Source organism: Anolis sagrei, chromosome 3 (genome assembly GCF_037176765.1).
Source record: "Anolis sagrei isolate rAnoSag1 chromosome 3, rAnoSag1.mat, whole genome shotgun sequence".
NCBI lineage: Eukaryota > Metazoa > Chordata > Lepidosauria > Squamata > Dactyloidae > Anolis > Anolis sagrei.
In genome coordinates, this window is record NC_090023.1 from 73,113,423 (window position 1) to 73,185,511 (window position 72,089).

At 41.2% G+C, this 72,089-nt stretch overlaps 3 protein-coding genes across 5 annotated transcripts; all 3 read left to right on the forward strand.

Moving 5' to 3' along the window:
• The first annotated feature begins 3,428 nt into the window (after nucleotides 1-3,428).
• Nucleotides 3,429-23,113, forward strand: LOC132771837 (beta-1,3-galactosyltransferase 5-like). 3 transcript variants are annotated; one of them, XM_060770310.2, is made up of 3 exons: nucleotides 3,429-4,229; nucleotides 16,578-17,363; nucleotides 19,805-23,113. In XM_060770310.2, the coding sequence occupies exons 2-3, from the start codon at nucleotides 17,019-17,021 to the stop codon at nucleotides 20,831-20,833; spliced, it is 1,374 nt and encodes a 457-aa protein (XP_060626293.2). In that variant the 5' UTR covers nucleotides 3,429-4,229; nucleotides 16,578-17,018; the 3' UTR covers nucleotides 20,834-23,113. The 3 variants fall into 3 exon arrangements, with proteins under 3 accessions (XP_060626293.2, XP_060626294.2, XP_067322820.1); XM_067466719.1 differs by lacking the exon at nucleotides 3,429-4,229 and adding an exon at nucleotides 15,084-15,483; XM_060770311.2 differs by lacking the exon at nucleotides 16,578-17,363 and having other exon boundaries at nucleotides 3,434-4,229.
• A 10,031-nt stretch (nucleotides 23,114-33,144) lies between these two features.
• LOC132770013 (beta-1,3-galactosyltransferase 5-like) lies at nucleotides 33,145-34,235 on the forward strand. The gene has a single exon (XM_060766905.2). It carries the CDS (start codon nucleotides 33,194-33,196, stop codon nucleotides 34,154-34,156), a length of 963 nt encoding a protein of 320 aa, XP_060622888.2. The 5' UTR covers nucleotides 33,145-33,193; the 3' UTR covers nucleotides 34,157-34,235.
• Nucleotides 34,236-62,975: 28,740 nt separating this feature from the next.
• LOC132770012 (beta-1,3-galactosyltransferase 5-like) lies at nucleotides 62,976-64,157 on the forward strand. Its single transcript, XM_060766904.2, has one exon. It carries the CDS (start codon nucleotides 62,976-62,978, stop codon nucleotides 63,945-63,947), a length of 972 nt encoding a protein of 323 aa, XP_060622887.2. The 3' UTR covers nucleotides 63,948-64,157.
• Nucleotides 64,158-72,089: the final 7,932 nt, after the last annotated feature.

Below are 72,089 nucleotides of genomic sequence, written 5' to 3' on the forward strand. Positions count from 1 at the left end.
TGTCATGCTGGCCACATGACCTTGGAAGTGTCTATGAATAATGCTGGCTCTTCAGCTTAGAAATGGAAATAAGCACCACTCCTCAGAGTCAGACACGAGTAGACTTAATGTCAGGGGAAACCTTTATCTTAATGCTAATATGGCTACTTCTAAACATGACCCCCTAGAGAAGATATTTATGTGAAAGCTATTGTTTTTGTTCTATTGGCATGAAAGTCTGCAACACTGGAAGGGGATGAGGATTAATTTGCTTCCAAATGAGTGTGCAATATTATTTTAAAGAACAACAACAAACAAACAGCAACACCATTCAGCCATCTCTTTCTTCCATTTGAATGTAATGGATGGGATAAAAGGAAAATACATCTCCAGATTCTCATTTCACTGCTAAGTTTTCCCCACTCAGATCTGATTGGCACAGAAAAAAAACCAAGTTAGGAACATGATGGAATTCGTCTTTTTTCATGCATTACTATTATATAAAAGCTTTTCTGAACAATGGTTAAGCCAGTCCTTTCCTTGAAAGGTTTGTTCCAAGCCATCATTCTTCTTCCTCTATTCATTAGGTAGAAAGCAAACACACAAAGGGCAAAGGAATGCAAAGCACACCGCTTCAAGATGAATCAATACAGGCATTTCAATGATTTGCCCTTATTTCCAGTGCTAAAAGTAACCATAAGCAGAACTACAAAAAGTTAATTTTTCTGTGCCACAAATCCTTGAATCCTGCCAGTGGCATGGCCTTGGAAAGGATGCCAAGAAAAGATATAAAGTTCAAAACGGCTGTAAAAGAAGGCTTGGCTCCTGATCCACTTTTTTAAAAAAGAGAGAAAGTGAGATTTCACTAAATCTGCAATCCTGACCCAAAGAAAGAGTGTGCACTCAAAAAGCATTGAACAGAAGGTTAGCACAATGTTACAGGAGAATAGTGCTTTGGACAGGGAAAAATGTTTTCTTATAGGAAAATGAATCTGACTAGATTCAAAAAGGAAAATAATCAATTTGCAGAAATGTCTATGCCCCTATAGATAGATATGAAACAAGGATATCATCTGCTGCATTTCACCAAGGTTTGCTACCTACTGAGGATTTGTAGGCAGAAACCTATAGAAGCTGGAACAGCCATTGAATAGCATAAATGTCCAAGTATTTGTGACTGATTGAAAAGCAAAGATTTTTTACTTTTCTCTCATTTAAGAGAAGTAAATCAACTAGCTTACATTCTGCTCTAAATCTGATCATTTTGCCCTGATGCAGTCAACTCTTCACCACTAAAATTGCATATATGCACCTTGGAGTGCAAAATTCTTCCCACAATTCTCTACATTCTCTGCTCTCTGCATTGAAAACTATAACACTCCACTTTTGTCTTCTTTTTCTGTCACTGCTATGCAAAATTATTGCACAATATCACACCAGTCCAGTTCTAATGGCAGTACATTGGCCAGGTCTTTCTGTTATGTCAATACTTGTAATCTTTAAAATAAATGTTTTCTTTACACTATAGCAGTGCAGTGTCTTTCTCACATTGTCTAAGCATGTACCAGCTACCATATCTTTGACATGCCTCTTCTTTTTTTTAAAAAAAATATTTTTATTAGTTTTGTTACACAAGTGCCTCTTCTTGAGATCTTGGTATTTGTGGCTTTGTCATTGCAAGAGATGATTGGGTATACTGACTCATTGGAAAAGACAACAATACTTAGAAATGTGGGAGACAGTTGGAAAAGAGGAAGATCACATTTTAGATAGATTGACTCAGTCAAACCAACCACAGCCCTAGGTTCAAAAGATCTGTGCATCAACAAAGATCTCTTGATAACTGACTTGATGACAAATAACTAACTCTGACTTTTTTGAGAACATGTTTATAGATACTTTTGTACGTACAGTTTAGTGCTTTCCAAAGTGGGCAACAGTGCTTCCTGAGGGCCACTGGAACAATCTGGGGAGAGTGGTAGCAGCTGTAATAGCCTAGGATGAAATTGAGAGGCACTAAATAAAAATAAGTAAGCAATAGAAGCATAAAGAAAAAGGCAATTTTGGAAAAACCATGCAGATATTTTTCATCTGTTGTGTAACATAGACTTAAAGTCATTGTGATTTCTTTAATTTGAAAATGCAAGTTATAACCAGTCTGCTGACAGGTATTAACAAGCAAGTGTTTGCATTTGAACATGTTGCACATTGTTGGAATTCATTGGCAAGATTATGTGAGTGTAATAACTTATTTACAATCCAATATAAAGGTGACATGTATGAAATCTAGTGTAGATTGCTTCTGACCTATATGACAAGTGGTTGATTTATTTTGCTGAAAAAAGTAGAGCTGAAATTTATAAATTGTCACATAAAGGATATAGATAGGAATACACACACATTTTTATATACACAGAGATACACATAAAAGAATAAAACTTGTCACTGCATCTTTGTTTGTTATTTTAAATAATGTCATTTTACAGGGGTATTTTTTCTGAAAAAGGTGTGGTAGGCAACATAAAGTTGAGAACCTCTATTATCATAGAATAATAGAGTTGGAAGAGACCCTATGCGCCATCCAGTCCAACCACATGCCATGCAAGAAAAGCACATAAAATAGCTCCCTTGTGCTTTCTGCCCTGCACCAACAGTATTTGTTTGTTGTTACTGCCTCTGTTTCTGTCATCTTTGAATTCATCTCCAGGGCAAAGACTTGTTTTCTGCTGCGTTGGACACTAGGGCTTCAGAGCTATGGGTTCAAATAACAGGAAAGGAGATACCACCCAAACATTAGGAAGACCTTCTTGACCATAAGAGCTGTTCACTGCCTTGGAGCCCCCGGTGGCGCAGTGGGTAAAATCCCTGTGCCGGCAGGACTGAAGACCGACAGGTCACAGGTTCGAATCTAGGGAGAGGCGGATGAGCTCCCTCTATCAGCTCCAGCTCCCCATGCGGGGACATGAGAGAAGCTTCCCATAAGGATGATAAAAACATCAAAATCATCTGGGCGCCCCTGGGCAATGTCCTTGCAGACGGCCAATTCTCTCACACCAGAAGCAACTTGCAGTTTCTCAAGTTGCTCCTGACATGACAAAAAAAACCAACACTGCCTCGAAGTGTGGTGGAAGCTCCTTCTTTGGAAGGTTTTAAACAGAGGCTGGATGATCATCTGTCAGATGTACTTTGTCAATTCCTGCCAGGTATTGGCAGTTCCTGAGTTATAAACACCCGAAGTACACATAATTATAAACAAGGGTGAGACAACAGGAAGTGAGAGAAATCTACTCCTCAGAAGGGAAATTCACTCCTGAAAGAGTTATCATGGAGAAAAGTTGTTTCCAGTGAAGCTTTCTCACCAGTCCTTGTTTCCACAAAAAGCCATTTTTTTTTCAAAATCCAATGATGACAGGAACAGAAAGTGAGGTGAAATGTTCTGAACAGGGGCACAGACAGCAAAACAAATGCCACAGGGGTGTTAACACTTCCCTACACTATCTAAAGCTTGTGTGTGTGTGTGGCTGAAGTTACACTTAAAATGTATTGTTTCAACTTACATACAAATTCAACTTAGGAACTAACCTATAGAACCAGTCTTGTTCAGGCAGCTGGGACTGCCTGTATATGTGTTATGTTCTGATTACAAAGGGGTGGAAACACAAAAATGTGCTTTGTAGTGCAATCTTGTTCATGTCTACGGTGCATTTCTTCAGTGAAATCGCTGGCAGGTACATGAGAATATTTTAAACAGATGAACTATTCAAGTTCTGCAATGTTTTGGTACCAAATCTGTTTTCTAGAAATTGTCAGTACTTTTCCTCTTAGAAAAGGATTATGATGCAGAACGGCTTTTCAATTCTTTCAGATAAAAGGTCTACATTCTCTAGCAACAAGGTATGTGGAGTTTTTTTTTTCCTGGAATAAAAAGTGAGAATATTTGTAGACAGTTCCTAACTTCCCTATTGCTGCCGATCACACTGCAGTGGTACTGTCTGCTACGGGGGAGAGGAAAAGAAAGAGATTTCCAAGAGAGATTTTCCTTTACATATGCGATTGAGCCCTCCCAATCCAGTGAGCTTATGGAGACTGTCACTGATCAAATTGGTCCCTTGGATGGCAAAGGGAGCATCCACAAATGAACACAAGAGACTGGCATCGTTTTCTCAAGAGAAAGATCTGAAGCATCTCACTGAAGCTTTCATGCAACATGGCTAGAAAAATCAAGCGGTGCATTGCAGAAGAGGCAGAAGGTAAGGAAAGTTGGGTATTTTAGATCTGTGTTTGTACATCTGGGACACTGATAGTTATATATTTTAAACTAAATAGTCAAAACTCATATGAGCCGCTTACTAGTTTTCATTAATTAGGGAAGAAGGAGCATGCTGTCATACAGAATTATTTCTGCTAGGGGATCCCACCCACCCCCAAACGGAAAGCATTATTCTGCTCTTGCAAAATAAATGGCTAAAATTGTATAATCGGGAATTAAAATGAGATTTTGAGCAAGGGTCCTTGTGTGGTGGCACAGAAGAGGGGATTCTGGCCAGGAGTGTGGCTTATGGAATATTGCAGAGTTAAGAAAAGCTGCACATGCAGAAAATGCTTCCTTCTATTCAGCCTTGTTTTCTTTTCCATCTGGCATACTCTAATTAAGAGATCTACACCTGCGTACTTCTGTCCTCATAAAAACAACTCCTTTCATGTCAAAACAATAGCACAGAGAACATTTTTTTTAAAAAAATATCCCACCTTGATCAATGCAGCCACTAGCCAGACATGAATTAGTGTTTGAAAAATATTCAAAAGGTTGACCATGGAGCTGAGGAGAGTTTTTAAAAATATTTCCTATACAACATTCTCATGGTTTCAACCATCTAGCAAAGTGATATTTGTCAGAAGAGTTAAAGATACAGGTATGGATGTTCATGAAATTTCAGCCTGATTGCAGAAGGTAAGTGACCTAGATAAAAAAAAATCTAGGATATTTCTAGATGCTACAATGAGAGTATTTCTTAATGATATTTGTAAGATGTAGTTTCTGGCATAGTAAGAATACAGTGCATGAAAATTGTCTTTATAATTTCAGTGATATATAAAATTAAAATCACAAAGATAATTTTCAGACACATTGCATTTCTTGACCAAATAGAGTTCAAGAATGAAATGTGCTTTGGAGTATGTGTGTGCGTGTGTGTGTGTATGCAAACAAGCTTGTGGAGTTTTGGTTCTGGAGAAAGATCGGCATGGTCTGAGAATACACATGATACAAGACTGCAGCAGTAAAGTAAGCTTCATCCAAGTGCAGTTGGCTTTTGATCTATTTCTATTCCACTATACAGAAATGTAGGGCTTGGTTTAACAAGCATCTCACAGATCATTTCTGCAGAAATCGATAGTGCTGTACTCACTAGTCAGTGTATAGCAAAGGTGAGCAGAATGTAGATCTCCCTTTACTGGTAGATCTTTGTGTGCTTTCCAGTAGATCTGCAAGCATTCTTGACTTCCAGTTACTTAGTCAGCAATAACAAAATGACCCCCTACCAAGTTATGCTGCTGAAATAAAGAAAGCTTGGCATAATTAGTGTTAGGTTTTTGCGGACAGGGAAATCCAATCAATTTGGCTCTTAAAATGAAACATCTGGGTGCAACGTGGGTTAGCTTTAAGCTTTTTTGCACAAAGCTAGTGAATCTGGAGTTTCAATTAAAAAAGTAAAACAAATCCCTCACACCCAATGTGTATTCTAACATTTGTCCCTATATGTATTGTCCTAAAAGGTATTGCACTTTTAAGCAAACATCTTCTTGTTCATTGTCACGACGCCAGGGCTCTGCCATTATTCAGGCATAGGTGAATCATACAAACACCCAGTTTGTATCAAACAGTTTAATTAAAACAGCACTAACTTTCTGGCTGTTTTAATAGTCCAAAACATACAGATAGCACTCACCCACAGAATATAAAACTGAAAACTGACAGCAAACACTGTTGCAGGTTCAAGATAACACCGTAGTCAAAAGATCCAGTCCAGTGGTCAAATGTCAAGAGTTCAATGAGCAAAGTCTAGGGATCAAGAGTCTATACCATAGTCAAAAGTCAGTCCAGAGAGTCAAGGTTCGGGAGTTCTAAGTGTACAGGAGACAGGTCAGGATACTGAAAATCCATAAACCCAGGGAAAAACCAGCAGCATCAACAACCAAAAATCAGACAAATACATTTCTCCCAAAGATCAGTCCCAAGGCTAGCTCATTATATCCAGAAACACCCAGCTGCAACCCATCTCTTGCATGGAGGGAAAGCATCCCTCCATGCTTTCACCCATGAACTCTTACTTACAGATTATTCAACTCTTTAGAACTAAGACTTACATCAACCCTTCCATCACCAACTGCTAGGCCTACCACCACCAACCACCATCAACTGCAGAACATGATACATGACATTCATTTTCATACCATCTCTCTCTATGCACACACAGAGAGACAAGATCTTAGTGCAGTGTATCTCAACCTTCCTACTGCCGCGACTCCTTAATACAGTTCCTCATGTTGTGGTGACCCCCAACCATAAAAGTATTTTCATTGCCACTTCATAACTGTAATGTTGCGACTGTTATTATTCATAATGCAAATATCTGATATGCAGGATGTATTTTCATTCACTGGACCAAACTTGGCACAAATACCCAATATGCCCAAATTTTAATACTGGTGGGGTTGGGTGGGATTGATTTTGTCATTTGGGAGTTGTAGTTGCTGGGATTTATAGTTTACCTACAATCAAAGAGCATTCTGAACTCCACCAATGATGAAATTGAACCGAACTTGGCACACAAAACTCCCACGACCAACTGAAAATACTAAAAGGGTTTCGGGGACATTGACCTTGAGTTTAGGAGTTGTAGTTCACCTACATCCAGAGAGCACTGTTGACTCTAACAAAGATGAATCTAGACCAAACCTGGCACAAATACTCAACCTGCCCAAATGTGAACACTGGTGGAATTTGGGGGAAAATAGACCTTGACATTTGAGAGTTGTAGTTGCTGGGATTTATAATTCACCTATAATCAAAGAGCATTCTGAACCCCACCAATGATAGAATTGAGCCAAACTTCCCACATGGAACTCCCATGACCAACAGAAAATACTGTGTTTTCTGATGGTCTTTGATGACCCCCTCTTAAATCTCCTTTGCGAGGCCCCCAGGTTGAGAAACACTGCCTTAGTAGAAGAATCCTGGATTTTAATGTTGACAGAAAGCATGATTTTAATGATTTTAATGTTTATGTATGTGTATAGTCTATTTACGTCCCGGCATTGAATGTTTGTCGTTTATATGTTGTGCTCTGCCCTGAGCCCCCTTTAGGGTGTGAAGGGTGATATATAAATGTTTCAAATAAACCATAAATAAATAAATTTTGTACACAATTTCTAAGAAAGCTAGCACAATATCTTCCATTCTTTCACAAACTCCTATTTTAACTATAGGAAAAATAATGCAAATATGGCACTCTCTGGAGAATTAAAATATTCATGTAACCAATACCTTTGTTAAACAAAGATTGTAATTTACATATGTTTGCAGCAGTGTCCTTTATTCCCAAGGATAAAAACTCAGGATCTAATTTCCCCTTTTCAAAAAAATGTCCCATATGTTGAGAAAGGAATCCACCAAGTTAGCTTTTTTCTCATGTTACAGCTGTTATACTGAAATCTGTAAGATGACACTACATTCCCTTTGGGGAACTTTTCCTATCTTTTAGAGTTATTGCTCACTTAATCCTACCTCAGTTGCATGGAACAACTGCAAAACTCAAGATGCTCCAAAAGTAGCCATGGGAGGAAGAAAAGATGAGACAGAGACGCAGAAAGTGGTTGAAACAGAAAACTAACCATATCTGGAAACAGTGTTACATTCAGTTTCTAAAAAGAGGTGGTGGCTGATGCCCCGTGGAGCAGGTGGTCCAGACAGTTGGTCACCAGAGGAAAAACCAAGGGTTTATCAGATGCAAAGTCCATCTAGTATGACAATTATGTCAATGCACCCCATATATTTTGGACTGCAACCCATTTAAGACTACAAAAGAGGCTATGGGCACTATAATCTAAAATATCTGAAGAGCACTAGTTTGCTCACTCCCGGTATGAGGTGACCGAGCTGCAGTGAAAAACACCCTCTTGTGTTCACTTATTTGGGTGGTAGAAGTTTTAAGAAAAAGAAAATGTTATTTCATGCATTCTCATCTGTGTGTCCATAATAGATATCGTGTGACCCTATGAGCTATCTCTGATGATAAAGAAACCAATTCTGCCCAAATTTAGATATCACTATTTTTGAAGGCAGATAGAACATCCATGTTTTAGGTTGGTCCTTCCCCCATTGTTCTTACCAAATTAATATTCCTCATATGACAGATTTATATGAAACGCCACCCATGCCAGGCCACACTCAATTGAGGTGTGCCAGTTGCCTCTTTGAAGAAACTTCAAAGTACAGTATGACAACCCTCCTACTCTGATTCTGCAATATTAGTATCCATGGTTTTATTTATTCACATCCAACAAAATATGTACTCCCTGGCCATTTTCTAGGTCATCATCTATGGTATGTTTAGGGCAGAAAGCCTTCATTTCAACAAGGTTTGGCATTATTCACAATTCTGCATATTCACACAAAGTCCAGGGTTAGAATCATGGAGTTGGAAGAGATCACAAAGGCTATCCAGTCCAACCCATTGCCATGAAGGAACACACAAAACACTCCCAACAGATGATATTCCAGCCTCTGCTTGAAACTTTCCAGAGAATGGAAATCTATCACACTCTGAGGCAGCATATTCCACTGTTGAGCAGCTTTTACCATCAGGAAGTTTTCCCCAATGTTTAGGTGGAATCCCTTTTTCTGATTTTTGACTGCATTGCCCCATGTCTTAACACATCATCATGTTGAGAGGGGAAAGCATGGGTGAGTGTCCCTTACAGGGAAATAATTGTCCCTTTAAGGGAGAAAATCCCTTCCTTTGGAATTCTGCCTCCCTATCAGACTCAAACTGGGAACTTAAGAACTGGCAATACATTCATCTTACATTCATCACAAGGTCAGTATTACTTTTTTTTAATCAGGAGAAACAACAGTATCTAAAAACCAAGAGATCCCTTGCCCTGCCCAAAACCCTATATGAGTCTATGATTCTCCTACTGCATCCTTGACTCCGTTATCCCCAAGTTGAGCACTTTTGGGAGAAGACTGAGACCAAGAAACTGTTGAGAAGTTTTGTCTTTTCTCTGTTCCTTGTTTCCACTTTGTTGTCATTTGTATGCAGTGGACTTGTATGCATTTCCTGTTCTTCCTTTTGCTACAGACCTAACTAAGAAAGTCTGTTTTCATGTTTTTTTTAAACTCTAGCATGCCTGAGCTCCTTCTGTGCATTGTTTTTGCTAACGTTCTCCTCCTACACACTGGCTATTTGGTTGTACTATACAGAAAAACTTTTAACTGGATGCCAAATGTTTGAGAACATTAGCTATTATACAGTTCTCTAATTTCTAAAAAGTGGATGTATAGAGAACGTATAGTGCCCGCAGGATGTAACGAATCGAGTGTTAGACTGGGATAATGGAAGACCAGGATCTGGATTCATGCTTTGCGATGGAAACCTACTGTGTGGCCTTAGGCAAGGGACTTTCTCTCAGCTTTAGAGGAAAGCCATGGCAAACCCTTTCTGAATTATTTTTGTCTAGAAACTCCCATGATAGGTTCACCTTATAATCACTGAAAGTCAAAAATGACTTGAAGACACATGGAGAAAGACAACTGAAGTGCGACAATATGCATGCATGACTTCTCCACCAGTTGGATAGCGGCCCTTCTAGACAGGCCCTATATCCCAAGATCTGATCCCAGCTTTTCTGTTTAACCCAGATTAACTGGCAGTGTGGACTCATATAATCCAGTTTAAAACAGAAAACCTGAGATCAGATCCCTGTCTGGAAGGGCCCTAGGTCTATCCTGATAAACAGTCTTGGCTAGAAAAACTACATCCTGTTTTGCTAACAGCACCCTTCTACTGGGACACAAATTGCAACCGCTCACAAGTCACCTCCTCCTATGTAACAGACCAAGCTGAAGCCTACACACTAAATACTGGAGTTCTAAAAATTCTCATTATAAAATTTCTCCCTACTGTGGGAGTAAGGGCAATCAACATTTTCAAAAATGGTGTGAGATGAATGCATCTAGAAAGTCTCTTTTATTGCCCGAGGGAGTCAGGGTGAGCACATAGTTCTGTCACACCTTGCCCCAAAATGGATATTCAAGCACTACAAAAGCATCTGGTAAAATGGAAATTAGACAGTACAAGAGGGGGTGGGTAAGTCTCTGGAAATACATTTCTGTCAGTTGAAAGTGTTCAGCCAAGTGAATAGAGGATTCATGCCATATGCCAAAATGAATGTTCAAGTGGTTTAAAGAAAGGGTCAATCTATAGGGAAACATACAGCAGGGATACTATAGGGACTTGGTGAGGGTTAGATGAGTCCTTAGAGAGAAGTTTGGAGATCCCATTAGGGGTGAAAAACTTGTTTCATGTGAATTACTCCCGTTGTTTATTACAGTAAACACTGTATCTGAAAGCAGTGTAGGCATAACAAAGTAAAGGTAAAGTTTTCCCCTGACATTAAGTCTAGTCGTGTCCAGTTCTGGGTGTGTGTGTGCTCAACTCCATTTCTAAGCCGAAGAGCTAGAGTTGTCCATAGACACCTCCAAGGTTATGTGGCCAGCATGACTACATGGAGCACCATCACCTTCCTGCAGAAGTGGTATCTATTGATTTACTCACATTTGTATGTTTTTGAACTGCTAAGCATAATTATTTTAAAAAACAATTAAACAGGGAGCTGAACACATAAACATTTTGTGGATGTGCACTGAATTGAAATATTGTTTTTTTAAAATCAGGAACCCTTCTACAAGACACTGGAGTTCAGTTCCCATCACCCATAACTAGCTAATGATGGTACTGTTTCATTGGTGGAGGCCACTAGGGGGTGCAAGAGAGAGAAGGATTGTCCCATTTATGGCAGTGGAGGATGGGTTGAAAGAGGAAAACCATTACCTTGTTTTCCTGATATTGCCCCCCACCCATGTCACCGTCGTGGACACAAGCCTTATTTATGATATGGGAATGGGAGGGGGCAAATGAGCAGCGAAAATGTGGGAAATGGCTTTCCTCCTTCAACTCCCCCCATGAATGGGACAATTCTGTCCCTAACACCCCCTGGTGGCCTCCGCCTAGATAATGGAATAGTACCCCAATGGTAAAGAATGCTGGGAGTTGCTACATGATTAACCCCCACCTTTTACACAGAACATATATGTGAGTAACTACAGGGAGAGATGAATGAGGGAAATTGTCCCCTCTGTCTCTACCCTCCCCCCATAAATTTCCCTGCAGTCTACAAATTTTTAGGATTAGGGTCACTGAAAATTCCAACTGAAGTTTTTGAAATACACTTGGGCATTTGAAGAAAAGACACAGGCGAATGACCAGGGCAATGTGAACACAGCATTGTAGCAGGAAACATTTGTCAGTGTTTCACTCTCTGCAATGCAAAGATCTGGGGGATCATAAAAGATTTGGGGAAGGAGAGAAGATTTTGGGAATGTAGGAAATGTTTATTTGAAGAACAGAATGCCCTCATTTTGCACCCTCAAGAAGCCATATGGAGGAAAATGTGCACTCCTGCAGAAGTAATTGGATTTCACCTCCCAGTATTCTGATCTCTGGAAGGAACCATACAATTTCTGCCCCCAGGTATGGGGTCCCAGCTGTGTTTTTCAACTGTGATCTCTCTGAAAGTGGGTGGGGTGACAAATTAATGGGACTTATATCAATTAACTAGAGTTTCCTGGTTGAAGGGGACCAGGGTGAATCTACACTGCAGAATTGATGCAATTTGGCACAACTTTAACTGCATGGCTGAATGGAATGGAATTATGGGAGTTGCAGTTTGGTGAGGCACTAACACTCTGGCAAAAAAGGTTACAGACCTTGTAAAATTACAGTCAATGGTTTTATGGCAGTGTTTCTCAATCTGGGGGGATCGTGAGGGCATGTCAGAGGGGTTGCCAAAGACCATCAGAAAACACAGTATTTTCTGTTGGTCATGGGGGTTCTGTGGGGGAAGTTTAGCCCAATTCTATCATTAGTGGGGTTCAGAACGCTCTTTGATTGTAGGTGAACTATAAATCCCAGGAATTACAAATTTCAAATGCCAAAGTCTATTTTCCCCAAAATTCACCAAAAACCCCAAAATGTTTGGGCATATTGAGTATCCATGACAAGTTTGGTCCAGATCCATAATTGTTTGAGTTCACAGTGCTCTCTAGATGTAGGTGAACTACAACTCCAAAACTCAAAGGTCAATGACCACTAAACCAATATTTTCTGTTTGTCATAGGAGTTTTGTGTGCCAAGTTTGGTTCAATTCCATCATTGGTGGAGTTCAAGATGCTCTTTGATTGTAGGTGAACTATACATCCCAGCAACTACAAGTGCCAAATGATAAAATCAATGCCCGCCCAACTCCACCAGTATTCAGATTTGGCCGTATTAGGTATTTGTGCCAAATTTGGTCCAGTGAATGAAAATACATCCAGCATATCAGATATTTACATTGCAATCCATAACAGAAACGAAAATTACAGTTATGAAATAGCAACGAAAATAATTTTATGGTTGGGGGACAACACGAGGAACTGTATTCAGATCAGAATCCAAAATGACCTTAACAGATTAGAAAGCTGGGACAAAACTAACAGAATGAATTTCAACAAGGACAAAGGTAAGGTACTTCACTTAAGCACAAAAAAAAAAAAAAAAAGGAAAAATACAGGATGGTTGATGTCTGACTTGACAACTGCCATATGACAAAGATCTTAGAGTCTTCCTGGACAACAAATTGAACATGAGCCAACAGTGTGATGCAGCAGCTAAAAAAAAAAAAACCAGTGGGATTTTAGGCTGCATCAAAAGAACTATAGTGTCTAGATCAGTGGTTCTCAGCCTGTGGGTCCTGTTGTAGTAGAGCCTGTAAGTAATGTTGCAAGCAGTAGTATGGGCACCAGAAGGGGAAAAAGGGGTACTCGTGAGCAGGAGTCAGATGAGGAACAACAAAGGAAAAGGATCTGGGATATACTTATGGCACCTACCGATGAGGATTCATTCGAGGGGTTCTCTGGAGACGAAGGTTCAATGAGTGAGTGAGAGGAAGGAGATACAATGGATGGGAATAGGGGAACTAAGAGGGTTACTCGAGAGCAAGAATCAGATGAAGAGCGTCAGAGGAAGAGGATCTGGGATATACTTACTGCTCCCACAGATGAAGAATCATTTATGGGTTTCTCTGGGAGTAATGAAGATGGGGATGACACATTGGAGTGGACTAAGGTGAAAGAGGTGCATTATCATTCTCATCAAACCAATGTTGATGTTTCTTAGTTTGGAATCCAATGATTTCAACTGCATTATGTAAGCCTACCACTGATGACATTCATGATGAGCTTCCTGAGACAGACACCTCATTCTACTTAAGTAGCACCCTTGGGAAGGGAACCCTAAAGTATGGGGACACTTATCAAGTCTAATGAAGACTGAATATGCTCAGTTGCTGAGAAAGGCTGTCTGTCTGTTGTGGGCACAGAATGAAAAGGAAAGGGAGAGGGAGAAAAGAAATGGGGCGCTATGGAGTAGGACATGCCCAACAGACTGGAAAAGCGAACAATGGCATTCTTCACACAGTATTTTATTTTCCTTGTCAATGTTTTTAGATAACAAATGAAGCTTCTACAAAACACAAGAACAACTTCTAGGAGTCACTATGTCAGTCTACTGCAACACAGAAAGTCACCTTTAACACTAAGACTTTAAAGTCACCTTTAACACCTTTAACACTAAGACTGTACTGTTGTGCATTATCTAGAAATAAATTGTACTGTTTTTGGTAAAACTTATAACTGAACAAACATGGATAATATTTCATCATGACAGGTTTCTGAATAGATGTGTATATGTTTGCACTGTCTTAAATGGAATTCTATGGAAGCATTATGAAAAATCTATCAACCCAACAGGCAAGTAACGCTACACTGGAAGATTTATGATTCCATGAGTGAAAGGAGGAAAAAAATAGAGCAGTGTGGAATAGCTGGTTATATCCTTTTACTTAGTAGGGAATTAGCAAGAGCAATTTCTGTTCTAACCTGATTAATAGACTCCTGTTGGGTTGTTTTTCCATGCCAAATGCACCTCTTCATTTTTGAATTGTGAAAGGAGAAATGATACATAACAAGAATGATGACCTGTTTAACTAACCTGGTGCTCTTCAAATATGCTTGACTAAAATTCCTAGTTAAGCTTTAATTTTACCACTTTGATACAAAGAAACCTATTGACTCAGACTAAGACTATTTGGTCCAACATACTATTTCTAGCACTGAAGATCCAAAGAAATAAGACCTGTTGTTTCCAGCAACGCAGATTACTCACAAAGCACTCTTTGGATTTAGTTTTATTGCCTTGGTTTCTACAGCTGAGATAAAGTCAGTAATGCAAAAGTTCCTGGTTTTCTACTTAGTCCCTCCTTCCTTCTTGCCTATTCCAGCCCCCCCTCCCCCTACTCCCAGTCTCTTATCATAGTTTATCCATGAGAAAGAGTTTTAGTCCTCCCGGATGCCAGCACTGTCCTCCACCGGAACCTCCTATTGGCCTCAAGATGTCGCAGAGAAGATTTATGGTGAACTGCTTAACAGCAGAAATTGGCTCCTGATACCAGAAGATATAAAATTCTTGTTAGTCCTTAACAGTCCTGTTTAGATCTTAATGACTCAGGGCTATGACTTCTTTTATTGAATCAATCCACCTGTAATGCACTTTCCCACTTTCAGTTTTTCGAAACATAATTTATTTTCTCAGCAAGTGACTTTATCTCATGATTTTTTTTAACAATAATAGCTCAGTTTAATAATCTTAGCTTCTTGTGAGAGTTTGGGTTTAATTTACTCTTGGATCCATTTATTTGTCTTTCAGGTCACCATTAGTATCTGTAGAACTCTCCTCTAGCACAGCATTTTAAATGAATTGATTTTCTTCCTCTCTGTTCCGTTTAAAACTATATATAGAAAATGGAAAAATTGAGGATTCTGAGTTACGTCTATAATGACATATCTTTACATTTCACGAGCTCATGTAGCTCCTTCATAGAAGATCTTCCAAGTCTTTAGTCTTTCAAGTTCTTGTGGTTTTAGAAGAAAACATACATTTAAAATCATAGAATCATAGAGACCTCATGGACCATCTAGTCTAACTCCCTGCCAAGAACAGGAAAATCGCATTCAAAGCACCCCCAACAGATGCTCATCCAGCCTCTGTTTAAAAACCTCCAAGGAAGGAGCCTCCACCACACTCCGGGGCAGAGAGTTCCACTGCTGAACAGCTTTCACAGTCAGTAAGTTCTTCCTAATGTTCAGATTGAATCTCCTTTCTTGTAGTTTAAAGTCATTGTTCCACATCCTAGTCTCTGTTAAATTTGATCCATTAAATTATGTAGATTGTGATAATTTATGGTTCTCTTTTTAACAAATGGATGTGCCACAAAATATGATTGTCCTGAACTCTAGCTTATTCCCTGGACAAGGAGCCATTGTCAGGTGACAAAATGGAGAAACAGAATGGCCTTGGCAGAAGTCCCATTGGTGGAGGTTACACAAAGCTGCATGTTATCACTCTGTTTAGTTTGTGGGTAGAACATATAATCCAGAAAATAATATTAGAGTAAGGAGGTATGGATGATGGGGGGAGAAATATCAACAAACCACTAAGTGAAAGGTGATATTTTTAGGACAAGAATTTAATCAGATAAAGTTAAATTCTTGCTAGTGAAACTGCACTTTGTATTCTAAGTATTCTGACTCTACTGTTTACATAACAAAAAGTGCAATATATATTTAATTGAGTGATATTTTGCTTAGTCCTGCATTATGCATAAAATTACTATTTCAACAAAGCTTCCACTTTGTTGTTATTAGTACTGAATCATTCTCCCAGATAATGTTGTTCATGTTGTTGATGTGTGCCTCCAAGTCATTTCTGACTTATGACGACTCTAAAGTCAAACTATTATAGGTTTTCTTGGCAAAAATTGTTCAAAAGGGATTTCCCTTTTGCTTCTCTTTGAGGCTGAGAGAGTGTGACTTAGCCAAGGTTATCCTGTAGGTTTCCATGGCTGAGCAGGGATTTGAACCCTGCCTTTCCAATCTGAGACTACAAAAAGAAAAATCTGCATTGTATCTTTATGTTTCAAGGAAGAGAGAATGCCAAATTCCCTCATGCATATTTGTTATAAGAACTATATAACAATGCATACCAATTTATGAATTTTTGAGAATGAAAAAGCTCAGCAAAAAGCTCTTACACATTTTTTAAATGAGAGAAACATTTCATGATATTACTTTTTCATGTAGTCTTAGTACGAGGTATGGCTGAAAAGTAATGAGACTGATTATCTTTTAACCATGAATTTTATTCTGTGTCCAAATCAAGGTTATCTCCTCCAAAGTAGTTCCTTTGGACAGCTACACTGCGACAGTGACATCATTTTCATTGTTTGTAGCAGTGATAGAAGGCTTCTCCTGGACTGCATTTCAGCTCATCGGTTACACTCTTCTGGATATTATTCAAAGTCTCAAAATTGCACCCTTTCAAGTGGTTTTTGAGCTGGGGAATAAGAAGTCACTGGGACCAAGATCTGGTGAATGGAGGGGGGTGGGGCCTGGAGAACCACAGGAATGCTTTTTTTTCTGGAAAGAAAATATGATGGAGACTGCTATGTGACATATGTAGCATCCAAATGCATACAATGCCTGGTTGCACATGTGCCATCCTCTTCCTGAGCCTTTCAAGAACTTCCTAATAGTTTGATTGGCTCTTTGTTTTGGAAGCACAGACTCCTTGTGGACAACCCCCCTGACTGTAAAAAATGAAATGAGCATTGATTTGATTTTTAGTTTGCTCAGTCTTGCTTTCTTGGGATGGAGAGAGTTTGCAGTGTGCCACTTCCGACTTTGGCATTTAGTCTCTGGGTCATTCTCACAAATTCACGATTCATCACCTGTGATCACACAATTGAAGAATCCTGGCTCCCTCTCAAGACGGTTCAGAAATCCAACACACACATCCCTCCAATTGCCGTTCTGCTCAGTTGTGAAATTTTTTGGAACCACCCTGTTGCCATCATTCTCAACATCAGTTGATGATCTGACATCAGAAGCATCCTCACTCTTTCCATATTGTTGTCTGTTTATGAGAGTGAAGGTCTTCTGCCACAAGGTTTGTCTTTCCATTTTCATAGCCCTCTGAAAAGGCCTCCTGCCATTTGTACACTTGTGGCTTGGATAGTGAATGTTCTCCATAAGCCCTTTGTAACTTTTCATAAGTCACAGTAGTGGATTTGCCAAGATTTACACAACATTTGATAACATAACATTGCCCTAATTTTAGCTGATCTTCATAAATAGAGTACAACTTCACATCAGATGCTCTTAACAACTGCATAGCAACTGTAGCAAGTAGGCATGGTTAGGTTTGGTAGGAATATTCATAATTCAAAATAAATTCAGAAAGATTTGCTTTTTGAAGTGATTTCGTAGTTTTTAAGGAAACCGGAAATTCCTTTGCCCTTCCAAAGTTTTTTTCCCTCCATTTCTGTTACGAAGCAGTAAGTGAATTGGAAATCATTCAGCATTTCCTCGCTTCTCTTCCCTGGCCTTGGCTCAAGCCTGGGAAGCCGTGTTAAAGCAGAGTGGATGAATTTCCCCCACTCCTTTCCCCTCGCATTCTGCCTGCGTCTTGGAAAGCTGTGTAAAGCAGCCTGGATGAATTTTTCCCCTTCCTTTTCCTCCCCCTTCCCGAGTCTTAAGTGAGAGAAGCGGTTTTAACCAGTGTGGATGGGATGGATCCACGTCAGTTTAAATCAGTGTGGATGGATTCCTTTCCTTTCCCTCCCGAGTTAGTTTAAACCAGTGTGGATGGGATGGATCCATGTCAGTTTAAACCAGTGTGGATGGATTCCTTTCCTTTCCCTCCCGCTTCAGTTTAAACCAGTATGGATGGATTCCTTTCCTTTCCGTTCCCTCCTGTATCAGTTTAAACCAGTGTGGATGGGATGGATCCGCATCAGTTTAAACCAGTGTGGATGGATTCCTTTCCTTTCCTTTCTTTCCCATGTCAGTTTAAACCAGTGTGGATGGGATGGATCTGCGTCAGTTTAAACCATGTGGATGGATTTCTTTCCTTTTCTTTCTCTCCCATGTCAGTTTAAACCAGTGTGGATGGATTCCTTTCCTTTCCCTCCCGCGTCAGTTTAAACCTCTCCCGCGTTAGTTTAAACTAATGTGGATGGATTCCTTTCCTTTCCCTGCGGTTTTAACCAGAGTGGATGGATTTCTTCCCTTTGCTTCCCTCCCCCCATTTCTGGAATAAAACAACTACTTTCAAAATTAAGACCACTCAATGAAGCAGGAAATAACACTTTGAAACCATTAATAAAAGATTCAGAAGTCTCTGAAGTTTTGAAAAGTTTTGAACATTTTTTTTTCTGTGAAAATCGGAATTGACTTTAGATCCGAACCACCAGCGCCCCCTACATCTGAAACAAGTTTTGAACCATTTTTTAAAATCTAATAAGCCTAGTAGCAAGTTCAAATTTGTACTGAGTTTATGGAAGGAGTTAATCTAACCACCATGTGAAGGGGGAGATAGGGTAGCAGTATTGTTAGTTTGTTCACAGCCTTGCCAGACTCATTATTTTTCTGCTGTGTCTTGTACATGGAATTTGCTTCTGAATAAACATGGATAGGTTTGAAAGGACAGTATATGCTTTATAGTCACAATTTGATTCTTATGTGGTTGTGGTCTCAAAAAATGCTCAGCAACCCTTTAGTGTTTTTTTACTCTACAAATAAACTAAAAAAACAGTTAGATACCACGTGAACCAATATGATTCTATTCTATACTCTTAATTCTCTGCTAGAGAGCTAAATTTTGTAGATTAGGGGAAGAACTAAAGAATTATAAGTACCTCTGCAAAACCATAGATCCTGGTAGTTTGGCAGTTAAAGTAGTATCAAACTCTAATTTTACAGCATGGACACATACTCAGAGTTGTAAATCCTTTTGTCTGAAATCTTAGTTTTTAGATTTTTAAATGTAGGTTATTTCAAAAAAGCCTGCCTGTCTTGTGAAAATGGTATGTGGACAGGGAATTCCCATTGTCAGGAGAAAAGTTTAGTAAATGTCCTTTTTCAAACTATTCCACTGTACTAGTGACAAATGCACACTTATGCTGAATGTGTGAAAGATGTGTCCAAAAGATCCATAGATTTTCATTCATTGGCATCCATCTAAAGTATCCAATCCCTTTCCCTGTGCAGAGGGACATAAAGAGCAACAGCTCTGTTTCTCTTTCCTCACAGAAAAGAGTAGAGATTTCAGGAGAAGGTTTTATTTTTGTGTGGGTCAGTATGCAGCCTGTTTACCACAGGGTATTCATTCCTAGTCTAGCTACTATTCAAAACATCTGTTAAAACTACAAACTAATACTTCTTTGATATTCATATGATATGGTAATCATCTCCTCCCCCGTCCCCCGTGCTTCATTGTAATACAAAACACCTCATTCATAGGTTTCGATGAAGCAAACCTTACTTACTTTACATTTATGAAGGGACTAATAGTTTTCCTGTGTCTCATTCACTTCTTTTGTCTTTCAGATGGCTCCCAAAAGACTTAAGAAGATGCTCTTTTTCACAATGGCTTTGGTCTCCATTGTTTTCTGTTTTCTTATCAAACTGAGTTCTGATGGCATTTGCATATTCTGTCAGAGAAAAAGTGAGGTTCCTTCCTTTAAGAGAGACACTGGAAATTTCCTTCAGCTGCCTCTTACAGATTGTAGTAGGAACCCCCCATTCCTGGTGATACTTGCAACTTCATCTCATGCGCAATCCAAAGCTCGGATGGCCATTCGTGAGACATGGGGCAAAGAAAAACTGATAGACAACAAACGTATTGTGACCTATTTTCTTCTGGGAACTACTTTGAATCACGATGACCAACATGCTGTTACAGCTGAGAGCCTAAAATATGGAGATATTATCCAGAAGGATTTTACAGATACCTACTACAACCTAACACGAAAGACCATGATGGGTATTGAATGGGTTCATAAATTCTGTCCACAGTCCAGCTTTGTGATGAAAACAGACTCTGATGTATTTGTGAATACTTACTATCTGACAGAACTCCTGCTAAAGAAAAACAGAAATACTAGATTCTTTACTGGCTTTTTAAAATTGAATGAGCGTCCAATACGGGAAACAATCAGCAAGTGGTATGTGAGTAAAGAAGAATATCCAGCAAACACATATCCTCCTTTTTGTTCAGGGACAGGTTATGTTTTCTCATCAGATGTTGCCAGTCAGGTGTATAACATTTCTGAAAATGTCCTTTTTGTTAAATTGGAGGATGTTTTCATTGGACTGTGCCTTGCTGAACTCAATATCGAACTTGAAGAACTTGACTCAAAGCAAACATTCTTCCCAGAAAGGCTCACCTTTTCACCCTGCTCCTTTAAGAAAATTGTGACAAGCCATTTTGTAAAACCTCATGAGTTGCTCATCTATTGGAATGCATTAGAGAGATCAATGGATGAAAAGTGTCCAAGTAGTGATTATCATAGACCATCACCACCACACCGGTCTAAACACAGTACTCAAAATATGCGGAAAAACAGAAAAGTTTGAATAAAAAAATCTTTGTTTTGTGGCATACACACACACACACATTATATAGTTCAGGGGTGGAGGCAGTACTATTTTGAGGAAGGTGGGTGGTAGCAGTCTAATCCAATGGTTCTCAACCTGTGGGTCCCCAGGTGTTTTGGCCCACAACTCCCAGAAATCCCAGTCAGTTTGCCAGTTGTTAGGATTTCTGGGAGTTGAAGGCCAAAACATCTGGGAACCCACAGGTTGAGAACAACTGGTTTAATCCTTTGCACTTTTCCCTTAGAAATAAAGCTCATTGTTTTTAATGCGGCTTACTCACAGATAATATTGCATAATACTGCAATATTAAATGTCTGTTTCAATGCAACAGCTGTTTTGGGTTGAGAAACTAAACATTTCGTTTTCTAAATTTGATATTACACAAGTTAGCAAGACTTCTCTTGTCAGGAGTAAGGCCAATACCAGGATGGCATCCAGTGTTCTTATAATGACATTTCTATAAGTACAGGGCAAATAAAAAAACAAAACAGGGAGCCCCCGGTGGCGCAGTGGGTTAAAGCACTGTGCCGGCAGGACTGAAGACTGACAGGTCGCAGGTTTGAATCTGAGGAGAGGCAGATGAGCTCCCTCGATTAGCTCCAGCTCTTCATGCGGGGACATGAGAGAAGCCTCCCACAAGGATGATAAAACATCAAAAATCATCCAGGCGTCCCCTGGGCAACGTCCTTGCAGACGGCCAATTCTCTCACAACAGGAGCGGTTGCTCCTGACACGACAAAAAAAAGGGGCAAATATAATTTAAAATATCTATAACTATTGATTGGGTTGCAGTTTCAACTGCTCTGAATCAAGACTGTAGGTGGAGACAATGGTTAAGACTTTTATATTGTTTCTCAAAATCTGAGTTAAATGTGGAGCAAAAAGTTAATCATGATGGGCCAAATCCTATTGTTCATCCAGGCAGATAAAATCACATTCAATCAATGGAAACTTGGTAAGTCAACATTTACACACAGCCATATAATCCAGAATAGCAAGGCAGATAATCCACATTATCTGGTATGAACTGGATTATCTGAGTCCACACTGCCATATAATCCAGTTCAAAGTGAATAATGTGGATTTTATATAGCTGTATGGAAGGGGTCTTAGAGCAGTGGTCCTCAACCTGTGGGTCCCCAGATGTTTTGCCCTTCAACTCCCAGAAATCCTAACAGCTGGTAAACTGGCTGGGATTTCTGGAAGTTGTAGACCAAAACACCTGGGGACTCACAGGTTGAAGACCATTGCCTTAGAGCAGGCATCCTCAAACTGCGTCCCTCCAGCTATTTGGGCCTTCAGTTCCTAGAATTCCTGACAATTGAACAAGCTCATTAGGGCTTCCATGAGTTGGAGGCCCAAACAGCTGGAAGGTCGCAGTTTGAGGATGCCTATCTTAGAGCATCAAAACCACATTCAAAGGGCCATTCCACACAGCGATATAACCCAGAATATCAAGGCAGAAAATCCCACAATATTTGCTTTAAACTGAGTTATCTGAGTCCATGCTGCCATATATTCCAGTTTAAAACAGATAATGTGGGATCTTATTCAGCTGTGTGGAAAGGGCCAAAGTCTGGTGAATCAGCAGGGAAGTGAGGCAATCCTAGTGCCCTGCACCCTATCTCATCCACAGCTGATGCTTCCCTTTCCCATGTGACTCCGTGGTTTTCTACGAAACATGGGAAGCCTCCCTTGTGCCCTGCAGGAAGTTGCCGTACATCATGTGATGGTGTCTGGTGGGCAGCGTGGAGGAAGTGTCCTGAAAGTGTTGTAGGACACTTAATTTGTCTCATGTGATGAGGCTCTTATGTGGCTCTCTGAACACCTTCATGCCTAGTCTCATCCACTTTTAGCCATGTGGGGGACATTTGTGGAAGAGGGCTTATTTGAAAGCAGGCATCTACATTGTCCATTCAGCATTCCTCATGTTCTGAAAAATTCCTTAAATATGCTACAGTATTTTTGAAGCCTGGAAATTTCCAGCTTGATTTTGGAAAAGTCCTTTTATTGACACTGGGAGAGACATATTGAACCGAAGCACATACTGCTAATTGTAATACGAAGGTTTTAACAGGGGTAGAAATTATATGATTTTCCAGGCAGTTTCTTTCAGTCATTAACACCACAATTACTGTTGAAGAATGCCGGAAGGTGCTGTCCAACAACATCTGGAGGCCTGCATAATTTGTATTCTGGTCCAATGACACAAATCTCTGTAAATCCCAATAAATTTATATTGTCTTATTCCCAAATGCATGTTTACAGGAATGCTTTCTAAAAATGTGTGTTAAACTCTCTTATTGAAATAAATAGGGATTTTTAATTTAATAGACAGTAGCAACATTGAAATTATTATGAAAATATCAGATATATCACATATCTTTCGAAAATGAGGAAATTATGAAGGATAACTGTTAAAAGAACAAGTTGAACATTTGAATGAAAATAAGTACTGTCTTTGTATCTTTTAGAACATCCAGTATGAAGGCGAAGAATGTTAAGATGATGTTCAGTTTAGGCTGGACCTAAATGCCATTTAATCCAAAATATTTTAGCTTGTACAAGTAATAAAAATGCATCAGAAGAGCCAATCTTTTAAAAAAGGATTTGTATTTTTGTAACCAGATAGCTTTCTTTAAAATCCAATGGGTCACATCTACAATCTGTCTAGTCCCAGTATCCTGTTTACGACAGTAACCAACCAGATGCTTATGGGAATGCTTAAAGGAAGCCATGATACCAATACAGGTTGAGCGTCCCTTAACCAGAAATCTTCCAAAACTGTCCACATGGGTGGCTGAGAGATTGTTTTCATGGTTCAATGTATGCAAACTTTGTTTCACACACAGAAGTATTAAAGTTAGTGAGTATAAAATTACCACCAGGCTATACTTATAAGTTGTAAATGAAACATAATTGGATTTTGTCTTTAGACTTGGGTCCTAGCTCCAAAATATCTCATTATGTATGTATATGTAAATACAGGTATTCCAAAAGGCCATTGGTAGCTTCTGGCCATTGGTAGCTAGCTATACTATTCATGAATTTGTTTAATCCTACTGTAAAGCTATCTACATTTGTATCCATCACCACAACTTGTGGTTACACATTTCATAGTTAAGCTATGTGTAGTTTAAAAGAGTACAGGCAGTCCTCAAGTTATGAACAAGATAGGTTTTGTAGATTTGTTCTTAAGTTGAATCTGTATGTAAGTCAGAATATGTACTTTTAAAAGTATAACTCTAGCCACATAGCATAGGGAAGGCTTAACATTCCTGTGGTGTTTTTCTGTTTGTGCTCATGTTCAGAAGATTTCACCTTACTTTCTGTCCCTGTGACAATTGGATTTTGAACAATTTGGCTAGCTGTGGTAACAAGGATTAGCGCTAAAGGTTCCTTGGGGACACCTTTTCCCCATGATAAGTCTTTCAGGAATGCATTTCCCTTCTGAGGGGTAGATTTCTCTCAATTCTGGTTGTCTCAGCCCCGTTCTTAACTATGAGTAGTTTGTAAGTCGGATGTTTGTAACTCAGGGACTGCCAGTACTCCTTTTGTCTGTCCTAAATCTCCTTCAAGTCAATTTCACAGATTTTGTAAGCCCTGTACTGATCATATTTGCACTGATACAAACTACCTGTCCTCCAAAGTTAATTTCCATAGTTGCCTTTTGGTTATTTTTTTGGACATGCTATGACATTGTGATCTTCTTTAGAAATCATGTTTATGTTTCTGTTCTGAACATAGTTGCTTGTTTGAGTGGGAACTTTAAAAGTAGTGTGTTACATTGGGATAGTTCAAATACTCTGAATTATATCAAGTACTGTTTCTTGCTTCATTGTATTTAAAGGAACAAGATATTTATGACCTGTTCAATGTATTACTGATGTTTATGAGGAATGAATACCAACAGCCAGGCCCGTAGCCAGGATTTCGTTTTGGGGGGGGGGGGGTACATTTTTTCAGAGGGGGGCTTCGGGGGGGGGGGGCTGAGTTTCGGGGGGAGGGGCTGAGTCTGAGTGAAAGAGGGTCTAGCCTAGCAAACCTTTTGTATCATTACCCCAATACCCCCATGCATATGGGATATATTGAGTATGGTGATCAGATCATGATATGAATAAACATAACAGTTTAAATAATGCACCAGTAAGGCCTTTTCGCGAACCATCATGAGAATTTCAGGGGAGGGGGGCTGAAGCCCCTCAAGCCCCCCCCCCTTCCTGGCTACATGCCTGCCACCAGCAAAGAGATAATGTTGCACTTTACTTTTTCTTTTTCTTATGCTAGCCAAAAGATTGCTCTGGGACCTCAGGTCAGGTACATTAAGCATGATTTATTTATTTATTTATTTGCCATATTTATATACCGCCTTTCTCAGCATAAGGGCAACTCAGGGCGGTTTACAAACAGCATAATTCAATGCCCACAATAACATAAAAACAATTAATACATTTAGCATAAATAACATTAGATAAAATAATAAAATTGATAAAAGCATAAATGCTCAGCGTCTCATTATTAAAATCCTTATCCAATCGCATTGTCCAGTCATTCTGTAGATCAGTTTGTCTGCTACAGTCGCCCTAGGGCTGAGAGCGGCGGTTAACAAATGCATCAAATAAATAAATAAATACACTGCATTTGGGAAAGCTTGCTCAAAAAGTCAGGTTTTAACTTTTTTACAAAATGTTAGGAGGGTGGGGGCTGATCTGATATCCCTAAGGAGGGAGTTCCATAGCCAAGGGGCCACCGCTGAGAAGGCCCTCTCCCTCATTCCCGCCAACCAAATCTGTGAAGAAGGCGGGACCGAGAGCAGGGCCTCCCCAGATGATTTTAGGGACCTAGATGGTTCATAAGGAGTGATACGTTTGGACAGGTAAGCTGGGCCAGAACCGTTTAGGGCTTTATAGGCTAAAGCCAGCATTTTGAATTGTGCTCGGTAGCAGACTGGCAGCCAGTGGAACTGGTGCAACAGAGGAGTTGTGTACTACCTGAGCTCCGCTCCTGTTAATAACCTGGCTGCCAGTCGCTGGACCATTTGAAGCTTTTGAACCATCTTCAAAGCCAACCCCACGTAGAGAGCATTGCAGTAGTCTGTATGGGATGTAACCAGAGTGTGGATTACCATGGCCAAGTCAGACTTCCCAGGGTACGGGAGCAACTGGTGTACGAATGCTCCCCTGGTCACCTCCGAGACCTGGGGTTCCAGGCTCAGTGATAAATCCAGGACCACACCCAAACTGTGAACCTGAGTCTTTGGGGGAGTGTAGCTCCATCCAACACAGGCTGTTCGGCGTTACGACTGACCAGGAGTACCGCTGTCTTGTCTGGATTCAATTTCAATGTGTTCACCCTCATCCAGACTGTCACAGTGGTGAAGCACCAGTTCAGGACCTGGATAGCCTCCTTAGTAGCAGGTGGGAAGGAGTGACAGAGTTGGACATCATCTGTGTACAGGTGACACCGCACTCTGAAACTCCAGCATGGAAGACAGTATTGAACTCTGCGGGACTCCACAAGACAATGGTTGTGTGGTCGAGCAGGGTCTCCCAACAACACCTTCTGGGAGTGATTATCTAGGAAGGACCAGAGCCACTGCAGAACAGTGCCTCCAAGGCCCATTCCCACAAGGCATCCCAGAAGGATACCATGGTTGACTGTATCGAAGGCTGCTGAGAGACCCAGCAGAATCAACAGGGACACACTCCCCTGTCTAGCTCCCGGTGTAGATCATCCACTAAGGCTGTCTTGGTTCCATGTCCCGGTTTAAAGCCAGACTGTGCTGGATCCAGATAATCCGTGTCTTCCAAGAATACCTGGAGTTGTGAGGCCACCACATATTCCAGGACTTTGCCCAAAAAGGAGAGATTGGAAACAGGCAGATAGTTGACCAATTGAGTGGGGTCCAGTGATGGTTTTTCAGCAGCAGTTTTATAACAGCTTGTTTCAAGCTGGCTGGAATATTGCCTTCTCAAAGGGAGGCATTAACCACCACCTTCACCCATTTGGCCAATTCCCCTCTGGTTTCCTTTAAAAGCCAGGATGGCAGGGGTCTAGGATGCATTTGGTCGCCCTCACCTCTCCGAGTAATAATAATAATAATAATAATAATAATAATAATACTTTATTTATACCCGCCACCATCATCCCAAGGGACTCGGAGTGGCTTACATGAGGCCAAGCCCAACAACACATCAAAAACAACAAGCAATAATAAAATAACAAGCAATAAACAAAATAAACAATACAATTAATATAACTCACCAGTAGACAATAACACACAAGAATTTAAAAACCTATGGCTGGGCCAAATGTAATAGTTAAAACTTTAAAAATAAATGCTGGACAAGAACAGAGGATGTATCTATTTGGAGGGTTTTAAATCAAAAGTAAAGAGCTATCCAATGAGTAATTAAAGTGCTTCTCAGAGTATTTGCAGGGGATTGTTTCCTTTATTCAGGGATGGCACATTGGAACAACCACGTTTTCAGGCTCCTCCTAAAGACTGCCAATGTGGGGCTTGTCTGATATCCTTGGGGAGTGAGTTCCAGAGTCGAGGGGAGTATCTTGTCCACATCCTCGGGTTTCACCAATTGAAATGAATCCATCAAAATTGGACAAGCAGATGCTCTTGTTACATCCTCAGAGACTGCTGTTAACATGGTGTCCAGATCAGAACGGATCAAAGTTACTTTGTCCACAAATAACTGAGCAAATGCTTCACAGCGAGCTGCTGAGTTGTCAGGGCTCCCGTTCTGAGAGGCGGGATTTAATAGGCCTCTGACAACTCAAAACAGCTCCACCGGACAGCTCCTTGCGGATGCAATATTGGCTGCCAGAAAGGATTTCTGTGCAGCTTTAATTGCCACGGTATATGCCCTTAAGAGGGCATCTAGCCATGTTCGATTTGGCCCACTCCTAGTCTCCTCTTCCTTTGCTTCATCGCTGCCAGCTCTTTGTTGAACCTCGTTGAACCAAGGAGCTGATTTAGCACCCCACTCCAGAGTGACCAGAGTATCAACAGGATCACCAGCTGAGGTGATGGGAAATTCCCCAAGAGCCATCAGGAATCCGTCCAAATCCATAAACCTCCTGGGGTGGACCATCTGAATGGGTCCTCCACCCCTGCAGAGGTTAGGGGGTGCAGTGAGTCTAAACCTGATCAGGTGATGGTCGTTTCATGGCAATGGAGTGATGATCAGCTCCTCCACACCACCATCTTCCTCCCATCCCTGACAGAAAACCAAGTCTAGTGTGTAACCAGCACTGTGGGTAGGGTCAGATACCCATTTGGACAGCCCCATGGTTGCCATGGAAGACATGAAGTCCTGAGCCGCTCCTGATAGGGTGACCTCAGCGTGCATGTTGAAGTCCCCCAGCACAATCAGCCGTTGGGACTCCAACACCAAGCTTGTATTATCGGTAAGTTTTGGAAAAGAAATAGGAATTTTGGTAGAACATTCATTTTAATGGCTGCTATTCTTCCTATAAGAGATAGATTAAATTATTCCAATTTTTCAAATCTTTCTGGATTCCACTCCAGTTTGTTTCATAGTTATTCTTTAACAGTTGGGCATTTTTTGCAGTTAATTGTATTCCTAGATATTTTATCTTAGCTGCCACTTGCATTCCTGTGTCCTCCCTTAATATATCTTGATTCTTCTTCGATATATTTTTTGTTAGAATCTTTGTTTTTTCTTTATTTATCTTGAATCCTGCTAAATTCCCATAATCTTATATTTTTTCCAGCCAATTTTTAATATTTTCTCACGGATCTTCAATAATACAAATTAGGTCATCCACAAATGCTCTAAATTTATGTGTTTGCTTTCCTACTTTGGGGGCAGGTAGTTTTTTATTGTCTCTTCTATCTTTCAATAATATTTCCAATGTCATTATGAATATGAGAGGAGAAAGAAGGCATCCCTGTCTTGTACCCTTTCCAATTGTTATTTGTTTTGATGGTAGTCCATTTATCCATAAAGTCACACTCTGTTCACTATAAATAGCCTTGATTGCATTTATGAAGTTAAAGCCTAAGTCCAGTTCTCTGGCTATTGTATGAAAGAATTTCCACCTTAAATTATCAAATGCCTTTTTGGTGTCTAATGCAACAAATGCCATTTGTGCTCTTAAATGGACAAGGCTTTACATAAGCATTTTTATGTTATTCAAAACAAGTCAAACTGAATAGAAGGGCTATATATGTAATGTATGTGTATGTAGAATCACTACTTTATTTGGATCCTGAACTACTATTTGGATTCTGAACTACAAGGCTGAATAACAACATTTATATGAAGTGTAAATAAATACTGATATGTTAATGTTGCCGAGCCACGATATCCCCCCGCCCCAACCCAGGAAGATTTCTAGTTCACCAAGGGCTTAGAAATAAATATATGATTTTTTCCTTTTTTTTAAAAAAAGACGCTTTCCGGACTCGAGAAAGTTCAAAGCACCAGAAGATCAAGACCAAAGCACCACCAGCTGTAAACCCATAAACTCTAACATATCTAATCCTTTAATAAATTGTATCTATTTTTCTTGTAACTTTTTGTGTACTGCATCTATTTCTTTTATATAAAATGTATAAGCTTCTCTATGAAATGTAGTAAGATGTAGCTCAGAGAAGGTCATAGTAACCCGACTGAGGTATTTCCCTGATAACAAGGAAGGTTAGGAAAATCCTTCTGGCTGTTTCCCAGACAGGAAATCCTCACGATTGTTTTCTTTATATGCCAAGATGGGTGAGTTCCCTGTGAGCTCAGACAATCTGTTTGTCTAGATATGGTTCACCTGAAGCCGAGAGAATGCTGCCCATAGAAACAGAGGCTTAGAATATGTTACACCTCTTTATCAACAGCCAAGTCTTTGATTGCCCAAGATTATCTCAATTTCTTCTGGGAGCTCTGCACCTTTCCTTTCTGAAGCTCCTATCTTTGTGTGGCACAGAACTGGACTTTTCAGTTCATTAGAAGCGACCATTTGTTTTGCCAGGACTATGCCCTCCTGGGAACGTCATTGCAGCTGATTGGTCCTTCACTCTGACCAATTGTTAGCTGCCATTTTCCCTCCCAGTGAATTCCAGCATTCATCCTAGCCCAGCCTCTTTTCTGGTCAATCAAGGAATGGAGATCAAAGCTGTCAGAACTGTATAAGATGTATTGTATTTCCATGCATGCTTATGCTTGTACATTTTGAAGCCAATTTCTGTACTTGCATCCTTTGTGGCTAAACTGTATTAAACCTCTGTGGCTTGTCATCAACCAGGTGAGTTTCTCTGTCCTGGCCTATCCAGTTTAGCTTACACTCGCCAGGCACAGATCCTCTTATCTGCAGTTCTAGTTATCCACAGCATTAGTTTTTATACTACTATATCTTTCTGTATGCTACTGATTTACCACATTTTCTGTTGAGTTTGCAACCCATGTTTTTGCTTGTCTGCTGCTTCTAGTGTATCTTGTAACAATATTGCTTTGTTTGGGCTTTTTTTTGGAGATTATTGTTATGTTTTCATACTTATTATGAAGTTCCTGGCAACTCTTGTAACTCTTGGATACATATAGGACTGTACAATCAAATAGCAGGAAACACTGCCTTTCAGGGTTCAATGTGATTTGCTTTATAAAATGGCTACTTACAGGTTGTAGTCTTGGATACCAGAATATAAACAGAGCTGGGGAAATCCATGGCCCTCTAGAAGTTCTACCATCCTTGGCAGTTTGTTATTAAGACCAGAAGACTTTAAAATACCCAAATTAATAGTAAATTATTTTATTAATTTTCTTTCACAAAACAACAATTCTCAATATTCTGAAGTTGTCTATGAAAGTATTTTGAAATCTTCCAGGTTTGCACCTCTTGCTCATAACACTTGAAAAGTGTCACCATCAGTTGGAGTGAAATAAAAACAGTAAAAAAACAATGTTTTGTACTTTACTTTTAAATGCCTAGCTCGTAGAAGTTATTGTTGCTGTTGCCTGCCTTCAAATTATTTCCAACTTGTGGAAACTTGAAGGTGAATCTATCATGGGGTTTTCTTGGTAATTTTTTTTTTCAAAGGGCAGTGTGCCTTTGCCATTCGGTTTCTGTTACTGAATGGAGCTACTATCCCTGTTCTACAGAATTTTGGTCCAATGCTCAAGAGACTGTACCACATGATGTAGACTAAAATTGTTTTTCTATTTGATAGAATGCAATTACAATTAGAAATTATTTCACAAATTTACTAACAAAAAGGAGCAGCATAACTATATTCACTTTTAACTACAGTGATGGGCTTCAGTGAAAATTTCAGCATAAACCTAATTGTAAAATTAACTTCATAGTGACATAAATAAATAAATAAATAAATGCCAATAGTTTTTTAATTTTCTGGCTATTTATTCAAAGTTCTTGGATGTTTAAAAATGTTTTTTCTTGCTCCTTTATTCCCACATCATTGGAGATGTACAGTGTTTATGTGACAAGAGTTAAAGAAATTTCCATTGGCTGTATTTAAGGAAAAAAGGAAAGAGAAAAATACCCCTTAGCGAGAAAGAATCAAGAAAAGAAACAGGCAGGGAAAAAAATCCTGATAACAAATGGAAATATTTTAACTAGAGTGGCCCATTTGGATAAACCTGATCCAGATCTGTGTTTCCTAATGGCAGTTGACATGCGTGCCCCATATTAGTAAATGCTGGTAATGTGAACATGGGCATGCTGAAGCATGTGTACTCAGATTGCCAACATTTAATAACATGGGTCATGGTGGTCGATGTATTTGTATATATGCAACAGGGCCTGAAACAGAACCCCTGTGGATATGGTTTGCTCACTGTAGTTTTTGTCAGGTGTTTCTTAACAGAATTATATGAAATTTGGACTGAGGTTGCCTCTTAGTGCTTAGACCAGGATGAGTAAAGTATGTTGCAAGCACTAGATATGGTCCCCAAGGTGCGCTTCAGATTCCTCCCAAGACTCCCAGAGACTCTTATATTTTTCTCAAAATAAATAAACTTTCTTTTGCCAATTCTGGAGACCTGGCAGGTTTCATCTAGTTCTGAGATATAATTCCTTAGCCATTTCCCTTAATACGCACTTGGAGTTACTGGTAAAACATTACCCTATTTTGCCCCACAAGTATTATTGATAATTTTAACTGGAAAAGTTGGGGGTCGTCTTATACGCCCAGTCGTCTTATATGCCGGAATATACGGTAAATAAATAATAAATAAATAAATAAATGGAAGGCAAAAGTGGAAGGCAAAAGGAAAAGGGGCCGACCAAGGGCAAGATGGATGGATGGCATCCTTGAAGTGACTGGACTGAGCTGGCAGCGACTATTACTGATAATTTTATGAACAGGACATTGTGAATAGGCATGGGAATTATATCCATTTATTATGTGTATGTGCTTGTATTTGTATATATACTTTTTACTTTAAAAAAAAACTGTCACAGCTGCATTAAAATCTTGAAATCTCACACATCATTGTAAGTGAAATACAATAAAATGGCATTGTTTCTTCCCCATCCCCTCTTCTTTCCCTTTAACTTTTCCTATTAATTTCTCTGCAGAGGAGACATTTCTTCTCAAAATATACATAATGTATGCATTTCTAAATTGTGCCTCTAGCCAGAACCTCTAACTAATCATTGTATTTACATAATGTAAATATGAGGTTTCTTCCTGCTTATGATATCTATATATATTTTCAGACTCCAAGGGCTTTCCCCTACACTATTTGGCTGTATCCCACATTTAGAAACACATACGCATCCTATGAAATCCCGAGGATTGCCCTCTTGGGAGTCCTTAGAGAGCTTTTGCTGAGAACTTTACATTCCTGTTCATAAACTGCAAATTTATTTATATCATTTATTTACATTACTTATATCCCGCCCATATCAGCCCGCAGGTGACTCAGGGCAGTCTAATTCCAGGATTCCACAAAATGGAATTATGAAAGTGAAATTGCAAGAGCAAAACTATCAATTAATCTAAAGATCAGCATACAGTAGAAATCAGTGGTAGTTATCAAGGTGTACAGAATGGCTTTTAGTGCAAAATTTGTACTTGTATTATATGGCAATAATCTTGTATAGTGGGCACATGGTATCTGCGACTCCATGATGTAATATAGATACCAACATTTCCATTATATACAATGGCATAGTAAAATAGTACTGCATATAAAATGTCAAATTCAAGGCTTGCATTTTTGGATGTTTTTTTAAATCGAGACATGGATGATGGAATCTGTGGATGCAGATTTCACACATACAGAGTGTCAACTGTATACCAGTCAAAGAAGTTAAAAGGGATAATACTTATTTTTCCCTCTCTTTCAGATGGCCTTCAAGAGAAAAGCCTTCTTCTTTATTTTTGCACTGGGCATTATTTTTCTGATTTTGACAGTTCTGTGGGATTCCAGCAGTATCTGCAACCTATATCAAAAGGACATGGCAGGTTTCAGGAGAAACAGTGATGACTTTCTGAAGCTGCCTGAGATAGATTGCAGTAGGAATGCACCATTCCTAGTAATACTGGTAACATCACGACTTGGTCAAATGGAAGCACGGATGGCTATTCGCAGTACATGGGGCAAAGAAAGAATAATAGCTGGCAAACGTATTGTGACATATTTTCTCCTGGGAAATAATTCACGGCCCTATGACCAGATTGGTATTATTACCGAAAACATACTATATAAAGACATCATTCAGAAGGACTTTATGGACACATATTATAACTTAACTTTAAAGACTTTGATGGGTGTTGAATGGATCCATAAATTCTGTCCACAGTCTACCTTTGTGATGAAAACTGACTGTGACATGTTTGTTAATACTTATCACTTGACTGAACTTCTCCTGAAAAGAAACAGTACCACCAAATTGTTTACAGGCTCTATCAAAATGCATGGACATCCCATAAGAGATGCAAAGAGTAAATGGTATGTGAGTAAAGAGGAATATCCAGGAGAGAATTACCCTCCATTTGCTTCCGGAACTGGTTATGTTCTCTCTACTGATGTTGCAAGAGAAGTATATGTTGTTTCAAAAAACATCCCCTTCTTGAAACTGGAGGATGTCTTTGTGGGTCTGTGCCTTGTTGAAATCAAAATTCAGCCAGAGGAACTTGACTCTCGGCCAACTTTTTTTGCCAGCAATGTTCCATTTTCTCCTTGTCGTTACAAGAAAATAATCACAAGCCATTACAACACTCCTGCTCAGATCATACTGTATTGGGATGGAATGGAGAAGACAATGGATGAAGCATGTCCAGGTGATCTAAGGATATCTGGAACATAATCTAGAATCCCAGTGCTACAATATTATCCAGGCAGCTACATTTTTAGGACACATAAGAACTAAACTGGGTATTTTTAAAGTAAAGAAAAATATGAAATGATTATCTTTTTTAAAAAAATGAGTTGAAATAAAATATACAGCCCAATCAAAGACATATCTGTGTTATTCCAGAAGATCAGTATGGAAGGGGATCCTGTAGCACCCTTGAGACTGATGACTTCATCACATTGACTTCTGGCTCCATCCTAGGACACTTCCAGGAAATGTTAGTATAAAGCCCTTCACATGATGCTGGGCTACTTTTTGTGGGACTCCCTCCTGGATATGTCCTAAGATAGAGCCCAGAGAACACAGGAGGCTTTTAGTGTTCTCATTACTTAGAGCAGGGCCAGCATGGGGGGAAGCCAGGCTGCGACACTTTCCCCAATGTGATGGGGAAGGGGGTGATGTGGACAATGCGGAATGTCGCATGAAAGTTCCCCCCACTGCCCCGCAGATTTGCCATATTGCTCTGTGAATTCTCACACTGTCTCCACATCCTTGAAGTGACTGGACTGACCTTGAAGGAGCTGGGGGTGGTGACGGCCGACAGGGAGCTCTGGCGTCTGGCATGAGGTCACGAAGAGTCGGAGATGACTGAACAAATGAACAACAACAACAACTCCCACACTAGGGACCTCAATGTGATGGGGTCCAAGAAAATAAAATTCCTAGCATAATTTTTTGTATGCATAGACTAAGTTTATTTTCTCAAATACATGGATAGAAGAGCCTAGGAACAGACCTTTACAGCAGTGTTTCTTAAACTGTGTTCCTCCAGGTGTTTTGGACTTCAGCTCCCAGAAATCCCAGTCAGATTACCAGCTGTTAGGAACTGTGGGAGCTGAAGTCCAAAAGGAGGAGCACAGGTTGAGAAAAACTATTCTACAGTTAAACTGTGTACGTGAACAGCCATAGAAACTGGAGAGTATGGTGATGTGACAAATTCAATATTAAAAATGGTTTTTCAAGAACAAACAATGCTTGTTTGAGCAAAACCCACTTTATTTATAAAGCTGGATCTACTTGTTCTAGTTACGGAAAAGGAAATGAATCATAGAATCATAGAATCAAAGAGTTAGAAGAGACCTCATGGGCCATCCAGTCCAATCCCCTGCCAAGAAGCAGGAATATTGCATTCAAATCACCCCTGACAGATGGCCATCCAGCCTCTGCTTAAAAGCTTCCAAAGAAGGAGCCTCCACCACACTCCGGGGCAGAGAGTTCCACTGCTGAACGGCTCTCACAGTCAGGAAGTTCTTCCTAATGTTCAGATGGAATCTCCTCTCTTGTAGTTTGAAGCCATTGTTCCACGTCCTAGTCTCCAAGGAAGCAGAAAACAAGCTTGCTCCCTCCTCCCTGTGGCTTCCTCTCACATATTTATACATGGCTATCATATCTCCTCTCAGCCTTCTCTTCTTCAGGCTAAACATGCCCAGTTCAATATAAATATAAAAGATGAACAATATAAAAGATTCAAAAAGGTTCGAAAGGTCCTCATTTTTATGCTATGAATAACACCATTCATAGCATGCATTAGCTTGCCTGCAGTTTAGTGACTTAAGCCTTGCTTTGCAGGCACAACTCAACTTCAGTTACTATCATTTCAGCTACCACTTGGAGAGGAGTGTGGGGCACAGAAAGCTGAAGTGGCTAGGTATGCAAATAGCCAGGCCTGGTCTATGGCGTGATGGTAAGGCTGTATCCTGTATTTTGGAATAAAATCTCAATAACTGCGAGGAATTCAGAATTAAGATAAGAAGAAAGAGTACTTCCCTCCCTTTCCCCCAAGTTCTGATATGTTACTATTAAACTGGCTGGTTCTAGTTTCTAGTATCAGTACCTAAATAAAATAATCTATTTACAAAAATAAAAAAAACCCAAGACAAATAAATGTCATGTTCCTGGAGGATCATTTTCAGATGGTGATGCTGGGGGTTACCTGCTTGGACCCCTGGTTATTAACCTGCGAGTTCCTGCAAGGTTTTATTCTTTCCTCCATGCTTTGCAACATCTACATGAAACCACAGGGTGAGGTCATCCAGAGTTTTGAAGTTGGGTGTCATCTCTATGCAGATGACACACAACTCTACTATTGTCTTCCACCTCATTCCAAGGAAGCCCTCTGATCTTGGACTAGTGCCTGGCAGCTGTGAGTGATTGTATGATGACCAACAGACTGAAGCTTAGCTCAGACAAGTCAGAGGTCCTCCTGGTCAGTCATGAGGCCGATCGGGGTATAGGGTGGCAACTTGTGCTCGATGGGGTTACACTCCCCCTGAGGACACAGGTCCGCAGTCTGTAGGTCCTCCTGGATTCAGCACTGATGCTTGAAGCACAGGTGTCGGTGGTGGCTGGGAAAGCCTTTGCATAGTTAGAACTGGTGCGCCAGCTGTGACTGTATCTCAAAAAGTCTGACTTGGCCACAGTGGTCAATACCTTAGTTGAATCCAGATTGGACTACTGTAATGGACTCTACATGGGGTTGCCTTTGAAAATGCTCAGAAGCTGTAATTAGTGCAAAGATTGACAGCCAGGTTGCTAACTGGAGCTAACTTCAGGGAGTATACTATGCCCCTGTTAAAACAGCTCTATAGGCTTCCAATAAGTTTCTGGCCCCAATTCAAAGTGCAGGTTATTAACCATAAAGCCTTATACACGTTGGATCCAACCTATCTTCAAGACCACATCCCTTTCTACAAGCCCAAGTAAGTTTTGAGATCTACCAGTTAGGCCCTTCTCTTGGTCCCACCACTCTCATAAATACGGTTGCTTCTTGGTGTTGGCCCCCTGGCTCTGGACTGCCATTCCTAGGGAGATTAGGTTACCCCACTCACTTTAAGCCTTCCATTACAGTTTAAAAGCATGGCTTTTTAAACAAACCTTTGATCTTATGTAGATTTTTAGGGTTAGTCTGAGGACTTACTGTTGGTGGCACTTTGGTATTGGGTATGCACCAATTGGAAACAACCTGTTTTTATCTGCAGCCATGACTGCATTTATGAATTTTAAAGTTTTACATTGTAATTATGTATGTGAGCGATTGTAATTTTATGGTTTTATGATTTTAGATATATGATTGTTTATATGCGGCACTTTGCTGTATTTTGTTAGCCACCCCGAGTCCCTTTGGGAAGTTGGTGGTGGGGTAGGAATAAAATTTATTTTTGTTGTTGTTCATTCATTCAGTCGTCTCCGACTCTTCGTGACCTCATGGACCAGCCCACGCCAGAGCTCCCTGTTGGCCGTCACCACCCCCAGCTCCTTCAAGGTCAGTCTGACCACCTTCATTAGCATTTGAAGGCCTGGCTGAGCCTGGGAAAATCTTTTGTTGAGAGGTGTTAAGCTGTGCCTGGTTGTTTCCTCTCTGCTGTTTTGCTGTTGTAATTTTAGTTTTTTAATACTGGTAGACAGATTTTGTTCATTTTTATGGTCTCTTCCTTTCTGTTGAAATTGTCCACATGCTTGTGGATTTCAATGGCTTCTCTGTGTAGTCTGACACCTCTCAACAAAAGATTTTCCCAGGCTCAGCCAGGCCTTCAAATGCTAATGAAGGTGGTCAGTTGAAACATTCACACCTAGCTCCAGCAGAGAAGAGCTCTTTGCCCTACCCCAGCCATTCCACAGATATATAAACCCATTGTCCTAATTCCAACAGACCTCACTACCTCTGAGGATGCTTGCCATAGATGCAGGTGAAACGTCAGGAGAAATGCCTCTAGAACATGGCCCTATAGCCCGAAAAAACCCACAAGAACCTATATCACTAAAATTAAGCAGTTATCTAGCTAGCTACTGCAACATACTCACCTAATGCATGCCGACATTAACATGTGCATACTACAGAAACTATTCTACAGACTGCACACTCATTGTTGATTTATAGCCCTTACTTTTCTACCCACTTTAGATAGTACTATATAACCACACGTCTACTTTTAATAGCATTCATCTATTGTATAAATACTACAGTTGACATGATGGTGCAATTTCAAGGACACCTCGCCCTCTTGTGGCCAGTGGTGCAGTGGTACTTTTTGAAGCAGAAGCTTTTTTTGTGCTTTGAGAACAGGGCATTGCCTACACTGACACAAAACCCTAACTTGGAACAGAGATTGATTCTGGATGTCCAAACAACATCCAGGGATTTCTGATCTATAACACAGGTTAAACCAGTCTAATTTGAATTTACCATGTGTTATGTAAAGTTGACAAATACCCTAGAGCTCTCATAAGTGTGGTCAGATGGCCAGTTCAAATCTGACCTCAAAACTCAACAGCAGAGGGAAGAGGGGACACACCACCTCTTTCTTATCCCTGGTTGCATGGGTGCCTTTGATGATGTCAGCAAAGCCACCTGGTGACAACCAGGAGCTCTCTCATTACCTTCCAGCAGCAGTGATGGGGCCAGTCAAGGCAAGGTGAGCATCCAGTGGTGTGAAACCGGTTTTGGCCCACTGGACAATCCGGACTGCACCCCACCACTACTGCAAGATGGAAGCAGACAGTGGAGCTTTCCCTGAGGCTTGTCTGAAATATTGCTACTCTGTACTGCCTCAGGACCATTTCGATAGCAGCAGCCCAATAGGATGTTCAAAAGTGCTGGTGTGATGATCTCAAACAATTTCTACCAATTTTCATTTCTACCAGGATCGGGTCTTCCACAATGGCACTCTAAAAGTCTTTGGAGTACAACAAAGACTTTGGGAGCTGGGCTTTCCACAGAAGTTGAGGAAGCAGGAATCCATTTTGTTTCCTTCTGCTTCAGGATAAGCTTTGTTTAAATTTAACTGCTTTCAGTGCTGCTTGTTTGAGAGGCAGGGCTTCCTGAGTTTAAAAATTAACTGCTTTGTTTGAGAGGCGGGGCTTCCTGAGTTTAAAAATTAACTGCTTTGTTTGAGAGGCGGGGCTTCCTGGTTATCCTATATAAACCAGCGTCTGAACTCAAGGGGCAGCTGGGCTTTCCACAGAAGTTGAGGAAGCAGGAATCCATTTTGTTTCCTTCTGCTTCAGGATAAGAACTCGTACACTCAGTAACCTATACTTTCACCCCTGCATACAGACAACAACATCAAACACACACCAAGAGGAGGTCATTAGCAACCTCCAGATGGAACAAACACGAAAACTTCCCGTCTCATGCACAAGCTGTGGCATGTTCAGCTTTTTCACACTACAATTACTCAATTACATCTGCCCCAAGTGTAAACAGACCACTCGCATGGAACACAGGATCCGACAACTCGAGGACCGTATTAAGACCCTTAAGGACATTCAGGAACTTGAGCTGTTCTTAGACATCACACATCACACTGGCCTAGACACGCAGCCCATATCACACCAACATATCACACCGCATTGAGTCGCCGAGTTAGGCTGAAAAATGCGGTATAGAAATAAAGCAAATAAAATAAAAATAAATAAACATTACAGGGAGGCTCAAGAGAACAGCACCTCAGATGTGGACAACCCTCAGGCTTGGAGAAATGTCACCCTTAGAAGGACACATAGGACCCGGAAGCCTCCTCAGAATACTTCCGCTCAGCTGCAGTTACACAATAGATTCCAAATTCTCACACAACTATCACCTGACCAAGAAACACAACATATTGGGGAAGACCGGAATGGCTTAGATACTGATCAGTGGCTCATCCTTGATCAGTGTGCAGGGGATAGCCCTGACTGGGACAACACTTCACAACATTCACACTTGCACAATCATGCAGGTGTACCATCCCCAACCATAGACCAGGTGCAACAGGAACACATACAGGAGAACCATAGGCTCTTGGACGAATCTCAATGGATTGTCCTTGACGAATGCACCGGGGATGTCGAGGAGGACAACACTTTTCACCTACACAATTCACACCAACAGGATCACTTTTCTGGAGACCTACACACTACATTGCACAAAAGGGGCCCTGTCATTCCTGAAAGTAAACAGGTTTTGGTAGTAGGCGACTCCCTCCTTAGAGGAACGGAAGCTGTCATTTCCAGACCAGATGGGATGGCTCGAGAAATATGCTGCCTACCGGGGGCAAAAATACACCATATCACTCAGAGGCTCACCAGGCTCCTCAAGCCCTATCACAGTCCTCCCCTCATGTTGATTCATGTAGGAACCAATGATACTGCAAGGCATACGTTTCAAAAGATCACAAATGATTTTCGAGCTCTAGGAGCAAAGCTAAAAGAATGTAATGTACAGGTGGTCTTTTCATCCCTCCTCCCTGTTGTAAGACACGGACCCACAAGAGCCAGAAAAATAGTACAGGTCAATGACTGGCTTAGAAAATGGTGTCAGGAGGAATGCTTTGGCTTCCTCAACCATGGCCTGCTTTTCCATGAGGATGGCCTACTGGCAAGGGATGGGGTGCATCTCACACAAGTAGGAAAACACCTTTTTGCTCACAGACTCGCAAACCTCATTAGACGCACTTTAAACTAGGTCCATCGGGGGAGAGGGACAACAGCCTTGCGAACACTACTTTACCCATAATGTCTGGGAATCGCCAGAAGGCTAAACGGAGGGCTGCACAAACACAATAAGGAACAAGTACCAAAAGCACAATAATCCCAATTAAACAGCTCAAGGGAAAATCTCAGGGGCTCACATGTCTTTACACTAATGCACAGAGCATGGGAAATAAACAAGACGAACTCCAACTTTTAGCACAACACCACAAATATGATATCATAGCCATCACTGAAACCTGGTGGGATGACTCCTATCGCTGGAATGTAGATATCGAGGGGTATAACCTCTTTCACAGAAACCGAACAAAGGGGAGAGGAGGCGGAGTAGCCTTATATGTCAAAAACTCTTATGCTGCAGAAGAGATTCAAGACAGCAATCTGGGAAACCAGCTTGAAATCATCTGGATAAGAATCAAGGGAACTGGGACTCAAAAAGATCTTGTTGTAGGCGTCTACTACAGACCCCCAAGCCAGGAGGAAGAACTTGATGAAGTCTTCTGCCAACAGTTGACCAAACAGGCACAGAGAAGAGATGTAGTAGTCATGGGCGATTTCAACTATCCCGATATTTGCTGGAAAACAAACTCGGCCAAGAGTACAAGGTCCAACAAATTCCTCGCTTGCCTTGCAGACAATTTCATGGTCCAGAAGGTAGAAGAGGCAACAAGGGGATTGGCTACTCTTGATCTCATCCTAACAAATGCGGAGGACCTGATCGATGCGGTCGAAGTGGTAGGATCCTTAGGGGCAAGTGACCATGTGCTCCTGCAATTTGAGGTACAAAGGAAGGCTGAAACTAAGACAAGTCAAACCCGCATTTTGGACTTTAGGAGAGCTGATTTCCAAAAAATGAAGGAAACGCTGAGCAGCATTCCGTGGACACAGATACTAAAAGACAAGGGAGTTATGGATGGATGGGAATTTCTCAAGAGTGAAATACTCAAGGCGCAATTGCAAACCGTGCCAACAAAGAGAAAAAATAGGACAAGTGCAAAGAAGCCAGAATGGATGTCCAAAGAACTTCTAACTGTGCTAAGACACAAAAGAGACATGCACAAGAAGTGGAAAAAGGGAGAAATCACCAAAGAAGAATTCAAACAAATAGCCAACACCTGTAGGGAAAAGGTCCGCAAGGCTAAAGCAAAAAACGAGCTCAGACTTGCCAGGGACATTAAAAACAATAAAAAGGGCTTCTATTCTTATGTCAGTAGAAAAAGGAAAAACAAGGAGGCGATAGGACCTCTTCGAGGAGAAGATGGGGCAATGCTGACAGGGGATAGGGAAAAGGCAGAACTACTTAATGCCTTCTTTGCCTCGGTCTTCTCACAAAAAGAGAGTCTTCAACCTCAGCAAGATGGAGTGGATGAGGGATTGGAGGACATCCAACCCCAAATTGGGAAAGAAATCGTCCAGGAATACCTGGCCGCTCTTAATGAGTTCAAGTCCCTAAGGCCAGATCAACTACACCCCAGAGTATTGAAGGAACTAGCGGAAGTCATTTCGGAACCATTGGCAACCATCTTTGAGAGTTCTTGGAGAACGGGAGAAGTTCCAGCAGATTGGAGGAGGGCCAATGTGGTCCCAATCTTCAAGAAGGGAAAAAAGGATGACCCAAACAACTACCATCCAGTCAGCCTCACGTCGATACCGGGCAAGATTCTGGAAAAGATTGTTAAGGAAGCGGTCTGCAAACACTTAAAAACAAATGCAGTCACCACTAATAGTCAACATGGATTTATCAAAAACAAGTCATGCCAGACTAATCTGATCTCTTTGTTCGATAGAGCTACAAGCTGGATAGATGCGGGGAATGCCGTGGATGTAGCGTACCTGGATTTCAGTAAGGCCTTCGACAAGGTCCCCCATGACCTTCTGGCAAGGAAACTAGTCCAATGTGGGCTAGGCAAAACTACGGTGAGGTGGATCTGTAATTGGTTAAGTGGACGAACACAGAGAGTGCTCATTAATGCTTCCTCTTCATCTTGGAAAGAAGTGACAAGTGGAGTGCCGCAGGGTTCTGTCCTGGGCCCGGTCCTGTTCAACATCTTTATTAATGACTTAGATGAAGGGCTAGAAGGCATGATCATCAAGTTTGCAGACGACACCAAATTGGGAGGGATAGCCAATAGTCCAGAGGACAGGAGCAGAATTCAAAACGATCTTGACAGATTAGAGAGATGGGCCAAAACTAACAAAATGAAGTTCAACAGTGACAAATGCAAGATACTCCACTTTGGCAGAAAAAATGAAATGCAAAGATACAGAATGGGTGACGCCTGGCTCGAGAGCAGTACGTGTGAAAAAGATCTTGGAGTCCTCGTGGACAACAAGTTAAACATGAGCCAACAATGTGATGTGGCGGCAAAAAAAGCCAATGGGATTTTGGCCTGCATCAATAGGAGCATAGTGTCTAGATCTAAGGAAGTAATGCTACTCCTCTATTCTGCTTTGGTTAGACCACATCTGGAATATTGTGTCCAATTCTGGGCACCACAATTCAAGAGAGATACTGACAAGCTGGAATGTGTCCAGAGGAGGGCGACTAAAATGATCAAGGGTCTGGAGAACAAGCTCTATGAGGAGCGGCTTAGGGAACTGGGCATGTTTAGCCTGAAGAAGAGAAGGCTGAGAGGAGATATGATAGCCATGTATAAATATGTGAGAGGAAGCCACAGGGAGGAGGGAGCAAGCTTGTTTTCTGCTTCCTTGGAGACTAGGACGCGGAACAATGGCTTCAAACTACAAGAGAGGAGATTCCATCTGAACATTTGGAAGAACTTCCTGACTGTGAGAGCCGTTCAGCAGTGGAACTCTCTGCCCCGGAGTGTGGTGGAGGCTCCTTCTTTGGAAGCTTTTAAGCAGAGGCTGGATGGCCATTTGTCAGGGGTGATTTGAATGCAATATTCCTGCTTCTTGGCAGGGGGTTGGACTGGATGGCCCATGAGGTCTCTTCCAACTCTTTGATTCTATGATTCTATGATTTTATGAACAGTGATATGTCATTAAAATTAATCATTGCTTCACTGAAAAAAATCTACTTGCATCAGTTCCTGCAGAGATTGCAGCTAAACTTAGAGGCAGAGAACCTAGGATGGTGGGAGATGACATCATAGTATCTATCAATCAAAAGGTTCAATGGGTTTGTTCTGGGGAATCCAGGTTCAACTGCACCACTTGTTGTAACATTACATGTTATGAAACAAAAATCATTGTTTCTTTAATTCAAGTATTGGCTTGATTTTAATGTTGTACTTGCTTTTTTACTCCCTGCTTGGACAGCTTTTGTTAATTATTAGAAATTGTGGGTGTGCACATTCATTCCAAATGCAAGGCTTATCTTAGTACAAGATAAAATATTATAGGAAATAGACAAGGTGCTCAGTCAGAAACCTAAAGCGGCACAATATGTTTTTGGACCTTCCTGGTGAATTGTAAAGGCAAACCCATGGGGAGTTATTCAGAATATGTGGTTATGTGCCAACATGAGGAATTATTTGCATGGAAAAATCTGAACAGTTTCCACCAGGAATTTTCTGAAGAGTTTCAGTAAAAAAAGGTAAGGTAACTTGTTGAATTACTATATTTTGTATGGAATGACAATGAGGTGCCCTAAGCAAGGGGAGTTCATGATCAGGAATGACATTAGGAAAAAGATGTTGCATCTCTAAAATTAAAACATTATAGATTAACAAATAAGGATTTGAAGTATGTAATAGGAAGTATAGTAAATAGAAAGCAGGAAGTAAAGGGAAAAGTCCCTTATTTTATATGCCATCTTTTACAGCACAAATATATGCATATTTACCCAGAAGTAAGTCTCTCTGTGTAGAATGTGCCTTTCTCACTAGTAAATGCTTAACATTTCAAACTGAATTTAATTGTGTGTGTATGTATGTACCGTCAAGTCACCTTTTGATTTATGGTGATTCCCGAAAGCTTTTCCTTTACTGGTGTTTTTGCCCATTCCTTCTCTTGAAATATAGCCTACAGCAGAGTTCCTAACCCCTTAACACAGTTCCTCATGTTGTGGTGACCCACAACCACAACATTAGTTTTGTTGCTACTTCATAATTGTAAGTTTGCTATTGTTATTAATCGTCATGTAAATATCTGATATGCAGGATGTATTTTCATTCACTGGACCAATTTTGGCACAAATAACCAATACGCCTGACTTGAAATACTGGGGGGGGGGGGGGGGGGGGGTTGGGGGGTTGGAGTGGGGATTGGTTTTGTCATTTGGGTGTTGTAGTTGCTGGGATGTATAGTTCACCAACAATCAAGGAACATTCAGAATCTCACCAACAACAGAATTAGGCCAATTCCCCACACAGAACCCCACGACCAACAGAAAATACTGTATTGTCGAAGGCTTTCATGGCCGGAATCACTCAGTTCTTGTGGGTTTTTTTCGGGCTATATGGCCATGTTCTAGAGGCATTTCTCCTGACGTTTCGCCTGCATCTATGGCAAGCATCCTCAGAGGTCTGCTGGAGCTGGGAAAAAGGGGTTTATATATCTGTGGAATGACCAGGGTGAGACAAAAGGCTTTTGTGAGTTGGGCTAGGTGTGAATCTTTTCAACTGACCACCTTGATTAGCATACAATGGGCTGACAGTGCCTGGAGCAAACTCTTCTTGAAAGGTGATTAGATGTCCCTGCCTGTTTTTCTCTCTGCTGTTTTAATTTTAGAATTTTTTAATACTGGTAGCCAGATTTTGTTCATTTTCATGGTTTCTTCCTTTCTGTTGAAATTGTCCACATGTTTGTGGATTTCAATGGCTTCTCTGTGTAGTCTGACATGGTGGTTGTGAGAGATCCACCCAGAGGAAAAGTGTTCCTGCCATACATCAAGGGAACCACTGATCGCATAGGGAAGCTGATGAGGAAACACAACATACAAACAATCTACAAACCCACCAGGAGAATCCAACAAATGCTACGTTCAGCAAAGGACAAGAGGGATCCTCTCACCTCTGCAGGAGTCTACCGTATACCATGCAGCTGTGGACAAGTCTACATAGGGACCACCAAACGCAGCGCCCAAACAAGAATCCAGGAACATGAAAGGCACTGCAGACTACTTCAACCAGAGAAGTCAGCCATAGCAGAGCACCTGATGAACCAACCTGGACACAGCATTTTATTTGAGAACACAAAAATGCTGGACCACTCTCACAACCACCATGTCAGACTACACAGAGAAGCCATTGAAATCCACAAACATGTGGACAATTTCAACAGAAAGGAAGAAACCATGAAAATGAACAAAATCTGGCTACCAGTATTAAAAAATTCTAAAATTAAAACAGCAGAGAGAAAAACAGGCAGGGACATCTAATCACCTTTCTCACCCTGGTCATTCCACAGATATATAAACCCCTTTTTCCCAGCTCCAGCAGACCTCTGAGGATGCTTGCCATAGATGCAGGCGAAACGTCAGGAGAAATGCCTCTAGAACATGGCCATATAGCCCGAAAAAAACCCACAAGAACTGAGAAAATACTGTGTTTTCTGATGGTCTTTGGCGACCGCTCTGACACCCCCTCGTGACCCCCAGGGGTCCTGACCCCCAGGTTGAGAAACACTGGAATAGGCTTTAGAGGGTGGTGAGATATTTAAAACAAGATTTTTGTTTAGTTTTAAATTCAGACAACTGTTTAAATTTACAATTTTACACTGACAGTAACTTTGGGAACAGCAGTGATAGAAAGTCAACCACTGGAGTTTTATTTGAATTTTCTAATACAGTTGTGGACTGGAAATCAAAGAAACAAGGCTACGCAGCTTTGAGTTCGAATGAAGCAGAGTTTGGGGCTTTGAGCATGGAATATACAGAACTCTGTAATAAAGCAGTTATTAAAGGATTTACAGATTCTTGTTGAAGACCCCATAACAGTGTATGAGGATAACCAGAGGTGTATACAAATGACAACACAGGCCAGGGTGAAGTAGAAAAGTAAACATGTAGACAATTGTGTCAGGGATGCTGTGAAAAATGGGGAAATTGATTTGATTTATTGTAATACATCTGTGAATCTGGCACTAAGTGTTCAGAAGCATCAAGAGGTAGAATAATAGAATCATAGAGTTGGAAGAGACCTTGTAGGCCATCCAGTCCAAGCCCTGCCAAGAAGCAGGAAAGTCACATTCAAAGCACCCCTGACAGTTGGCCACTCAGCCTCTGTTTAAAAGCCTCCAAAGGAAGAGCCTCTACCACACTCTGGGGCAGAGAGTTCCACTGCAGAACAGCTCTCACAGTTAAGAAGTTCTTCCTAATTAATGTTCAGGTGGAATCTCCTTTCCTGTAGTTTGAAGCCATTGTTCCATGTCCTAGTCTCCAGAGTAGCAGAAAACAAGCTTGTTCCCTCCTCCCTCACATATTTATACAGGACCAATATCATGTCTCCTCTCAACCTTCTCTTCTGCAGGCTAAACATACTCAGCTCTTTAAGCCGCTCCTCATAGGGCTTGTTCTCTAGACCCTTGATCATTTTAGTTGCTCTTCTCTGGACACATTCCAGCTTGTCAACATCTTCCTTAAACTGCAGTGTCCAGAATTGGACCCAGTATTCCAGGTGTGATCTGACCAAGGCAGAATAGAGGGGTAGCATAACTTCTCAGGATCTAGACCAGTTGTTCTCAACCTGTGGGTCCCCAGATGTTTTGGCCTTCGACTCCAAGAAATCCTAATAGCTGGTAAATTGGGATTTCTGGAAGTTGTAGGTCAAAACACCTGGGGACCTACAGGTTGAGAACTACTGATCTAGCCACTACACTCCTATTTCTATAGGCCAAAATCCCATTGGCGTTTTTTGCCGCGACATGACATTGTTGGCTTATGTTCACCTTTCTGTCCATGAGGACTCCAAGATATTTTTCACACGCACTGCTCTCGAGCCATGTGTCCCCCATTCTGTATCTTTGCATTTCATTTTTTTCTGCCTAAGTGTAATATCTCTTGCATTTGTCCCTGTTGAACTTCATTTTGTTAGTTTTGGCCCATCTCTCTAATCTGTTAAGATTGTTTTGAATTCTGCTCCTGTCCTCTGGGGTATTAACTATCCCAAGTTGGTGTCATCTGCAAATTTGATGATCATGCCTTCTAACCCTTCATCTAAGTCATTAATAAAGATGTTGAACAGGCCCAGGCCCAGGACGAAACTCCACTCGTCACTTATTTTCAGGATGAAGAGGAAGCATTGGATTCATCCGCTTAACCAATTACATATCCACCTAACTGTAGTTTTGCCTAGCCCACATTTGACTAGTTTGTTTGCCAGAAGGTCATGGGGGACCATGTTGAAGGTTTTACTGCAATCCAGATATGCTACATTGACAGCATTCCCTGCATCTACCCAGTGTGTGATTCTGTCGAAAAAAAAGATCAGATTAGTCTGGCATGACTTGTTTTTGATAAATCCATGTTGACTATTAGCGATGACTGCATTCGTTTTTAAGTGTTTGCAGACCACTTCCTTAACAATCTTTTCCAGAGTCTTGTCTGGTATCGATGTGAGGCTGACCGGACGATAGTTGTTTGGGTCCTTCTATTTTCCCTTCTTGAAAATAAGGACCCTGTTTGCCCTTTTCTAGAATTATTTGCCCTCCTCCAATCTGCTGGGCCTTCTCCCATTCTCCAAGAACTCTCAAAGATGATTGCCAGTGGTTCTTAAATGACTTCAGCTATTTCTTTCAATACCTTTGGATGTAGTTAATCTGGCCCTGGGGACTTGAATTCATTTAGAGTGGCCATGTATTCCTGGAAGATTTGCTTCCTTATTTGGGGTTGGATTTCCCCTAATCCTTCATCCACTCCATGTTGCTGAGGTTGAGGATGCCTTTCTTTTTGTAAGAAGACTGAGGCAAAGAAGGCATTAAGTAGTTCTGCCTTTTTCCTATCCCGTCAACATTACCTCATCTTCTCCTTGTAGAGAATGAATGACTTAGATATATTTGAATGTGTCATGTAATTACAAATGTCCCCCCCCCCCCCCGGGGTAAGTTACAGTGGGATTGCTACTGGGTGTGCAGGTGTGTGTGTGTGTGTGAAGAGAAAAAACACACCTGGGTTAATTGCATTCTTGCCTCTTCAAATTCCACAGCACTGCTGGTCACAGCTGACTTCCAGCTAGAGCGCTCAAGGGCCAGGGCTTTCCAGTTCTCTGTGTCTATGCCACAGTTTTTAAGGTTGGCATTGACTCCATCTTTAAATCCCTTTTTCTCTCCTCCAACGTTCCATTTTCCGTTCTTGAGTTGGGAGTAAAGTAACTGCTTTGGGAGACGGTGATCGGGCACTTGGACAACATAACCAGTCCAGCAGAGTTGATGGCGTAGGAGCATCGCTTTAATGCTGGTGGTCTTTGCTTCTTCCAGAATGCTGGAAGAAGTGATACAACTCAGAAGAAATTGTGATTGACCTCTGAGGATGCTTGCCATAGATGCAGGCGAAACGTCAGGAGAAATGCCTCTAGAACATGGCCATATAGCCCGGAAAAACCCACAAGAACTGAGTGATTCCGGCCATGAAAGCCTTCGACAATACATGTGATTGTACTGTTGATTATGTTTTGAAGTCACTGCTCTGAATACTCAAGAATAAATTTCTGTTTTTTGCATTCTTGTTTTGCTCATTTTTGAACTGGCAGGCTGTGCATTGTGTTACTGGGTTACACATACTGAACAATCCGCAATAACCTCTTTAACCTCACTGATGCATTTCCCTGAGAACAGGAAGGTTGGGAAAATCCTTCTCGCTGTTTCCTAGAAAGGCAATAATCACAAGCTGTATCTTCCCTGTGGGCCTATTTGTCTAACTATATGATTCACTTGTAGCTGAGAGATTTCTGCCCACAAAACAGAAGCTTAGAGTATGTTAAACTTCTTTATCGACAGCCAGGCCTCTGCCCAAGATAAATTCAATTTCTTTCAGGAGACCTCCACCTATCTTTGTGTGGCACAGAACTGGACTTTTGAACTTATCAGAAGCCCCTCAACATATCTTTACCATTTGTTTTCCCAGGACTGTACCCTCCCAGGGGACATCTCTGCAGCGGATTGATCCTTCAATCTGACCAAACTGGAGGATGATTTTATAGGACTGTCCCTTGCTGAACTCAATATCAAACTTGAAGAACTTGACTTAAAGCAAACATTCTTCCCAGAAAGGCTCAACTTTTCACCTTGCTCCTTTGAGAGAATTGTGACAAGCCATTTTGTTACACCTCATGGGTTGCTCATTTATTGGATTGCATTAGAGAGGTCAATGGATGAAATGTGCACGTATAGTGATTATGAAAGACCGTCACCACCACACTAGTCTAAACAGAGTACTCAAAACATGTGAAAAATTAGTAAAGTTTGAATCCAGAAATCTTTGCTTGGAGACTAATTTCAAAAAACATTTAGTTCAAGGGTGTAGGCACTACTATTGTTTTGGAGGGAGGTGGGTGGTAAAAGTCAAATCCTTAGCACTTTATCCTTAGAAATAAAGCTCACTGTATATAATTTCTGTTCCAAACTTATTAATAAACTCCTATTGGGTTGTTTTTCCATGCCCAATACACCTCATTGTTATTGAATTGTGAAAGGACCAATGATACATAACAAGAACAATGAGCCGTTTAATTGACCTGGTGCTCTTAAAATATGCTTGACTAAAATTCCCAGTATGTATAACCCTCTATGAGCCACCTCGGAAGTTAAGATCTTCTGGGGAGGGGCTGCTCTCAGTCCCACCTCATTCGCAGGTGCAGCTTGTGGGGAGGAGGGACAGGGCTTTCTCAGTGGTGGGCACTTAGTTGTGAAAGTCTCTTCTCAGGGAAATTAGATCAACTCCCTCCTTCTTGACCTTTAGAAAGAAACTGAAAACATGGCTATGGTTAAGCATAACATGATTTGGAATGGCTCCTGGATTATGACTTCAGATCCTGTGTGGTTTTAATAGCTGATTTTAATGAATTAATATGTTAAGACTTTTAAATTTTTATTGATTTTAATGTATATGTATATTTTATTTGTATATTTTGTTGTATGGCATTGAATATTGCCAGTTTGGAAGCTTCTCTGAGTCCCCTTCAAGGTGAGATAGACCAAGGTAGAAATATAGTAAATAAATAAATAAACTCTCCTCTAACAATGCATGTCAAATAAGTTGATTTTCTTCCTCTCTGTCCATAGTTTTTTACAACTATGTCAGGACTCGGTTTCCTGGCAGCGGGAGGAAGACCCGACAGAAGATCCAACAGCGGGGAGAGAACCAGGCTCTCCTTTCGAGAATGCGGAGGAAGAACTGGAGAGAGTGAATGCCTTGGCTTCGTCGACTGCATATGCCCAGCCCAATGGAGTCACCCAGAGACGAGTGAAGGGGGCAGGGGCAGCAGCGCGAGAAAGCAGTGGGCTAGAGTTTCCCTCTCCGCAGAGATTGGACTATCTGGAGGAGAAGTTGGCATCCATGGAGACCACCCTCGCAATGATGTCAAGGGTGATGGAGAGGTTGGCCCCATTGCTAGAGGAGCCACCACCCCGAGGGGAATCGATGTGGAGCGCGGAGGAGAGGAGTGACCGGGGACCCGGGGCACGACCTAAAACGCAGGCGAGTTGGAGGGCTGTCGCGGAGAGTGATGAGGAGGATGAACAGCCAAGGGGACTGGCGGCGGCGTCCCAGCAGACGTCCCTGGTGCCCCCGGCAGGGGCCGGGCGTGGCACAGGGCGGCGCGATGTGCCCCCGGAGCAGCACGGGCTCCCGGGAGGGCCACCGCGAGCGGAGAGCCGGGAGAGGCAGCCCCTTCCTTACCAACCCAGGAGGGAGGAGCTGAGGATCGAATTCGGAGGAGAAGCCGGGAGCCTCGCGTACTTCTTGACCATGGTGAGAGGATATCTGGAGGATAACGCCCTTACCTTCAGATCGGAAGCAAGCAGAGTGCGGGCAGTGGGTGCAGCGCTGAGAGGAGGAGCAGAGGAGTGGTATGTCCAGCTCCACGCCAGGCATGACCCATGTTTGGGATCTACGAGGCGGTTCCTGGCTGCAATGGAGGCGCGCTTCAGGGATCCGCTCGAGAGGGTCCGGGCGAGGGAAAAGCTGCAAACGATAACACAAGGCCATCGCTCCGTGTCTGAATATGTAGAGGAGTTCCGGTCGAGGGCAGAAAAGGTGCCAGAGTGGTCCAATACCACTAAGGTACAGATATTCAAGGAGGGCCTGCGGAAGGAGATTTTAACCTGGGCACTTCATCGTGACGATCCGGAGGAGATAGGCGGATGGATCGAGCTGGCTGGCCGTGTCGAGACGACGTTGGTCCAGGTTAAGCGACACCAAGGAGCGGCGCCGCAGCAGACGAGAGCAAAGGAGGAGAGTCGGAGGACGGAGAGAGGCACAATCGGGAAGGCCCCAACCGGAGGGTCCAAGGAGCAGAGGGGCGGCTGTTTTGTATGCGGTCGCCTTGGCCATCGGGCCGCCGAATGTCGACAAAGGAAAGGGGGAGATTCCCATTTCCCTAAGTTTAAACCGGCCGTGGGGAAGAGAGCGGAGGAGAGCCCCCCTTCTAGGGCCCCAGTGGGAGATCTGGTGAGTCACAGCCCAGGAATGCTGGTGTTCCCGATCAGGCTAGAAGGGGAGGGAAAGTGGGCCAGCTGCAAAGCCCTCATGGATTGTGGCTGCTCAAGAAACATTATGACCCCAGAATTAGCGAATGAACTGAAATGTGAGAAAACCCCCTTGCAAAGCCCCATAGCATTCTCGCAGCTGGATGGCTCAGTGGCGGCCGGAGCCCCGGCACGATTTGAAGTGGGAGAAGTGAGATGCAAAGTAGGGAGCTGGGAAGGCTACTTACAATGTAATACTGGGGATGCCATGGTTAAAGGAAGCTAACCCACAGATCAATTGGAGGGAAGGCAGCATAGCCTTCCAGAGTGAAGAAGGGGAGGAGTGTTGCAAGGGGGAAGAAGGCACGGCAGGCGGAGTGCAGGAAATTCCCCCTGAGTATAGAGACTTTGAGGATGTATTTGATGAAAAGGAAGCGGATCAGCTTCCACCTCCTAGGAGGGTCGAGGTGAAGATTGAACTCAATGAGGACGCTAAGTTGCCCAGGAGTAGATTATACCCCATGTCGGTCAAGGAGATGGAGGAACTGAGACAATATATTGACAAAAACTTGGCCCGAGGGTTTATAAGGCCATCCGAATCACCATTGGGTGCCCCAGTGCTGTTTAGGCACAAAAAGGACGGCTCGTTGAGGCTGTGTGTGGACTATAGGGGGCTGAAAGCAGTGAGCACGACCAACAACTACCCCATGCCACTAACTAAGGATTTGCTATCGAGTCTGTCAGAAGCAAGGGTGTTCACAAAAATTGACTTAATCGAGGCTTATCATAAGCTGCGAATAAGGCCGGAGGACAGGTGGAAAACGGCATTCACCTGTGCGCTCGGCCATTTTGAATATTCCGTCTGTCCTTTCGGACTTAAAGGCTCTGGATCAGCATTTATGCAAATGATTAATGAGGTTTTACACCCATTACTGTATTGCGGAGTGTATTGCTTTGTGGACGATGTAATTGTGTTTACCCGGGATAGACGATCTCATGTTCGGTTGGTGAGGGAGGTGCTCCAGAAATTGAGGGAGGCAAAATTGTTTGCAAAGCTGCCAAAATGTGAGTTCAATAAGGAGCAGATAGATTTCCTGGGATACCGAATCTCCAAGGGAGGGATAGCGATGGATCCGGCAAAGGTGGAGGATGTCAGGGGGTGGGGCCCTCCCCAAACACGCAAGCAATTGCAATCGTTCCTCGGGTTTGCAAATTTCTATAGGGGTTTCATAGAAGACTTTGTTCAAGTGACTCTGCCCCTAACCGAACTGTTGAAGACGAAGGGTAAGGGGGAAACGGTAAAGGTACGATCCCCGGGAGCAAAATTAAATTGGTCATCAGAGTGCCAAAAAGCTTTTGAGGAACTGAAACGCAGGTTCACAGAGGAACCGGTCCTATTATTTATTTATTTATTTATTTATTTATTTACAGTTCTTATATTCCGCCCTTCTCACCCCGCAGGGGACTCAGGGCGGATTACAGTAAACACATATATGGCAAACATTCAATGCCAGTTAGACAGACAACAAATACAGACAAATACACCAAGGCTATTTAACTTTTTTCTGGCCGCCAGGGGAGCTGCTGCTTTTCATCGTCCATCAACGACACCGATGAAGTTCTTCCGCATTCCACATTCCCCGGAGTTTTCTTTATGGCCTCATAAATTAGTTAAATTTAGCCTCCCACACAAGGTGGTTCCTTATTTTCCTACTTGACAGATGCAACTGTCTTTCGGGTTGCAAAGGTCGACAACGGGCTACACAATGGCTGGACACCCACTCCAGCCCGGGCTGGCTTCGAACTCATGACCTTTTGGTCAGAGTGATCTTAATGCAGCTGACACTCAGCCAGCTGAGCCACAATCCCGGTGCCAGCTGAGCCACAATCCACCCTGATCTGAATAAGCCATTCGTGATCCACTGTGACGCGTCAGATTGGGCTTATGGAGCAGCTTTGATGCAGAGAGATAAGGAAGGGAGGTTGAAACCCTGCGGGTTCATCTCAAAAAAGTTCAGCGAAACTGAACGGAACTGGCCAGTATGGGAAAAGGAAGCCCTGTCCATCTTGAGGGCTCTAGAGACATGGAGACACTTGTTAGAGGGAAGCGGCATACCCTTTGAGGTATGGACCGATCATAGGAATCTACAATACATTACTTCACCCAGGAGATTGTCGGCGAAACAATTAAGATGGGGGCAGTTCTTCACCAGATTTGATTTTAAGCTAAGATTTCAAAAGGGGAAACAAAATGTGGTCGCAGATGCGTTGTCAAGAATGCCGGAGGATGAAGGGAGGGGGCAAGGCCCAAAGGGGAGCATATTTTCGGAGCAACAGTGGGGCATGGCGGTGCAAACTCGAGCACAAACAGAGCGTAGTCAAAAGCTGGTGGGAGTTGAGAGCAAGGACGGGGGATGGGATGGGAGGAGGAGTTAAAGCAAGCATGCAAGGAGGATGAGTGGCTGGAGAGAAACAAGGAAAAGGTGGAATGGAAGGACGGGTTGGGGTTTGTAAACAAGAAGTTATACATCCCAGGCAACCTGAGGGAAAAAATGATGGTTAGATGCCATGGCAACAAGGAAGCAGGACACTGGGGAGTAACAAAAACCCTGAAAATGTTGGCACGTCAATGTTGGTGGCCCGGGATGAGGGGTGACACCAAATTGTATGTATCCCGATGTAAGGCGTGTGCACAAAGTAAGGCAACCACACAAAAGCCAACAGGGTTATTGCAAAAGGTGGCAGAGCCATCAAAACCTTGGAGGGTAATTGCTATGGACTTTGTGGGCGAACTCCCAATTAGCCGAGGTCAGCGCTACATATGGACAGTGATGGACTTATTCTCAAAACAGGCACATTTCATAGCGCTGCCCAAATTGCCATCTGCGGAAAAATTGGCTGAGCTGTTTATCAAACACATCTATTGGTTACATGGCTGTCCTGACCAGGTGATTAGTGATCGAGGGGTGCAATTTACGGCCCGGTTCTGGGAAGGTTTCCTGCAATTGATGGGAAAGGACCCTGAGTTCAGCGTTCCATCCCATGACCAATGGGGGGGGGGGGGGGTCGAGCGTACACAACAGACATTGGGGTTATTCCTAAGGACATACACAAATCATTGCCAAACCGATTGGGCTGACTTACTTCCGTTCGCAGAAATTGCGTACAACGGAGCATGTCACGCATCCACAGGGAAGTCCCCCTTTGAGATAGTATACGGCATGGAAGTAACCCCTTTACCCAGGTTGCCGAGTTGGGGGGAAGAGCCGTGGGGAAAGGAAGGGTGGCCGGACAAAGTAAAAGCGAATTGGGAGGAAGTGGCGAGATCACTCCAAGAAGCCCAACGACGGTACAAGCTATTTGCGGATAGGAAAAGGAGGGAGGGAGATAGATTGGAAGAAGGGGAATTAGTGTGGCTGAGCACCAAAAACCTCAAGCTAAATACCCCCTCTCGGAAATTGTCTCCTAAATACATTGGCCCTTTCAGGATTTCTGACAAGATAAATGATGTGACATATACATTGAAACTGCCAAAGGTTTTGGGGAAGGTACACCCAACGTTTCATTGTAGCCTGTTAAAGAAATACCAAGGTCCGCTAGACAAAGAAGGGACTTGATGGTGATGTATATTTCCCTTCCAGGAAGAAGAGGAGGAGGAGGGGGACGTTATGTCAGGACTCGGTTTCCTGGCCTTGGATGGTGGCGCAAAAAACCAGATTCCTGACATGGAGAACCGATAAGGAATTGCAGCTGGTGGCCTTGGGAAGGGCAGTTGGTGGTTTGGCGGGGAATATTGAGCGGGATCCTCAGTCGGCGGGAAGAGGGGATTCGAATGTGGGGGAGGGTATATAAGGGTTGACTTGCGTCTGTATGCCAATCCTGGCTTTCATTGTGTATGTGTATCCAGTAGTAAAAGTTTCCTGATTGATTACGGATTGGCGTCCTGTGTCTTTTCTGGGAGCGGCTGCTGTGAACTTACACAACTATATATAGAAAATGGAAAAACTGTGAGAATTCTGACTTAGGTCTAAAATGACATATCTTTACCTTACAGGAACCTATGTAGCTCCTTCATAAAAGATCTTCTAAGTGTTTAGTCTTTTGAGTTCTTGTGATTTTTGAAGAAAACTGACATTTCATCCATTGAATTATGTAGATTGTGATACATTATGGTTCTCAATTTAAAAAAATTGGATGTGCTACAATGTATGATTGTCCTGAACTGTAACTTATTCTCTGGACAATAAGCCATTGTCAGGAGACACAATGGAGAAACGGAATGGCATTGGCAGAAGTCCCATTAATGGAGGATATGCAAGGGCTGCATTTTATCACTTTATTTAGTTTGTGTGTAGAACACAGTAAAAGGTAAAGGTTTCCCCTCACATTAAGTCTGACTATGGGAGGTGGTGCTCATCTTCATTTCTAAGCTAAAGAGCCGGCATTGTCTATAGACACCTCAAAGGTTATGTGGCTAGCATGACTGCATGGAGCACCGTTACCTTCCTGAAGAAGCTGTACCTATTGATCTACTCACATTTGTGTATTTTAAAACTGCTAGGTTGGCAGAAGCTGGGCCTATCTAGCAGTTTGAAAACATGGAAATGTTAATAGATCAATATAACATCAATAAATTGATGTATTGATGTCTGATGTTTAATCGCTTTGCTTTTAAATGTCCAATGATTTTGTACTGTGTATATTGGAATTGTTGTTAACTGCTCTGAGTCGCCTAAGGGCTGAGAAGAGCGGTATACAAGCGAAGTAAATACATAAATAAATAAATAAATAAATAAATAACATATAATCCAGAAATTAATATTAGAGGAAGGAGGCATGGATGATGGAGGGAGAAACATCAACCAAGCACTGAGTGAAAGGTGATATTTTTAGGACAAGAACTGAATCAGAGAAAGTTAAATGCTTCCTACTGAAACTGTACTTTGTGTTCTAAATACTCTAATTCTTCTGTTCACATAACAAAAAGTGCAAAATATATGTATTCATGATATTTATGCACAAAATTACTATTTCAACACAGCTTCCACTTTGTTGTTATTAGTACTGCATCATCCCCCCAAATAATGCTGTTCACCTTGTTTTCTTGTGCCTTCAAATAATTTCTGACTTATGACAATTCTAAAGTGAATATATTAACATATTTCTTGCTCTGACCTTCATTAGATGCTGCCTTGGAGCTAAAGATTTCTTTCTTATTAAACTGACCAGTTCTTAAAGGTAAGAAGATATCCTTACTGAAGGCACAAAATGTAAATGCTTCTTCCTAAACACATAAGCACATTTTTTAAATGAGAGAAGTATTTCGTGATCTCACTTTTTCATGTAGTCTTAGTGCAAGGTATGGTAGAAAGTAGTGAAACTGATTTTCTTTTAACCATGAATTTTATTCTGTGTTCAAATCAAGGTTATCTTCTTCAAAGTAGTTCCCTTGGACAGCTACACAGTGACAGAAACATCGTTTCCATTGTTCGTAGCAGGGCCAGAAGGCTTCTCCTGGAATGCATTTCAGCTCATTGGTTACTCTCTTCTGGATATTATCCAAAGTTCCAAAATGGCACCCTTTCAAGTGGTTTTTGAGCTGGGGGAATAAGAAATCTTCACTGGGACCAAGATCTGGTGAATGGAGAGGGGTAGGGCCTGGAGAATCACAAGAATGTATTTTTCTGCAAAAAGAAAAAAATATTGATGGAGACTGCCATGTGACATGGGATGTTTTCATGCTGTAGCATCCAATTGCATGCAGTGCCTGGTTGCATACATACCATTCTCTTCCTTAACCTTTTAAGAACTTCCTAATAGTTTTATTGGCTCTTTCTCTTGGAAGCACAGACTCCTTGTGGACAATCCCCTGACTGTAAAAAGAAAAGAAAAGAAAAGAAATGAGTCTTAATTTGATTTTCAATTTGCTCAGTCTTGCTTTCGAGAGAGATTGCAGTGTGCCACTCCTGACTTTGGTCATACTCAAAAATCCATGAGTCATCACCTGTGATCATACAACTGAAGAATTCTGGCTCCCTCTCAAGTCGGTTCAGAAATTCTACACACACATCCTTCCAATTGGCCTTCTGCTCAGTCGTGATATTTTTTGGTACCACCCTGGTGCCACCATTCTCAATATCAGTCAAATGCCAAGGTCTATTTTCCCCAAACCTCTCCAGTATTTTCTGTTCATCATGGGAGTTCTGTATGCCAAGTTTGGTTCAATTCCATTCTCATTGGAGTTCAGAATGCTCCTGGTTGGCAGGAGAACTATACATCCTAGCAACTCCCAAATGCCAAGGTCTATTTTCCCCAAAACTCCATCAGAGTTGAAATTTGGGTGTATTGAGTATTTGTGCCAAGTTCTGTCCAGATCCATATTTGTTTGGGTTCACAGTGCTCTCCGAATGCAGGTAAACTACATCACCCGTAAATCACTGTCAATTCCTCTTAACCCCCTTCCAGTATTTTCTGTGGTCATTGGGGTTCTGTGTTCCAAGTTTCATCCAGGTCTGTAATTCATGGAGGTCTCAGTGGTCTGTGGAATTCAGAGCTGCATCAGTGGAGTGTACTGCAGATTCCATCATCCATTCTCCATACTTCTCCAAACGTATTGTTTTTGTGATTAATCACTATGCTTTAATTATGTTCAATTTGTAACAATGAAAATACATCCTGCATATCAAGATATTTACATTACAATTCATAACAGTAGCAAAATTACCATTATGAAGTAGCAACGAAAATATGGCTGGGGGTCACCACAACATGAGGAACTTAATTTAGGGGTCATGGCATTAGAAAGGTTGAGAACCACTGGTCAAGATGATCTTTTAGAACTCCCCTTCTTCTTCCCCTCTCTAGAAGCAGGGACTTCCTTTTTTCCTAATGTACCAATTATTTACAGTAGAAACACACTTCCTCTTTTTCTTATCTTTTGCAAACTGCTTTTCTGAAGCACATTTTAAAATAAGGAAACCTTATTTTGAAATGTTCTGGCATTTGGGGAGCTGCAAACCTCAAACATTCTTGGCTTTTGGAAAAAAAAATCAAACAGTTACTGGAGTTCTACTCTGTCTTAAACACTGGAATAGCTAATCCGACCAAGGTAAGAATATTGCCTTTGTTATTCTATACTGATGGATTTTCAAACAAATACAATTACATCTGTTAATACTTTGAATGAAATGAAACTTTATATATTAAAATAGACCCACAGATTCAGTTATAACAGGGGTCATCAAACTTTTTGAACAGGGGGCCAGTTCACTGTCCCTCAGACTGTTGGAGGGCCGGACTATAGTTTATACGGGAATATTGTTAAACATTTATTTTATATATTGTGAAACATTTATTTCCAATTACAAATATATGAAATTTTGACTTCAAGCATGTTGTAGCATGACTAACAGGCTAACTATAACAGCAGGGAACCCATGAATATGTTTACTGATCAGCCTATTGGCCGAATTCCCATGACCTCTTATCATCATAGTTTGTGGCAGCCACACAAAATTTCTGGAGAACTACTACTTTCAAAGTAAGAGCTGCACAATTAAACAGAAAATAACAATTTCAAACCTCGGAGAAAGAAGGAGGGAGGGAGGGAGGGAGAAAAGAAAGGGATATAAAAAGGAGAGGGGAAGAAAGGGAGAGAAAAAAGAGGGAGAAAGAGAGAAGAGAAAGGGAAAGAAGGAGGGGGAGAAAAAAAGAAAAAGAAAAGAAAGGAATAGAAGAAAAGAGGAGGGGGAAGAAATTCCTTTCTTTTACATGTTTTCAATGCTCCTTTTTGGTCTCCTTCGATATGCTTCTCATTTGCATGTCCCTGACTCCTTCCTCCCGTCTCTCTCCCCTCTAATACACAGAAAGAGAAGCTTTAAAGCGCATACACAGGGCAGGCAGGGGTGTTTGAATGACTTCTTTCCTCCCCCTCTTCGAAGCCAGGGAAGAGTGGGAGAAAATCACGCTGGATGGAAGGAGAAGTTTGAGAGAGGGACGTTGGGCTGAGGGTGAGCCCTTCCTCCCTTTTCCTTGGAAGGGAGTTTGTCCTGGGATCAGAAGCCGTTCGGCCCCAAGTCAGGGGAGGTGGCGAGGGGGCTGGGGGAGGATTTGGGACACTTTCCCTCTCTCCTGAGCACAGCTCCCCTTGACTATACACGGGCTGGGCCACAGCAACGCGTGGCAGGGGATGGCTAGTCTATAATAAAAGTCAGTGTTTGTATGTATGTGCATATGTATATGGTAGCTTTCTGATTAGCTGCCACTTCCACAGGCCACTGTGACCCCAATGAATGATAGACTTGGGCCAAACTTGGCAAACAGACATTGCATGACCCACTGTATGTCCTGGTGCAGTTTGAGGGAGGATGGACCATGGATGATAGGATTTGCAGTACTTTCAATCGCTTCAGCTACCACATACCACTATGACTCCTACCAATGACTGAACAGGATCAAACTTGGAACACATACCCCCATGACCCACTTTATGTCCTGGTACTGTTTGGGGGAGGATGGACCATGGATGATGGGATTTGCAGTACCTTAATTCACTTTCAGAGACCACTGCAACCCCTTCAAACGATGGACCTGGATCAAACTTGGTACACAGACCCTCATGTCACACTTCACATGCTGCAGCAGCTTGGGGAAGGATGGACTAAGGATGATGGGATTTGCAGTTCCTTTACCTGATTTGGCTCCAACAGACCTCATGATAGACTTGAACCACACTTGGCACAGAGAACCCCCATGATCCACTTTACATCCTGAAGGGTTTTGTGAGGAATTGACAGTGGTTTAGGGGAGATGTAATTCACCTGCATCTGGAGAGCACTGTAAATACAAACAATGATGGATCTGGACCAAATTTGGCACAAATATTCAATATGCCCAAATTGGTGGAGTTTGAGGGAAATAGATCTTGACATTTGGATGTTGTAGTTGCTTGGATTTATAGTTCATCCAACAATCAAAGAGCATTCTGAACTTCACTAACAATGAAGTTGAACAAACTTGAAACACAGAACTCCCATGACGAACAGAAAGTACTGGAGGGGTCTGGGAAGAATTGCATCTGGAGAGCACTGTGGATCTGGATTAACCTTGGTGTAAGGTTTGCATGCAACTGGAAAAGAGGGAGGACACCTGTTCAAGATGTCTGTAAGTAGGCCAGTGGAGAGGGGGGGTCAGAGAGGCTGCTGGCCCTCTGCCCCCTGCTCCCCCCAATGGCATCTCTGGACTCTGGTGGTGGTGCATGGGGAGGATGGGGCCTGACTTTAACCATTCTGGGCCTCTTTTCCTCCTCGTGCTGGCACCACACGGCTGCCATTTCTCCATTCTGGCAGGGTGGTGGAGGGTCGGTGTTGGGTGGGGAGGAGGTGTAATTTTTTTAACTTAGAAACTATTTATTATAGTTATCGTACATAACAGAACAACAGATTATCGCAGATATAAACAAGTAACAATAATTTTGATATATGCATGCATATCTATGCTAGTCAATCAACCAGTTATTTCTGATGTTTAATGCATATTAATATCAGTAGCTTAACATACATCATTTAGTCTTGCTATTTCTACATGTTACCCACTATTTTCCATCTATACCTCCTTCCTTTCCCCACTCCCACATGCAGTGTCCTGGAGGTTAGGATCATCTTGGGGGCTCCTTCTCCTTCCCCATGATGGTGGAAGAAGGCCCCGGTGCCCTCTGAGGGCATGGGGCCCTCAATATCCCTCCAATTCCTTCCCGCTTGTTGCCCCACAGATCTGCAGGAGACAGCAAGGAGGGTCTGACCTGGCCCTGGCAGCCCCCACTGCTGTGAACTGTGCTCCTCACCCCAGAGCAGAGAAGGAAAGGGAGAGAGAGCGCACATGAGGGCCCACCACTTCACCTTCTCCCATGCATGCCTCTGCCACCTAGTTGCTGCCAGAGGAGGAGCCCTTATGTGCCACACTGATTTGGGGGAGGCAGGGCCAAAGGAGGCTGCGTCACAACCCCTCTCCAACAAGAGATTGACCCCTTTAGGCAGGCCCATAGTTGGGAAGGGGGCTTGAGGGGCATCAGCCCACTCCCCCCCCCCCCCAAATTCCCAGTGTGGTCCACAAGAAGGCCTTACTGGTACATTATTTAAACTGTTATGTTTATTCATATCATGATCTGATCACCATGCTCAATATATCCCATATGCATGGGGGTATTGGGACAATGATACAAAAGGTTTGCTAGGGTAGATCCTGAGCCCCCCCCCCCCCGAATTGAACTCAGCTCTCCGAATCAAAATCCTGGCTATGGGCCTGCCTCTAGGGCTCGTAACTCCCAAGTTGAAAACCAGTGATCTTAAACATCCCATCCCTTTCCTTGTGAAGAGGGACATAAAAAGCAACAGCTCTATTTCTCTTCACAGAGAAACACAAAATAAACCTTCCCCTGAACAGATTTCAGGAGAAGGGTTTTTTTTGGGGGGGGGGGGGCAGTATGCAGCCTGTGTGCCAAAGAGTATTCATCCCTAGTCTAGTTGCTATTCAAACCATCTGTTAAATGACATACCAATTCTTCTTTGATACTCATATGATATGGTGGCTGTCTCCTGCTCCCTCTGTGCTTCATTGTAATACAAAACAACCCATGCAAACAACCCAACTTTTTTTTACTTTACACTTATGAAGGGACCAATATTTTTCCTGTGTCTCATTTACATCTTTTGTCTTCCAGATGGCTCCCAAAAGACTTAAGAAGATGCTCTTTTTCACAATGGCTTTGGTCTCCATTGTTTTCTGTTTTCTTATCAAATTAATTTCTGATGGCATTTGGATATTCTGTCAGAGAAAAAGTGAGGTTGGTTTCTTTAAGAGAGACACTGGAAACTTCCTTCAGCTGCCTCTTACAGATTGTAGTAGGAACCCCCCATTCCTGGTGATACTTGTAACCTCATCTCATACACAATCCAAAGCCCGGATGGCCATTCGTGAGACATGGGGCAAAGAAAGACTGATAGACAACAAACGTATTGTGACCTATTTTCTTCTGGGAACTACTATGAACCATGACGATCAAATTGCTATTACAGCTGAAAGCCTAAAATATGGAGATATTATACAGAAGGATTTTACAGATACCTACTACAACCTAACACGAAAGACCATGATGGGCATTGAATGGTTTCATAAATTCTGTCCACAGTCCAGCTTTGTGATGAAAACAGACTCTGATGTATTTGTGAATACTTACTATCTGACAGAACTCCTGCTAAAGAAAAACAGAAGTACTAGATTCTTTACTGGCTTTATAAAATTGAATGAGCGTCCAATACGGAATATATTCAGCAAGTGGTATGTGAGTAAAGAAGAATATCCAGCAAACACATATCCTCCTTTTTGTTCAGGGACAGGTTATGTTTTCTCAACAGATGTTGCCAGTCAGGTGTATAACATTTCTGAAAATGTCCTTTTTGTTAAACTGGAGGATGTTTTCATAGGACTGTGCCTTGCTGAACTCAATATCGAACCTGAAGAACTTGACTCAAAGCAAACATTCCTCCCAGAAGGGCTCACCTTTTCACCCTGCTCCTTTAAGAAAATTGTAACAAGTCATTTTGTAAAACCTCGTGAGTTGCTCAACTATTGGAATGCATTAGAGAAGTCAATGAATGAAAAGTGCCAAAGTAGTTTTTGGTTTTTTTTTTAATCGGGTCAGAAGCAAATTGAGTAGTGATTATCCTTGACCATCACCACCATACCAGTCTAAACACAGTACTCGAAACATGCAGGAAAATAGAAAAGTTTGAATCCAGGAATCTTTGGCTTGAGACTAATTTAAAAACATATTTAGTTTAGGGGTGTTGGCAGTAGTATTTTTGGAGGGAGGTGGGTGGTAAAAGTCGCATTCTTTGCAGTTTTTCCTTAGAAATAAAGCTCCTGTGTGTAATTGGTGTGTGTATGTATATATATATATATATATATATATATATATATATTACTGTATTTTATCAGGGTATTTGTATATATATTAGTGTATTTTATCAGGGTATTTGTATATATATTAGTGTATTTTATCAGGGTATTTGTATTTTATGATTTTTTTTACTATTTTGTTTATTAAGTTACAGTTAGGTGGCTCTATATTGTCTAATATGCTTTGCCGTGATGTGAATTGTTTGTATTGTTTTCTTTTTGGCATTGAATGTTTGCTATAATTGTTGGAAACAGCCCGGAGTAGTAGTAGTAGTAGTAGTAGGAATAATAATAATAATAATAATAATAATAATAATAATAATAATAGGGTTTACTCATAGATAATATTGCATAACATTGTAATATTAAATATCTGTTCCATTACAACAGCTGTTTTGGGTTGAGAAACTAAACATTTCGTTTACTAATTTTTATAAGGCCTTCTTTGTAGTGACCCCCACCAGCTCTGGAACTCACTCCCCAGAGAGATTAAACAAGCCCCCACTCTGGCAATCTTCAGGAGGAACCTGAAAACCTTGCTATTCCAATGTGCCTTCAATGATTGAATGTAGGACACTCCCTGACCAAAAGCGCTTTTTTAAATGGTTCGTGCAATTAAATCCTCCCTCATCCCCGGTTTCCTCTTCATGACAATTTTACATTGCCTATCATCTCCCAGTGTTTTTAATAATTTTAAATTTTTATTCTTGAATTGGCCCTGCCCAGTGAAATTCCTTGTGTTTTGATGTTTTGATTTTATATTGCTGTGTTGTCTGTTATATTGGTTTTTGCATTTTATGTTTTTGTGTAATACTATGTTTATTGTATTGATGGGCGTGGCCTTATGTAAGCCGCCCTGAGTCCCCCTGGGGGAGATGGAGCAGGGTATAAATAAAGTATTATTATTATTATTATTATTATTATTATTATTATTATTATTATTTTGCACAAGGCTACAAGACTTCTCTTGTCAGTAGTAAGGCCAACTCCAGGATGACATCCAGTGTTCTAATAATGACTTTTCAGTAACTACAGAGGCAGATATAATTTAAAATATCTATAACTATTGATTAAGATGCAGTTTCAACTGCTCTGAATCAAGACTATAGGTAGATGCAATGGTTAAAACTTTACTATTGTTTTTCAAATATCTGAGTGAAATGTGGAGCAGAAAGTTAATCATGATGGCACATATCCAATTGTTCATTCAAACAGATAAGGAACTTAATGGGAACTTCATAAGTCAACATTTATGTTCCTTTAATTATATATTTTTTCTAGTTAGAACTAACACTTGGATTTATGTCAAAGTGTCTGTAAAATTGGTTTTGATTTGGATAGATGAAGATCAGGTTCTGTATATTGACCCCTTTTTCAGAGCCCGAGAAGAGATTTGGAAGGGTAATCAAAGTTCATTCTAATGTCTGTCCAACTCCAGTAACTATGCACATCTTCAGCTTCATTCCATTATGACCATTTATCAGGTATCGGCTCACGCACCAGCTTGTCCAGTTTTTTCACACTTTCTTTAGTCAGTCCTAATATATTGCACAAATATTGCACTCAAAGCTGCCTCTCAAGTATATATTTGTTGCTATAGTCCAAGAACCTGATTCAAAGGCATGTGTAAGGAATAATGGAGTTTCCCGCAGTCTGTGATTCCTATGATTTCCTACAAGGGAGCTCTGAAGTCAGAGCAAAATTGATAGTAGTCTCTGATGCTGTGCAGTTAGTAGCAGCAAGAGAAAAATAAGGTGATGCTCATATTCATCCTGGAACAAAGCAACTGGTCTACAATGTTAACGGCTACTGGCAGGAAATGTGCATAATTAGTCTGTTGTCAAAATCATACTAGCCATGTTCAGACATTTATATGAATGCATAGAGAGCTAAATAAGGATATATGTAGGTTTTGATATCTCACCTTCAAAACATCATACACCCAGAGGTATGGGAGACCTTTGTACCTGGTGTGTGAAAATCTGCCAAGGGCATTGGATCTGCAATCAGCTGAATGTGGTTCCAGAATTTATATGAATGAGACTCTTTATAGGGTCAGGTTCCCAAGTGTGAGGGTCCTTCCACACAACCATATAATCCAGAATATCAAGACCGATAATCCACATTATCTGCTTTGACACTGGATTATTTGAGTCCACACTGCCATATAATCCAGTTCAAAGCAAATAATATGGATTTTATACAGCTGTGTGGAAGGAGCAATAGAGTATCAAAACCACATTCAATCAAAGTCTGGTGAATCAGGGGTGCAGTGGGGCAATCACGGTGCTCCAAGCCCCACCTCGCCCGCAGCTGATACTTCCCTATCCCATGTGAGGAAGCATTGCTGCTGCAGTTGGTTCCGTAGTTTTCTATGGAACAAGGGGAGCCTTCCGTGTGCCAAGGGGAGCTTTCTGCACTGCAGCCAGGACACTTCCTCCATGGTAAAGGTAAAAGTAAAGGTTTCCCACTGACATTAAGTCTAGTTGTGTCTGACTCTGGGGGGTGGTGCTCACCTCCATTTGTAAGCTGAAGAGCCAGCATTGTCCGTAGACACCTCCAAGGTCATGTGACCAGAATGACTGCATGGAGCACGTTCCCTTTGGAGTGGTACCTATTGATCTACTCACATTTGCAGGTTTTTTAACTGCTAGGTTGGCAGAAGCTGGGGCTAACAGTGGGAACTCACCCCATTCTCTGGATTTGAACCTCCAACCTTACAGTCAGCAGGTTCAGCAGCTCAGAAGTTTAACTTGCTGTGCTACCAAGGGCTCCTCCACAGTACCCCATCAGTAGTCACCGTATATCTTGTGATGGCATCTGGCGTGCAACATGGAGGAAGTGTCCCGAAAGCATTGTAGGACACTAGATTCGTCCTATGTGATGAGGCATTTTGTTGGGGACATTGTGGAACAGGGCTTATTTGAAAGCAGACATCGTCCATTCAGCATCCCTCGTGCTCTGACATCCTCTAAACCCGGAAATTTCCAGCTTACTTTTGGAAAAGTACTTTTGTATTACACAAATCTCTGTAAATTCCAGTAAATTTATAGTGTCTTATTCTCAAATGCATGTGTACAGGAATGCTTTCTAGAAATGTGTGTTTAATTCTCCTGTTGAAATAAATAGGGGGTTTGTTATTTAATAGACAGTAACAACCACCCCCCAGAGTCGGACACAACTATGCTTAATGTCAAGAGGAAGCCTTTACCTTTAAGAACATTGAAATTACTATGAAAATATCAGATATATCACAAATCTTTAAAATGAAGAAATTATGAAGGATAACTGTTAAAAGAACAAGTTGAATATCTGGCTGAAAATAAGTACTGTATTTGTATCTTTTAGAACATCCAGTATGAAGGCGAAGAATGTTAAGATGATGTTCAGTTTATGTGACAAACAGTCCATTTGTACTATTTAAAATACTTTAATTAACCAATCTTCAGTCCTGCGTATTTCTTCCTGTTTCCATAATTTTGCGAGCAATAGTCTGGCTGCAGTGCTTAATAAGAAAAGCACCTTGTCTTGGTTTTCGTTTAGTTTTACTTCAGATATCCCTAGTAGATAAGTCTCTGGATTTAAGGAAAAACGCACCTTTAGTATTTGTTGTGTCATAGAGTGGATTTCTTTCCAATATTTTTTGATTCTTTTGCATGTCCACCATGCATGTATGAAGGTCCCTTTTTCTTCCTTACATTTCCAACAAGCATCAGATATCCCTTTGTTGAAATTCGCCAATTTGTCCGGGGTATAGTACCAATGGTACACCATCTTATACCAATTTTCTTTGAGGTTGTTGGCTACTGTATATTTAAGTTTCTTGTTCCAAATTTCTTCCCACTGTGCCGTTAGAATGTTGTGCTCTATATCTTTTGCCCATAATACCTGGCAATTTTTAATTTGTTCTTCTTCTGTGGACCAGGTTAAAAGTTGCTGATATAATATTCTAATTAGTCTTTTGTGTTTTTGTAAAATTATTTCCCAAAGTCCCTCCTCTTGGCTGAAGCCTATTTTGCTGTCCTCTTTAAATCCTTGTTGGATTTGAAAATATTGTAGCCAGGTTAATTTTTCATTTAGAGTTTTTATTTCCTCGTGAGATTTCAGTATAAGTTTTCCTTCATCATTTTTTAAAAAAATTGTTTATAGGTTAGCCAATTCGCCTCTCCTAAGTCTCTCTTATGCCTGGCTTCAGTTGGGGAGATCCACTGGGGGTTTTTGTTAAAAAGCTGTAATTTGTACTTTTCCCAGGTTTTGATAAGTGCTGCCCTTATAAAATGGTTGCTAAAATTTTTCTCAACCTTTCTTTTGTCAAGCCAGAGATAGCCGTGCCATCCAGTTCTTAAGTCGTGCCCTTCTAATGTTAATAATGATTTGTTTTTTAAGGTGACCCATTCTTTAATGCCAACCAGATTGCAAGCCTCATAATATAATTTAAAATTTGGGAGGCCCAGTCCTCCTCTTTTCCTGTCATCTGTTAGTATATTGAAATTTACCTTCGGTTTACCGTTTTTCCATATGAATTTTGTAATTTCCTTGTTCCATTTTTTAAATAGGTAATCGTTTCTGATTATTGTTAGTGTCTGAAATAAAAATAGGAGTTTAGGGAGTACATTCATTTTTAATATTGCTATTCGGCCCAGTAGTGATATATTTTCATATTTCCATTTCTCCAAATTTTTTTGAATTTTGTTCCAGAGCTGTTCATAATTATTTTTTAATAATTTTGCGTTACTTTGTGTGATCGTTATTCCTAAATATTTAATTTTGCTCTCAATCTTTATTCCTGTTATATCTTGTAATCGTTCTTTTGTTTTTTTATCCATATTTTTAACTAAAAGCTTTGTTTTTTGTTTATTAAGTTTGAAACCCGCTAGTTTCCCGAATGTTTCTATTTTAGTCAGCCAATCATTGATAGTTTTTAGAGGGTCTTCGATTATACAGACTACGTCGTCTGCGTAGACTCGTAATTTGTATTGTTGTTTTCGTATCTTCATTCCTTTTAAATTTTTATCATTGTTTATATCTCTAATCAAAGTTTCGATTATTAAAATGAAAAGGAGGGGGGAGAGGGGGGGAACCCTGTCGTGTCCCCTGTGTAATCTTGAAAGGATTTGATTCCAGGCCGTTAATTATTAAAGTTGCTTCCTGTGTATTATATATTGTATTCACCGCATTTTTAAAATTTGTCACAAAAACTGAATAATGCTCAGATAAAAACTGACTGGTCAGGCTTCATAGACTACATTAAATCAAGAAAGATTCCATTTATGTTAGATTTGTCCAACTTATGAAATCAATGGTCAGCTCTCTAAAGTGAAGACGAGAATTCCAGTGTGAACAAAGCAAATTGCTAACCAAAGACTCTTTTTTTTCTCATTTAACTTCTTAGAAGACCTTGGGAAGTCAAACAAGCATCTTTTCTTTTCTTCTTTATCTTTCTCCCTTTTTTTCATTTTTAAATACTATTGTATTATTATTATGTAAACGTGGGGGAGGAGGTGGGACTGAATGATATTGCTGTCTGCTGATTGCTGAGAGCTAGTATCTTCCTTTTTATTTTTTTTATTTTTACTTTTTATTTTTCTTTTTCTCTCCTTTTTTGCACTCTTGGTTTTTGCTGTAACCACTAAAAATGCACAATGAAAAATTTATTTAAAAAAAGATGATGTTCAGTTTAGGCTGAACTTAAATGCCATTTAATCTAAAATATTTTAGCTTGTACAAGTAATAAAAGTGTACCAGAAGAGCCAATCTTTTAAAAAGGTATTTGTATTTTTGTAACCAGATAACTTTCTTTAAAATCCAATGGTTTACTTCTACGGTCTGTCTAGTCCCAGCATCCCGTTTACGACAGTAGCCAACCAGATGCTTATGAGAATCCTTAAAGGAAGTCATGATATCAATACAGGTTGAGCATCCCTTATCCAGAAATCTTCCAAAATTGTCCATATGGGTAGCTGAGAGTTTTTTCATGGTTCTGTGTAGACAAACGTTGTTTCATACACAAAATTATTAAAGCTAGTGAGTATAAAATTACCTGCAAGCTATGCTTATAAGGTGTATATGGAACATAATTGGATTTTGTCTTTACACTTGGGTCCTATCTCCATGGTATCTCATTATGTATGTATATGTAAATACAGGTATTCCAAAAGGCAGTATATAGCTGTTATGCTTCTGGTCATTGGTAGCTATATGATTCTTGAATTTGTTTAATTCTACTGTAAAACTCTAGCCAAATAGCATAGGGAAGGGTTAACATCTCTTTAGATAACATGTTTATATTTCTGTTCTGAACATAGTTTCTTGTTCCAGTGGGAACTTTAAAAATCGTGTGTTGCATTGGGATAGTTCAAATACGATATCAAGTACTGTTTCTTGTTCCTTTGCATTTAAAGGAAAAAGATGTAACCTGTTCAATGTGATGTTTATGATGAATGAATACTACAAGCACAGAGATAATGTTGCACTTTGTTTTTTCTTCTTCTTAGGACTTCACCACATTACTTAAATTCCACTAAATTCTACACTTAAAATCTGGGCATCCACTGGGGTTATTGACTACATTAGTTTGGGTTAAAGTGTAGTTTTTCAGTGTTTTAAATGTAGGGAGCAGCAGTCTTTTTCAATGCATCAGGAAGAGGTGAGGAAATGGATTTCTCCCAATTCTCCGGGGTTTTTCTTTTTTTTGCAAGATTTCTAATGAAATAGCATTCGTTGCTCCCAGTTGAAAAAGTGGGAGGGGAAGTTGTGGGAGGAGCTAAAACACCCACCCTGGTTAGGAAGAGTTCTGTCGTCACCATTTCCTAGGTCTTTGCCAAAACAATTTCCTTTTTTTTAAAAAAAAAAAGCCTTAGAAATAAGCCCCACGGAGTTCAGTTAAACTGTAGCACCTTCCAGGGCTGTCTGGCCATGTTCCAGAACCATTATCCCCTGACGTTTCACCCACATCAGTGTCAGGCATCCTCTTTGGGAAGTGAGAATGTAGCAATTGGTGACCTTGATTAGCACTGAATAACCTCATAGCTTCAAAGCCTGACAGCCATTATGCAATTAATTAATGACTTAGATGAAGGGCTAGAAGGCATGATCATCAAGTTTGCAGATGACACCAAATTGGGAGGGATAGCCAATACTCCAGAGGACAGGAGCAGGATTCAAAACGATCTTGACAGACTAGAGAGATGGGCCAAAACTAACAAAATGAAGTTCAACAGTGACAAATGCAAAATACTCCACTTTGGCAGGAAAAACGAAATGCAAAGATACAAAATGGGGGACGCCTGGCTCGAGAGCAGTACGTGTGAAAAAGATCTCGGAGTCCTCATGGACAACAAGTTAAACATGAGCCAACAATGTGATGTGGCGGCAAAAAAAGCCAATGGGATTTTGGCCTGCATCAATAGGAGCATAGTGTCTAGATCTAGGGAAGTAATGCTACCCCTCTATTCCGCTTTGGTTAGACCACATCTGGAATATTGTGTCCAATTCTGGGCACCACAATTCAATAGAGATATTGACAAGCTGGAATGTGTCCAGAGGAGGGTGACTAAAATGATCAAGGGTCTGGAGAACAAGCCCTATGAGGAGCGGCTTAAGGAGTTGGGCATGTTTAGCCTGAAGAAGAGAAGGCTGAGAGGAGATATGATAGCCATGTATAAATATGTGAGAGGAAGCCACAGGGAGGAGGGAGCAAGCTTATTTTCTGCTTCCTTGGAGACTAGGACGTGGAACAATGGCTTCAAACTACAAGAGAGGAGATTCCATCTGAACACGAGGAAGAACTTCCTGACTGTGAGAGCCATTCAGCAGTGGAACTCTCTGCCCCGGAGTGTGGTGGAGGCTCCTTCTTTGGAAGCTTTTAAACAGAGGC

Excerpts from the sequence above, each read along its gene's own strand:
- LOC132771837 (XM_060770310.2), top strand. The coding sequence starts at position 17,019 with ATGAGCATTGATTTGATTTTTAGTTTGCTCAGTCTTGCTTTCTTGGGA. Across the intron at positions 17,364-19,804 it reads TGAAGGTCTTCTGCCACAAG|ATGGCTCCCAAAAGACTTAA; the intron begins GTTTGTCTTTCC and ends TTTGTCTTTCAG.
- LOC132770013 (XM_060766905.2), top strand. The coding sequence starts at position 33,194 with ATGGCCTTCAAGAGAAAAGCCTTCTTCTTTATTTTTGCACTGGGCATT.
- LOC132770012 (XM_060766904.2), top strand. The coding sequence starts at position 62,976 with ATGGCTCCCAAAAGACTTAAGAAGATGCTCTTTTTCACAATGGCTTTG.